Source organism: Nelumbo nucifera, chromosome 5 (genome assembly GCF_055504915.1).
Source record: "Nelumbo nucifera cultivar China Antique chromosome 5, China Antique-T2T, whole genome shotgun sequence".
NCBI classification, from domain to species: domain Eukaryota; kingdom Viridiplantae; phylum Streptophyta; class Magnoliopsida; order Proteales; family Nelumbonaceae; genus Nelumbo; species Nelumbo nucifera.
Genome location: NC_142653.1, coordinates 45293472 through 45365560, shown reverse-complemented (window position 1 = coordinate 45365560; position 72089 = coordinate 45293472). Strand labels below are relative to the sequence as shown.

General features: G+C 36.4%; 4 protein-coding genes and 2 long non-coding RNA genes across 7 annotated transcripts in view; 3 read left to right on the top strand and 3 right to left on the bottom strand.

Moving 5' to 3' along the window:
• Nucleotides 1–4062: 4062 nt before the first annotated feature.
• Nucleotides 4063–8728, bottom strand: LOC104608528 (ASI1-immunoprecipitated protein 1-like). Its single transcript, XM_010274558.3, has 3 exons — nt 8588–8728; nt 4629–5132; nt 4063–4325 (listed from the first exon to the last, which is right to left on the bottom strand). Exons 2-3 carry the CDS (start codon nt 5073–5075, stop codon nt 4176–4178), a joined length of 597 nt encoding a protein of 198 aa, XP_010272860.1. The 5' UTR covers nt 5076–5132; nt 8588–8728; the 3' UTR covers nt 4063–4175.
• Nucleotides 8729–35875: 27147 nt separating this feature from the next.
• LOC104608527 (protein NRT1/ PTR FAMILY 5.10-like) lies at nt 35876–47749 on the top strand. Its single transcript, XM_010274557.3, has 4 exons — nt 35876–36157; nt 36227–36444; nt 42605–43155; nt 43717–47749. Exons 1-4 carry the CDS (start codon nt 36019–36021, stop codon nt 44543–44545), a joined length of 1737 nt encoding a protein of 578 aa, XP_010272859.1. The 5' UTR covers nt 35876–36018; the 3' UTR covers nt 44546–47749.
• On the bottom strand, nt 40177–42596 carry LOC148791503 (uncharacterized). The gene is made up of 2 exons (XR_016076372.1): nt 41402–42596; nt 40177–41304 (listed from the first exon to the last, which is right to left on the bottom strand). It is a non-coding gene; the product is annotated as an uncharacterized LOC148791503 (long non-coding RNA).
• LOC148791502 (uncharacterized) lies at nt 46481–48126 on the bottom strand. The gene is made up of 3 exons (XR_016076373.1): nt 47866–48126; nt 47430–47787; nt 46481–47331 (listed from the first exon to the last, which is right to left on the bottom strand). It is a non-coding gene; the product is annotated as an uncharacterized LOC148791502 (long non-coding RNA).
• Nucleotides 48127–50166: 2040 nt separating this feature from the next.
• On the top strand, nt 50167–57960 carry LOC104608526 (protein NRT1/ PTR FAMILY 5.10-like). Of its 2 annotated transcripts, XM_088888116.1 has the most exons (6): nt 50167–50796; nt 51066–51302; nt 51372–51526; nt 51596–51813; nt 55699–56252; nt 56995–57960. In XM_088888116.1, exons 3-6 carry the CDS (start codon nt 51388–51390, stop codon nt 57821–57823), a joined length of 1740 nt encoding a protein of 579 aa, XP_088744242.1. In that variant the 5' UTR covers nt 50167–50796; nt 51066–51302; nt 51372–51387; the 3' UTR covers nt 57824–57960. The 2 variants fall into 2 exon arrangements, with proteins under 2 accessions (XP_088744242.1, XP_088744243.1); XM_088888117.1 differs by lacking the exons at nt 50167–50796; nt 51066–51302 and having other exon boundaries at nt 51387–51526; nt 51574–51813.
• A 12425-nt stretch (nt 57961–70385) lies between these two features.
• The window catches only part of LOC104608525 (auxin transporter-like protein 3), a 2750-nt gene continuing 1046 nt past the window's right edge, over nt 70386–72089 (top strand). Inside the window, exons 1-6 of the mRNA XM_010274554.3 lie at nt 70386–70671; nt 70759–70944; nt 71145–71257; nt 71400–71583; nt 71736–71833; nt 71976–72089. The exon at nt 71976–72089 is cut by the window's right edge and continues 94 nt beyond it. Coding sequence (XP_010272856.1) covers nt 70519–70671; nt 70759–70944; nt 71145–71257; nt 71400–71583; nt 71736–71833; nt 71976–72089 — 848 coding nt within the window. The 5' untranslated portion in view covers nt 70386–70518. The remainder of the gene's footprint in view (nt 70672–70758; nt 70945–71144; nt 71258–71399; nt 71584–71735; nt 71834–71975) is intronic.

Below are 72089 nucleotides of genomic sequence, written 5' to 3'. Positions count from 1 at the left end.
ACATTTGGAAAGGTCAGTTACCCCCACCCTATGCACCAATGTCTGCCCGTAAATTGGCATCAATTCCGAGTTAGCATCTACCCCAACTGTAAGCCTATGAATTCTGATCCTGGGCTGAATGGTCATTCTCCCTAGATTTTTCCCTATCTTAACATAAGTAAAAAAAAAAAAGGTTCTTCTTAAGACCATAAAGTAAGTGGAGACACACAATCATCCATATCATTCCCTAAACGGATAAGGGATCTTTTTTTGGTATTCGGTGCCTTGCACCATTAATAACAATTAGGCAATATTTGAATTCGAATCCGATTAGAAAATCCAATATCCGAATTCGATTTGATATCCAACGGATATTGAAAAGTAATATTCAAATTCAAATCCAATAAAATAATTGAATATTCAATTTGTTTCAAATTCGACCAATTAATTATTTTAGGTAATTAATAAATATATAAAATAAATATTTTATTTATGTAAAGTATATGAAGTATATAAGTTATTTATATAATTTAATTATTATATATAAATTATATAAAAGAATTAAATATTTTATATATTATATAAGAATTAAATAATCAACCGAATGCAGATATTTATTGAATCAAATCAGGTCATATCCGAATCCGACCGATTAATAACTTCCCCTTCACCCCTTTTTTTCCTAAAATGCTGATTATAGATTCGTTTCCACATCAACACTGGAACAAACCAGCTAACACACCAACGAGCCAACCCTCAGTGGATAAAGGATTTAAAGAGCCTTCATACAGAATTTATCATATTTGTGTGACGTAGAGAAGACCGATAAATCTAAACTTTTTGCAACTGCACATTTCATTAATCTTTTTGCAATTAATATGGACTATGGAAAGTTTTCAAATTTAACATTAAATTTGTCAAAAGAGGGGCTCTATTATTATTATTATTATTATTATTATTATTATTATTATTATTATTATTTAAATATTAACAATGCTGCTTTATCCCAAATATGGGCCAGGTGTTATGCGTTAGACTTAATTAATGGGTTAGTGGAGGATTAGTGACAGGACATACATAAGGTCCATTGACTATTGTAAGTTTTAAATTTAATATTAAACTTTATTACAAAGAAGGCTTTATTATTTTTATTTATTTTTTTCTTTTTGTGGTGATGCTGTTGCTTTAGCCTCGTAGCGGCCAGGTGCTATATATTAGATCCAGTCAATTGATTAATGGGTTGGTGAGTGGTGATAGGGTGCATGCGGAGTCCATTGGCATATAATGCGAAGAGCTTGTCTTTTCAGTATTTGAAAATGAGCCTCTTCAATACAAGGGATGCCTTATGAGTTATGACCAAATCGACAATGAGTGGATTAAAATAAAGACTCTATTCTAACCAAAATGAAAGGGGGGAATATGTGGGTGGTCATTTTGGGCCTCCAACCAATTTTCTACGTGAAGAGACTCCCTTCTTATTGATTCTTCCTTCCTAATCAACCCAACTATCACTTAACAAAAACAAACAACTCGACTATCAGATCCACTCCCTTTTCTCATTTAAAAATTTTACTTTAAGTTTTTTACATTATATTCTTTTTTGCTTGAGAGTGGATGGTAGAAATGACAACAGGGTGAGTTTAGGCCTTAGGGCAGGGATCATACTTTCCATCTCCGACCTCAATTTTGAAACAAGTCTCTGTCCCATAATTTGATCCCTGCCAGGATAAAAATCGAAAAAGTACAGACAGACTTAATGCAGATTTCTAAATTCTCCTGCAAATCTATAAACATTCAAAATGTCAAAAATCCACACTTTATGCATCCATACCTGTCCGTAAATTGACATCAATTCCGAGCTGACACCTACCCCAACAGTACTTTAAACCTACAAATTCTGACCCTAGGCTGAACTTTAATTCTCCCATAAAAACTACCCTCTATCTCTAATCACCGATGGAAACAGGTTTGGACCCAAATCTTCCTCACTGTCCACCACCTCACAAACACAAACAATGCAATACGCTGACGATACCATATCGTCCATCACGTGGGTACTACCGCAAGCCACAAAGGGTTACCAATGTATCGCAGGTGGAAGGGCATTTTTATAAATTATAATTTGGGTATTTCAAGGTAAATGTAGGAGAAGTGTTGCCAAAAAGGTTATCCATTAATTGTTAAAGACAAAGCTCTTCAAAGAAGTATAGATAAATACAGTGGACTCAGTTCTGTGCATTTCTCATTTTGATTTTAGAAACTGTTACATGTACTAACATATACTGTTGCCAAAAAGGTTATCCATTAATTGCTTCTCTGCAAAATGCATGAAAATTTTCACCGGAGGAAATCAGGTGTTTCTATTTGCTTTATCAATGGCCACCCTGAATCCGTGAATCTGTGTATCTATGATTCTATGATGATGGAGTATTCATTGTTAGAAATCATTTTCTTTTTGTTTTTTTTTTCTTGAATAGAAATCAAAAGGGGCTATCACGTCCCTACAAATCAGACATACAAATAAAAGCTAAATTTCATGGAAGGTCACTGAGATTGAGACTTACTGAACCCTGTTAGAAAAACATTTTCTTTCATTGCTTACTGGCTTTTCATATTTTTGACTCCTGGAACAATTTCCTTTTACTTTCATTGCCTTTAACAAAGATTAGAGACGTTTCTTTCTTGCTAGCATGCCTGATTCTGGAATTCGAGTGGTGATTATGTTCAATGTTGGTTTCTTGTGCTTCTTGGATCATCTCCCTAAGCCATTCTGGAAATACCCCATGTAGGCATGTATTACATTTCGTTTCATAAGTAAGCTCTCAAGGCCTTGGAAGAATTAGCAATAGCACTAATAAGTTTTCTCTTATGTTTTCTCACTTTGTTCATTTATTTCTTTCTTCATTCCATGTGAAGGAAAACTGATGCCTAATCCACTTCACAGATCTAGTAAGAAATCAGTAAATTGACAATCAAAGGAAATAAGGCATGTTACCCAGGGTTGATAAATCGCTTCAGCAAAAGGAATGAAAATAGAACCTGGTAAGTTTGCCAGATTAAAGCACAATCACGTTCTCACAAGTCACAATACATATTCTCATTAAATCAACAGCAAGCAGCCAAGGCCACAGATTACTCATCCTCGGCGCTAGTATGAGCAATTCTGCATCTCCACGCTCCAAGAAACACTTGGATTAGTGGTGGTGATCTCTGACCTAATCACCCAACCTACCGATTTGGAGTTCAGATTTCCTCCTCACACCCACCTCACAGTACGTTGCAGCCACACATAATGAACATCTCCTGTACTTGTATGTTTTCATTGATGGGGAGATGTTCCCGATGCACAGCTGCAAGTGCTCTGAGGTGGGCATGAGGAGTAATCCCGATTCACCCATTTACTTCACAGGCTATATGGGTTAACAGTCCAATTGGATGGAGTATGTTAGTATGGGTTCGGCGATATATGGTGCCTCCGTGCCTAATCCAATCACCCAGCCCATTGGATGCATTATATCTCAACTCACACAGGGGGATGGATGTGGGTTGGGTTAATGTGTGACTGGGCTACACCCATTTAAGCTCTATGCAAATGGTGATAAATAGGTTGGTTGGTTAAATGGGTGGGTTGTAGCTCAACCAATGCTTACACACACACATGCACACCCACAGAACATCCATTCTCAAGACAGCTCCATCTGGTTGCATGGTCCAATACTCCAATGTCCAACATCTTGGGTTGCTGGGTTCATCGGGTCTCTGCCAATCTTGTTCGCATCCAAGCAACCAAGGGAGTCCCAGTTGCAAGGCCTATCTGATCGAATCAGGCAGTCTGATCTGGGTTCTAGAGACACCTAAGAATATGTGTGAATTCATAGAAGCATGATCTATTAATTCAGCATCAAACCAAACCAAAAATTTTGTAGCACCAGTTCTTGCACTCTCTTGGATGGGGAGAGGTCAGTGCATAGTAAGGGCTCCAATAGCACCACGGCCAAACACTTTCAAGTAAACGTCTTATCATCCTTGGAGTGTTAAACGTTTCTATAGTGACCACGCATTAGATATTTGACAGCAAAGTAGTTACAAAACCATGGATTTGCAGCATAAAGTTCTATTGGAATTCTTAAATTGCAAGTTTGTGACAAGTAAGCAACATGTATCAGGTTTTTAATATCAGCATGGTTAAAATACCATCAATTGTTTGGAAGGCTCATATTATATATGCCTGCCAAGCGATCAAAATCATCAGAAGAGATACCGTTTATGATATCATACTTCTTGCAATTTACCTTAAGAACCTCCACTTGTTGATCTGCAAGCTTCTTCTCTTCCTCCAGTTGATACTGTACAAAGAGCAGAATAGATCTAGTATGGGCAATGTTTCAACGCATAATAATTTTGAATGAGAACTTTACTGTAAAGAAGAACGAAAAATTGACAATAACATCCCTGCATAGTGCATAGTAGCTTATTTCTGAGTAAGTGCACCAGTTTTTCATCCAATACGAACGTAAATGAAATAGCATCACTCTTCCTACTTATGTTCATCCAATCAATGCAGTGATGCACTTTAGCTTTTTTAACCAAATGCAAGTAGTATGTCAACATAAGAAAACCAAGAAATACAATGAAACAAATGAGTATACCTTGAGCATTACAGAAGCTTCTGCAGCCTGTTTCCTGATAGCATACTTCAGCTTCCTTGCAACTTTAAAATCTGGATCCTTGGGGTCCACCCATCGGCACTGTATCCTTCGACCAGGCTTTACAGGTAGATCATCAAACATCTCCACTTCAGCTGCACGTGCCCTAACAGGCCTTGGCATCCCAGACATCATGAATGGGCAGTTGGTCATCTCCATGATAATTGATTCAGCCTGCTTTGCACTCGCCATCTCCACCAAGGCACACTGGGGGATGTCCTTCAACTCTATATAGTTTGGGATAAACTGAACATTTACAACTTCTCCAAGCTGCTCTAGTGCGGCCTTTATGACAGATGCAGTGACCTGTGGTGAGAGGTTGTCAATATACACTGTCCTCTTCATCTTCTCCTCAAATTCTGTATATTCATCGTGGGATGGAGTTGCCATTGTAAAGGAGCTAAATGCAAATTCTCCGCAGTATAAGCAGAATAGAAGGATGACTAACTGCAAATATCAACAAAAGGCAAGGCCAAGAAACATAATTAATGCTGAATGGTGTACGTTAAGATCCAAAATATTATATCAGTAATGGAAAAAAAATGCCATTTTCTGATTAACCATCTGTGAACACAGTTTGATGCACTTTAAAATGCCCAAGAAGAAGAACTTCGACAAAATTGGAAAGAAAGAAGTTACTTTACACCATATTTTCTTATTCTTGATTTATGTTTGCAGATTTTTACATGCACCTTAAAGAACTTCAACAAAAATGGAAAGAAAGGAGAGACACACCAATTGTGTTGTCACCAAAAGAGAGAAAGAGGACTATTCAATGCACATACTCCAAGAGTTGTACAAAAACAAACTTCAGTCCAAGCTTCATTCTTCACTAACTCACAAGGGCAACACTTATTTGAGGATTGGAGGATTTGGTTACACAATTTACAAAACTACTTAAAGTGGGACAATATGCCTAAGGGCAGGAAGATCTATTTTGTTGATAGCAAGTTTTGAGCCAAGAGTGTGGTAGTTCAAGCATGGTGCCAACCAGCTGGTTGGTAAGGTCTCCTGCTGGTTGTTGTGGAGACGGGGTCAAATCCCGAAATAAAAAAATAAAAAAAAAAAGGGTGTGGTAGTTCAAGCAGCAAGATGGTATGAGAGGATATGAAGCAAGAATTGAAGATGCAGTTCTCACCCATGAACTCTAAGGAGCAATTCTATCTATAGCTTTGCAAATTGCACCAAGATTCAACTATGGTGGAAGTGGAAGATAACATACTATCACTTTGCAACTCACTCTGATCATGAGTGGAATGGGGATATTATGATAGTCATGTACCATTTAGGATTAAGAAAATAGAATGCATCAAGATTAGTCATGTGCAATTTGTTTTCTGCAGTTGACGCAATTCAAGTTGTTCTTTTTTTCTTTAATTCCACTTTTTATAATTTGTTGATAAAAGAATAAGAATAGGGGGTTTTTATTGCTACCCTTGCCTATGTGCAAGCACCCCTTATAAATTAGGGTAGCCCTTGCTACCTTGCCTATCCATTTCCACCTCTTTTTCTTTCTTTCTTTCCTTTTCAAACAGTTTTCAGATTCACTAGGAATAACCACCCAATACAATTGATCTCTGTTTGTCTACTGTTTAGCCAACACATCCATCAAGTTATTGGCCAGTCTTCAGGTACAACTGAAGTGGGCCCCCTCTCTTGCCAAATAATTTATTTCCCTCAGTGTGTGTGTCTATAGTCTATACAGCCATGGCCCTGGGTTGTTATTGTTCATCCACTCTAGTACTACTTGAGAGTCCCATTCCACCACCAATCTCTAAAGTTAAGAGTTTTCCTCAATTTCAGGCCACCCCACTAGTACTATATATGCAATTGGAGTTGCCTACCAGATTAACGATGATTTGAAGTATACTTTCTATGCGCTCTTTTAGAATGGTGCTTTCAAGCTTACTGGTGCAGTAGCTTCTCCATAAACACAACCAGCATGCATCAATACATTCTATAGGAAATGCAACCAAGTCTAAGGTTAATTTTTAGTGATTCCATTGTAAGGGTTGCAAACACTTTCAGCCAATTTTCCTAATAAGATAGTGGCCCAAAGGGTATAATCTCCCACCATTAGGCAACAAACAATAAAACTAAAGCTCATACACCCCCTGAAATTTTCTCTTTTGAAAGGAGAAAGTTGTTTGGGACAGAGAGGCTAGGTTTTTTTTTTTTTTTTCTATGAGATGCCACCAATTCAGATGTTAGGTGCAATCTTCTTCAAATGATAACTAGAAACTGTTAATAACCAAAAAATAACAAAAAAGAAAAGAAAAGACCAGAACTGTAAGAGAATGACTCAATCTGGCCCAAGAGGACTTCCTTCACTGCAAGTCTGCACTATAGCTTCAGTATAATGGAATCATATTTTAGGAGCTTTTCATGTGAATCGGTGCTTTCCAGAAATATTGGAACAACTCTTAAGGGGCTGGTATCTCCAAGGACTAAGCATAAAAGGAAACTGCTTTGGAACTCTAACCTACAGTGACTATTTGGGACCTATGAAAGAAAGAAACTTGCATATCATTGAGAACAAAGAACGTCTGAAGATGTCTTCTTAAAAAGGTAGTTGGTATGCTAAGATCCTCGCTAGTAATTAAGATTTTACTCAAGGATGTTCCTTTCCACGATGTTTTTTTTATTATGATATTCATTTTGTTACTCTTTGGTACATAGGTCATGTGATCTAGTTGTTTTCTTTTTGGACAGACTGACTCTTTGTACATAGGTTCTGGTGTACATAATCTCATAGTTTTCACAGCAATACAACTACATTTTGCCCTTCTCAAAACCACTACATCAGATGAATTTACATCCTAAGAATCCACTTACATTTTAATTTCAGTAGGGGTGCAATTTGGGCAGGCTTGGGCAGAGCATTTTTTTTAGATTTTGAAATTGCCCAGTCTCAGCACCCATGGTTGATACAAAGAAAAATTTTAAAATCAGGTAACCATGTTGAACCCCTCGTTTTCAGTCAATTAGCTCTCCTCTCGTGTGGAAAGAATAGTGCGCTCTTTTCACCTTTCTTTTGCTCTAAAAATAATAATAAGTTGTCATTCACAGTGAAACTGCAAAGAATGTTTCTGATATGGAAAAGTGCCACAATACTGACTTGTATAGGATCATTCCATGAGGCTAGAACGGAATTCCCTGACCTTACTATATGGTTGTCAATTTCATATAAGAACAGCCAACTTCCAACATCTCTTTGCTTCTTGAACAAATAAGAACAGTCAGTATCAATCCAATTCCTTTCCTTCTTTCTTGTTTCCACTTTAGAGAATAGAACATCTTATAAGCATAACACAAGCAACAACAATGAGGAATTAACCGCTATGGCTTTTACAGAAAAAAAAAACACTATTATTTAGATTCTTCAAAACTACATTGATTAGAACAGCTCATTCAATGCAAAAGTCTCTAGACCCTTAGAAAAATGGGGAGAAAGAAAATACAGTGTGAGGCATTTTAAATTCCATTTTGCAATAAACGAGATAATTCAAGAATAAAAGGGTTTTGGCTCCAGATGCAAAATCTTCCAATAGTTTACCATACTCGACAAAATATGAAATTAACGAAACAAATATATGTTTGGCTGATCCTCCTTCCTCCAACATGCATATATTTACGCTTATTTTCTCTTTCTTCTACTCTGAGCTAGAGATATAACCAAACCCAGAAATGAGTTAAACTTTAGTAATCTAAATCTTTGGTGTTCTTCAAGATTGTGAAGAACCCACTCTGCTTCATAAGGAATTCTATCAGACTTTCCCATCATGATCAATTCCCGAAGGATTTAGAGCGGACACATTCAAACAGACAAGGATTATAAAAGATAATGAAATGGATGATACGGTGATTGAGCAAAAACAAGGAATTCTAAAAACATTACTTACCTTATGAGTTTCGATTTGCTACTTCCTTTCCGGCTTCAGAAACAGAGAGATGAGTATCAGCTGGGGCGGGAAAGGAAAATGTTCGTTTGGCGTTTGGTATTCCCAGTTTCTAATCCATCCAGGGCCCATGTTTAGTACTACACACCCACACAACACAGTTCGATTGGAGGAGAAATCAGCTAGTCTACCTGAAGTAGCGCTGGGCTAAAACCATGAAATCATGGCCTTCAATGCTTTGCTGTGACCCCATTTTACGTGCTTCATCCAATTTAAGGTGGGCCACAGCAATACATCGAGGGCTGTGATTGATTCATGATTCTTGCCCAAAGCTGCTCCAGATGGAGCAGCTGATTTTTAAGCATTTTAATGCGAGACTCCTCTAACTTGCCACGTGTTAAATATTCAAATAAAGTAAACTGCTTTTGCTGCCACAGATTAAAGTAACGTTGTTACGGAACGCAACGCGGAAACCTTCCCTGAATTTTCTGACAATTATATAAACCTTCCTGTGTTGTTTTGGTTATAACAAAAAACTCCCTGCAATTTTGAAAAAATATTCAATTACCTCCCTTCTGTTGGTTTTCTAATAACATAGATAACGAAATTACTAAAATACCATTTTTTACGATAAGGCACCCTACACAATTTTAAATTTACCCTTTGCTATTTTTACTTGACAATTTTATGGGGCGTTCTTTTTTCAGATTTTGAGGAGTTCGGCTTCAGCCAGTACAAGGACTGTTCGAACACCATTCGAACAGCCTTTACAGCCTTGCATCGGAAATATTTCTGCACTTCTGTGCTTTATTTCATGGGAGATATCCCAATGAAAAGTTATAATGGTTGTTCGAATGGGCTTTCCACTAATTGAATCCGGTTTTGATTTTGAGAGGGAGGAAAGTTGGTCAATTGGATTTTGGTTCCCATTGACCAAGAATCCCAGGTAAGTGATACCCATTTCCTAGGTGGGTAAGTAACTTTCCCACCTAGGAGGAAAGTTGACAACACTTGAATGGGACAAAATTGCCATTTTTAATAATAGACTTTTATGACTAAAATGGTTATTGCCTTATTTACATAAAAAATAAAAGAACATGAGTAAATGCACTTACCCGGGTAAGTGTTTCCTAGGAAAAACTTACCCAAGTAATTGCATTTACCCGGGTAAGTAACTTACCGAAAAACGAACTGTCCTTTGAGAGATTTAAGGTGGCATTTAATAAATCTAAAGTTTGATGTCTAAAATGTCAAAAAACTATTAGTCAGGTATGAAATCTAAAAAGTATAGAAATGATTCTTTGCTTTTTAAAGGCTGTCAAAAAATAAGATCATTTGAGTTGGAGCAATTCTCTAACATCTAAAATTATGAAATTTACTATTTTACCCTTAGAAATAGACTATTTGATAATATTATTAATAATAAAAAGAATATTAAATAAAATATTATTTTATTTATAAAAAATATTATGATTTGTTGAAATAAATAATTAGTTATCATTTAATTAATAATAATATTTATTTATTATTTTAACTAATAAATACATATTTTTAATTAATAATAAATATTTATAACAACATTGATTTATTATTATTAAATCATATTAAATAAACTACTATTATTATCATTATTAATAAACATATTATTATTATTATTATTATTAAATAGATGATAGTAATGAGGGCATTAATGTCATTTTATCATGTCTGAAATGTGTGTGGTGTTAGTAAGACATGAAACCAGGTCTTACCACTTCAGATCTGAATTTATGTTTCAAATCCTTTAGGCTGTGTTTGGAAATGATGCAAATAGAGTGTAAATCCCGGTTCAGAGTAAATTTGCGTTATGGTTCACTTTTGTCTGTATTTGACAACATTACATTTATGCATTGACAAATGACAGACCAATACATATTTACATTGATAATTAGATGTAAAAGTACATCAATAAAAAAGAAGTAAATTTGCATTCAAGTGGGCTTTTGATAATTAAAAGGCATATGCTTTATTGGAATTCGTGTTTGCATCCATTATAGATAAAAGTCTGTTTGGTAAGAAGGTAAATTTGTCAGTGCAAAACTAACCCAACTTTGCAATTTATATGGACCATTTTACACTCTACATATTCGCATTCACACTTATTTGCATCGCTTCCAAATGCAGCTTAATGAAAACTAAATCCAAATGCTGGTGGGGTTTGAAAAGCAAAATTTTCATACCTCAGATGTCTAAGAAGTGTTATCAAACGCCACCTAAGTTAAAACACAAACTCTCTACCAATCACCATCCCATAGATGTAGAATAAATAGTCTTTTTTTTTTGCATCTTATCTGCCTTAATCTTCAAGTGGTTTCTTGAGAGTGTAAGCCCAAGAGTTGAAGGCAGAGATAGGAGGGCACATTTAGGAATGAGGATAGATGTTCTGCATATTGTGTGAGTGTTTCCAATAAGGCAATATCTCAAATTTCTTTCTTTCTTTATTGATTAAAAAATCTATTTCATTTTCCTTTGTTTCCTTTTATGGTTTATACTAAACTCCTGAGGTTTGTGGTCTTGATTATAGTGGACTTCATTCAATCTTTGTTAAAGAATTCTCAACTTTTTCAGTTTAAATTGTAATTTTTCACTAAGCGGGCGTTCTTTTTGTGTATTTTGAGACGGGAAAAGTTGGTCATTGGGATTTTGATTCCCATTGACCAAGAAACCCATGTTCATTTTTCAGATTTATGTGGGGACTAATGAAAGTTTATTTTCCTAGGTATCACTTACCCTCCTAGGTGGGTGAATTAACTTTCCCATTTAGGAGAAAGTTTCCAATACTTGGATGGGACAAAAATGCCCCTTTTAATAATGGAATTTTTATGGCTAAGATTGGCATTGTCTTATTTACATGGAAAATAAAAGAACATGAGTAAATGCAGTTACCCAGGTAAGTCTTTCCTGAGAAACACTTACCAAGTTAAGTGCATTTACCTGAGTAGTTGACTTACCTAAAAGCAAATGCATGCAACAAGTTAAATCAACATTCTCTAATTTTTATAGTTGTGGTTCAAATGACAATTTTTTGGAAGACCCTTTTGCATTGGTATATTACTATTTGATTATTCAGAATCAGGTCATATGTGCATATATAAGCAAAACTACAATTAGATGGTGGAGATCACATGTAGACATGAGGTGGCTTTATGCGGGGAAGATGTAGAAACTATTGAGCATTACCTATTTGTGGAGTGCTACACGGGGATGCAAAGATGGTGGAGATGGAGGAAATGCTCTTAGTGGTCAAATTGGTTGATCAGTTTCCATAGGAAAATATGCTCATACAAGGAGATTACCTATTTGTCATCAATCATATGAAGGCAAAACACTCAATTGCTCCATATGCAGCTCACGAATTGGTTGTTTCATGTGGCATATGGGTCTCTGTTGTGTGGTTTGGAAGCACCATTTTCTAAGAAAACAGTGTCTTTTTTTTTGTTTGAAAATGTTGCTGCCAGGTAGGACATTTCCTGGAGCAACAACAACGTTTTCTGTTTGATACCAATGCTCCATGAAACATTTTCATCACTGGTACCTATTATTCAGTGCCATGTCATATCCCTATCACTACCACCTCATGTCCATGTTGGCAACAACAAGCTACAGCTCAAAGAAACGCCAAATTCAGCGTTGCTCCAAGCCACGCCTTTCCGATTTCCAAGGTGTGGCTTGGAGCACCATTTTTTATGGAAAAACGGTTTCAAACAAATAGATGTTTCCTGAAGCACCATTTTTTCTGACGTGGTGTTGATGTGTCACCATTTTCTAGAGGAATGACATCGATGCCAAACAGATATATTGTGCCTACTAGATCCAGTCCAGCTTGTAGTACATCTCCACATGAAGCACTAAACATGCGGGAGTAACTCCTAGAAATGCCAAAATTGTCATCACATCATCTCTGCTAGTGTAATATTGTGGTTAGATGATTCTACCTACTCACTTTGCAAAAGTTTCAGAGGTGACACACACCTAAATTTACCAAGGGTAGGGGTGGCAATTTTTCACCCAACCCGTTGAACCCATAGGTAGGACTGGTCTGGACTTGATAGTTGGAAATGGGTTGATCACCCATTGGGTCAATTTAAATGGATTGGGTTGGGTTGGGTTGTGGATAACCATTGGGTTAACCACTAAAGATACAAGTATGAATTCCTTAGCCTTTTTTTCTTCATTTTCTTCATTTGAGTGAAATAAATTATAATCAGTGCATTAATTAATTACTAAAATTAGATTTCCTTGAATCAACACACTTCACCCGAATCAACATAAATCCAAATCAACCTGACCCGAGTCCAGACCAGTCTGAATCAATTAAGCTAGGTTTGAATATGAACATACCTAATCACCTCAGTGTGATTCGTTTGGGTCGATCATCTTAGTCCAGACCCAACCCGATTTAACATGGAGCGATCTGATCCGACCCGAATCTGAAACGGTTCTGGGCGGACTGGTTCAATCCAAATCCAGTTTGATTTGGACAAAAGAAACCTATCCCACCTACTTTGGTCTGTTCCAATGTGACCCGACCCAAATCACAAACAGTCACAAACAAAAACCGGTTCAGGTCAGATCCGAAACCAACCCAAAGCCACATGGACCACTCGCTTTTGGATCCTCTTCGGATCAACCTGACCCGGGCTCGCTATAGTCATGGGGAAGCCGGTTTGGATTAAATCCGCTCCAAGCCAAAGTGGCACAATCCATTCGCTCCGAACTCCAGGTCGGACCAACCTAGAATTTGACCGGCATGCCCCTACCCTGCTTCGAACTAGTCGGTTTGGTTCCAAACCTGTGCACAACCTGATATGGGCCAGTCCGAGTCAATCTGCCATTGACCGGACCAATCCAATCTGGTTTGACCGAACTGATCCTAATCCAAATAGTTCAACCACTCTTGATGGATGCAGGATCTCTTGCCCACGTCTACTCACAACTACCCCCATGAATTGGGAACATCTCCTCTTGATGTGATTAGCTTGAAGACAAATCTAGTTAGATCGTTCAAGTTGGTCTAACTGATTTGAACTTAAGTGGTTCAGTCAAACCTAAAACCTGAACATAGTTAATGGCTTCACCACTTGTCTAAAAATAATATGCATGTAATGTGATTTGAACCTTCATCACTCATGTAAATAACAACTACTATTACCACCAAGCTATGACCAACTTGTTTATTAAATGAGAATTAGTTTTTAATTTTAAGTACATAAATATAAAGTTAATGGGTTTGGGTGGGTTAGATTGAGTAAAGGTGGGTTTGGATTGAACCCAACCCATTTAATTTTATATAATTGGGTCATCAATGGATTGGCGGGTTAAATGGATTGGGTTGAAACTCAACCCAAACCAAACCCAACCCAACCCGCCCAATTGCCACCGCTAACCACACGGGTGTATGTCCAACAGAGACTGACATGGGTTCAAATTGGGTTATAGTGGGAATTCAATGTGTAGGATTTGGCTTGCAATAAAATGAAATCTCTCCAAAATGACATTATTTATCCACTTGTCTCATTCAATGTCAATTAGTACAGCAACTTTCATATTACCTCACGTAGTAGAAGGTTTAGGTAACATAGTAAACAGCCATGGGTCTTTGTGTAAATGTTAAGTCTTCCAACCATTAGCAATCTAACATTTTAGCTCCCTTCAGTAGATATGTTCAACTTTCATATTACCTCGTGTAGTAGAAAGTTTAGGTAAGATAGTAGACAGCCATGGGTCTTTATGTGTAAATGTAAAGTTTTCCAACCATTAGCAATCTAAGAATTTAGCTCCCTTCAACAGATATGTTCTTGTTGCTAGAATATTTGAGCTCACATTCTATTGACCTATTGTCTCAATTAATAAAAATTGGCTACATTATCTCAATTAATATCTTTTAAAATTAGGGAAAATTCGTGATGAATACACTGTATTTTTGGAATTGTATCAAGTTAGTCCCCGAACTTCAAAACATGTTATATGTAATATTGAACTTTCAAAAACTATATAATAGGTCTTTATCCATTAACAAACGTTAAAAAATAAGTGAGATGATGGAAATACCCATCAGGTGTCATATTTGCCACTTGTTGTTGAATTGGTAGCACTTTAGATACGGAGACTATAGCAGAGAATCATCGGTTTGTAGACGATGCAGAATGGATTGAGGCTTCTAGGGGAGGGAGTGTGGCCGCCTCCTCCCCCTGCTCCCATCTCCGTCGGTGAATTCCTCCTTCAGTTGCTTCAGAAATCCACTCTATCCCACATACCTCCACCATAAATCCCTTTGTCGTACTTGATAATTTTTGTTGTTGCTTGTATTTTATAGGTAGTTTTTTTGTTTAAGTGAGTGTAACAATGTTATCAGAATCGGCAAAGTGAAGGGAGGTAGGTGGGAGACAGCCATTTCTTCTAGCACAGAGTTGCAATATGTTGTTGTTCACCAATGAGATACTGGTTTTCGACTCTAAAATTCGTTGAAACCCCTCAGTCTTGAATTGTTCAGTTGAAACCCCTTAGTTTTTTACCCATAATGTCTATCAAGAGGTCGTTTCACTAGGCTGATCAACTCCGACATGATCTCCAGTTGATAGCGATTGTTCCTGGACTAATCATGGAGGATTCTTCAGAAATCCAACCAGATGTTGGGATAACGGTGTTAGTTATGACAGCTGTCCCACTTGCCACATGTAGCAATATGTTATAACAGTTGTAACTCATGTATAAATACCTAATACCTTGTTCAATTAATTTAATCAAGATTTTCCTTTCTCCATGTCGCTTGTCATGGTATCAGAGCAATACCTCATTGCAAGAAACTCCCACTTCATCACAAATCTTCCATCACAGTTTCCTTCATCGCACTCCTGGTCACTTGTCTCTCGTCACAGACGTTCGTCCAAGAACGGGATTGCTCTGAAATCTTGCACCGGAGTCTACTGTGTCCTCATCGTAGATGCTCGTCCAAGAACAGGATCGCTCTGAAATCTTGCACCGGAGTTTGCTTTGTCCTCATCGCAGACGCTCGTTTTGCTTTGATCTTTCTCTAAAATCTTGTTGCTTCATCCTCATCGCAGACGCTTGCCCTACTCTGCTCTTCTCTAAATCTTGTGCTGGAGTTTTGTCTCCACTCGACCTGCTCTATTTCTTGCCACTCTTGGCAGATGCTCATAGCAGAACTGCTCCTGTTCCTTCTTGGCGCTATTTGTCTTCCCCTTCATTGAGGATTTGGACTGAAATTTCTAGATCAAAAATGGAGAATGCGGTAAATTCACCATACTTCTTGCATCCATCTAACAGTCCAGGGGCCATACTTGTATCATGCCAGCTCACCGGAGACAATTTCCTGATGTGGCAATGGGGCATGACCAATGCTCTGAGGGCAAAGAATAAGTTCACCTTTGTCAATGGATTTTTACCACGTCCGGCCTCCAACGATCCAAATCTGAATGCCTGGATTAAGTGAAACTCCATGGTAGTTGTGTGTATTTTCAATTCACTGAACAAAGAAATATACGACAGTGTCGCCTTCATTGAATCTGCATCTAATATTTGGAAGGAGCTCCAAGAACAATTTTCTCAAGGCAATATTCCATGTATCCACCAACTAAAGTGAGACCTCGCCCTTCTCCAACAAGGTGAATCATCAGGGATGACATAGTTCACCAAACTGAGGACTGTGGGATGAACTCAGCTCTCTAGATGAATACCTAGAGTGTACCAGTGGAGATGCCAAAGCCTTCGCAATGGAGCATGAAAGGGAGAAGTTACATCAATTTCTTATGGGACTCAATGAGTCTTTCAATGCCACTCGATCCAGCATTCTCGGATCCAAACCTCTCCCCTCATTGAGTAAGGCTTATGCCCTAATCACACAAGAAGAGTGACATTAATCGATGGTCTCTCCCCATATATTGCAACCTGAAGCATCCGCTCTAGAAGCAGATACTTCCAAGAACGGAAATTCCCAATCAAGATTCAAGTATGATCACTGCAAACACACAGGCCACACCAAAGACCGGTGCTACGCTCTTGTAGGCTATCCTTCCAACTAGAATTGTCACCGAACTGACAAAGCATCAACACAACAAGTCAATTCTTCCAAGACTAATCGACCAGCCTCCTGTGCATCGTCTGATGACATACCTACTGCATCTATGGATAAAACATCTCCAATAGTGGGTCTTACCATGCACCAATATTCACAACTCATTTCCCTATTAAATCGAGTCATCTGACTTCGCTACAAATGTCATTGCTAGTAAGCATACCTCACCCTCTATCGAATGGATCAGGGATAGTGGTGCATCTAACCACATGATATCATCTCCCTCTTTTTTTATCATTCTAAGCATGTTCATACCCCATTCGGCTGCCAAATGGCTCTGTTACCCATGCTTCTCTCCAAGGTTCTGTTGCAATCAACTCTTACATTCTGCATGATGTTTTGTTTGTGCCTAACTTTCATTGCAATCTCCTATCTGTTAGTAAAATAACTGAACTACTGAATTGTGTGGCTACCTTTTTTGCCTCTTCTTGTAGCCTTCAGGACTCAAGCTCCAAAGTTGTGATTGGGATGAGTGAAATTCGCCATGGTTTGTACCACTTTGTTTTTCACTCCACCACACCATCGACTGCTACCACACTCTTTGTTGCCTCCATAAGCTTTGATCTCTAGCACAAACGTTTGGGCCATGCCTTTCAAGCTCGCATGGAGTTCATTCCCAACATATCTACTATCAACTTATATAAATGTTGTGATAGTTGTCATAGAGCAAAACAAGCTCGTATACCTTTTCCTACTAGTACTACCCACAGTAATTAACCTTTTGTCTTAATTCACTGTGACATTTGGGGTGGTTATAAAACCCCCTTGCATTCTGGTGCACGATACTTCCTTACTATTGTGGATGATCATACACGATGCACTTGGGTTTACCTGTTGAAAAATAAATCTGAGGTTGGCATGTATCTGATGTTTTTTGTAATATGTTGCTCGTCAATTCAACACTTATGTTAAACAAATACGTTTAGACAATGGGTCTAAATTCCTCTCTAGACCTGTTCAATAGTTTTGTATGGATCAAGGTATGTTACAACAGACCTCTTGTGTTGCCACGCCTCAACAAAATGGGGTAGTAGAAAGAAAGCATCGCCACATATTAGAAGTGGCTCGGGCATTGCGTTTCCAAGCTTCCTTACCTATTTCCTTTTGGGGGGAATGCTTACTCACTGCAGTCGACATAATCAATTTGCTACCCACACCCTTACTATCAAATGTTTCTCCTTATGAAATGTTATTTCATCAGCCACCCTCTTATGACCACTTGAGGGCTTTCGGTTGCCTATACTATGTTCAAGCTATTCCCCAAACCTTGGACAAATTCGCTGCCTAGGTTGAACCATGTATATTTGTGGGCTACCCATATAGCAAAAAAGGCTATCAGGTTTATAGCCTCGAAACCCGACGCATCTTCCCAAGTCAAGATGTTGTATTCTATAAAGATTGGTTTCCTTTTCATCATGGCCCATCACATGTAACTAAATCATCAACAATGGTTCCACTTCCTCCGAATTCCTCTGATGACTGTGATTATCCACATACTTCTATCCCATCTAATGAACACACACACACCATTGCTACTCAGCCCACCACCATTGATGTGACTCAACCCATTACTTCAGCCCCCTCTTCAGTTCCACCTGTTACACATTCTCAACGACCCTGTCACCAAACCAGCATCCTTCCTCACCTCAATGACTACATTTACCAACTCCCCTCTTCACTCTTACAATCCAACCATGTTGCCTTAGAAGTTGAACCCAAATCCTACACACAAGCGGCCTGAGATTCCTGCTGGCGCCAAGCTATGGCAAATGAAATTTCTGCTCTTGAAAGAAATAATACTTGGACAATTGTACCCTTACCCCCAGAAAACATCTCATTGGCTCCAAGTGGGTCTGCAAATGCAGATGGCTCCATTGAGTGCTTCAAGGCGCGACTTGTTGCAAAAGGCTAAACACAAATTGAAGGTCTTGACTACCATGACACCTTTGCTCTAGTTGCCAAATTAGCTACTATTCATTGTCTCCTTGCTATAGCCACCATCAAAGGTCGGAACCTTCACCAATTAGATGTCAACAATGCCTTCTTACATGGAAACCTCCATGAAGAAGTTTACATGAAAATTCCACAGGGTTTTGAGACTCCAGATCCAACATATGTTTGCAAACTTAAAAAATCTTTATATGGCCTCAACCAAGCTTCCCGCATGTGGTTTGCAAAATTCACTCACACCCTTACATCCTTGGGGTTCTAGCAATCTTCCAATGATTATTCTCTCTTTATTACCTACTCCAACTCCTCATTTGTGGTTGTACTTGTGTATGTGGATGGTGTCAACATCACTGGTGATAACTAGGCTCGGATCACATCTCTCAAGAAGCACATTGATGAACAATTTGGCATCAAGGATCCCGGGTTGTTACGGTTCTTCTTAGGCCTTGAAGTAACCCGCTCTACATCTGGCATTTTCCTTAGTCAGCACAAATATGCTCTAGACATTGTGCATGACACTGGGCTTCAAGATTGAAAACCATGTTTAACTCCAATGGAGCAACAAAATCACTTGGTTGATGATTCTAGCCCCCATGCTCCGATCTGGCACAATTTCATCGTCTTGTAGGTCGCCTTGTATACCTCACAGCAACTCGCCCAGATCTTTGTTTTGCTATTAATTACCTAAGCCAGTTCATGCAATGTTGCTCTCCGACTGGTCCGTTACATCAAAAGCATCATCTCTACTAGCATCTTCTTCTTTGCTACGAGCACCATTTAGTTGCATGGCTTTTGTAACTCAGACTGGGCCAGCTGCCCTCTTACCCGTCGTTCTACCACGGGATAACTCACCCTGCTTGGAGACTCACCTCTTTCATGGAAAAGTAAGAAGCAACGCACGGTTTCCTGCTCCTCAACAAAAGTCGAATACAAGGCCATGGCTGTTGTCTCCTCTGAACTAGTCTGGCTACGAAGAATACTTGTTGAGCTCACTGTCATACTCATCGAGCCTCCAATCCTCCATTGTGATAGTAAAGCAGCTCTTCACATTGCAGCAAACCTGGTCTTCCACGAACGTACAAAACACAAAAGTTGATTACCATTTTGTTTGTGATCTAATCCAACGTAGAGACCTACTCATTGCTCATGTTTCAAGCATTTCCCAACCAACCGATCTATTCACCAAGGCCATCTCCACCGATCGCTTCCGCACTTATTTATCCAAGCTGGGCATCAAAGATGCTCCACCTTGAAGGGGGTGCTGGGATAATGGTGTTAGTTATGACAGTTGGGATAACAACATTAGTTATGATAGTTGTCCCACTTGCCACGTGTAGCACTATGTTATAACATCTGTAACTCATGTATAAAAACCTAATACCTTGTTCAATGAATTTAATCAAGATTTTCCTTTCTCCAGGTCGCTTGTCACTAGACTTGTAATACTTTGGGGAACAAAAGTTGATTGGCAATCTGCTAACAGAAGGTCTACTTCAAACGTCAAGGTGATTCAGATGTTGCCATGATGAGATCGAGCGACCACCCCATGGGGTGCCAAACTTCCCTTTTAGCAATTGTTTGACTTCTTGCTTGGCCTGCACCTTTCTCATATAAATCACTGCATGCCTAAGCAATGTCGAGTTGAACACTGAAACTGCGAGTTTCACTATGACATCATTTTCCTGTTGAAAATAACTGAAACTCCAGCGAATGGCGGTTCTGCAACTCATCGTGGTCACAATCATAACAAGGAGCAAGAGATTGAATAGTGGACGAACAAACATCTTCATCGGAGCGGGAAAATCGGGAGACTGCTCGTAGATTGCTGCTAAACTGGGGGCAAATAAGCAACAGAACTTAACCAAATTCCTAGAATCTGAGACCTCACCATTTTTCACTAACGTTTTCATGGAACCCCCTCGACCCCTCCACCACCCAAGCAACATCCTGCCCCTGGGTTCCAAAGGTCTGTTCTGCCAGAACCTAGGCGATGATGATGGGATGATAAGAAAGACAAACACCTGAAAACACTCGACTGCAAGCTAATGCATCCTCTATGTAACCTGCACACAATTTCAGCATTGCCTTGTTACGTCTGCTCTCTCAATTATTTCTTTTCAACTATCGCCGAAACATTCAGTTCCCAGCACCATCATTGGTTTGTTCAAATACTGTCTTCGTTCAAGGGTAGTTTTGACATTTTAAAAAAAAATTATGTGGCATATGGTCCAACCATTGAAACATATGAATCAGACACCCTCGTCATTCTTATTTGGTCTCTAATCTTCTCATTGGTGACGGACCTAATGGTATCCGATTTTAGCATGATAGGGTGGGATTCAAGGAGAAAAAAACAAAGGGTTTTTTTTTATCATTAACAAGCAGAGCTGGTCGACTAGATAAAGTGCAAAGATAATATTAAATGTATAGGTAGGATCAATAATTTTATTTCTAAATTTGTAGATGTGTAGTTTTTGCCTCCTCTTTTTTAGTCATAAGAGAAAGGTACCTACCTTAGATGCTGAATTAATTCTCTCTTAGATCACTACAACTCTCCTATAGACTCAACTATGAACAACTACTTCATCTCATTCTAGATTTGCACACTCCCAGTTGATTCTTGTTTTGTACTTCCAACAACCTCTTATTTATATGGTTGTCAAGGTTGTCAATATTTAATCATTAATGATGATCACAATCACCGCCTCTTTGAAACATGAAGCCTCTCCATCCATTCTCTCCCTGAGTTTTAAAAATGATTTTGGCTTGGGTTTCTCTCGTAGAAAGAGAATAAGATAAAAGAGGTTTTGGGTTTCAATTGGACTAGGTGATGAGCATTTCATCTTCTATGAATGTTAGATAGTGTATGTCCTTAGCTCCAATCAGATTGATGTACATAAATATTTATTTGTAAATTAATAAAGTACATTGTTGTTTCATGTTCATATTGACGTGTTTTTCTGTGTATTACCCTTTAAACTAGGCACTTAAGATATTTGTGTTAGTTCAAAATGTTCTCAATCATTGAATAAACTTGGGGAGTTTATTCTTATAAGGCTGACACAGGTGTGTTGTTAAGCAGTTGGAGCAGCTTGTCTAACCTACTAGGGTTAGATTTCAAACACAGCCAACGAGTGTTTATCAAAAGCACTGAACCCGGACCGATTTTCAATCATGTCTTGGACCTTGGAGATAGATAGGCAAAACTGAAAAATTATATATAACCCCAAACTTGATTATGGTACTGCACTAGGTGTTAGACTAAGTTATCTTTGATATGCCAACCAGTGAGATCTATCGAGGTCAAATACCTAGGTATGTTGGGACAATCTAAGAATTCACTTAAGTGGGTGATAATAGTAACAGGATCGGCCCCTTTATCAGATAAAGTGAAAATCATGGTTTACATTCTCTCTGATGGAAACCTAAACTGTTAGTAGTGGATTTCACCTATGCTTGAAATCTGGTTTTGCAAAATATATTTATATAGTTATACAACTATTTTATAAAAAAAGGTTTACAAAAGGTTTTAATCTAGGGATTCATTCGAATAGAGAGTGTGATATTACACCTTGCAGCCAGGGGAGAGGTCCTTCCCTATCGGGCAGTGTTGTGATTATTATGGGTCGAGAGGTTAAGTGTAAAAGGCCATTACAAGGCTGATTACCTGATGGGTTTTGTCCCACATAAATCCATTATCCTTGGGTCTTCATAGGGTGGCTAAATCCAATGATCATTCAAGTGTAAATGTTGGGCCTAGACTGAGCCCATGCTGATTGGCTTAGGGGTTCATTGCCCTGAGTGGTGAATTTGGCCTAACCTCTTTCAGGGGTAGGGACGAACCCTTACGACATATGTGAGACCTCTTTTAGGGGTGGCCATGCAACACATGGGGATGTAAGCCTTTAAGATAAATGGGCCTTACATGACAACTTAAATTGTCATGTAATTTGGGTCGAAACTAGGTTTGGATCTGGGTATGGAGCACTTATCCTCTTAAGAGGATAATGCTTATTAAAAGAAAAGGGTTTTGATCCAAATTAGGATTGGATCATCTCCATATTATATTAGGAGACTTGCTTCATAAATAGATAAAGAGAGAAGAGGGTGAACTAGACTTGTACTCTCTCGTCCCTTGTTCTCTCTTGTCAACCAAGAAACCCTAATTTGACCTAGGCTTTCAAGAACTGATTTTGATAAGTTTTTCTTCTAGTTTTTGCAAGAAAAATATTAAAGAATATCAGGCTCATACATCTCATTTGATCCAAGCAAGTTGGATAGCAAATTTGCTGAAACACGTGTTACTAAATCGATTTCTCTCGTATACTATGCCATCTTTAGTTGGAGGATGATTTTGGGACTGTTATTGGGCATGAACTTTCACCTTGGGAGTTGCGTTTGTGATCTCCTATCAGGTATAATCTCCTTTCAATTTGGTCTTAAATATGGTCCGGTTCAGTGCAAAATCGATCCTAAAAAATGTAATTTTTTCAAAACACTAAGAGATCGGTTCCCAAAAGGGTTAAAAAATTTTTGGAAATTTCGCCCAATCATCCAACATGGTTCGGCTATCCATGAGATAGATTTTAACCCTTCTAACAATGAATCCATTTTCTTGCATTTACCAAATTACCTTTATGAAATGGAGAAAAAGGGATTAGACAAAAGGCTTGAAAAGTTCAATGGATCTATTTGGTTCACAATCAAAATCGGAATCAAAATGGTCTATTCCCATAGTCTATTGGTTCATTCAGGAATGGGGATAGGAATTAAAATCAACAGGAATGGGATTTCCATCCCAAGGGAGGGGCAAGGAATGGCCACTCCAACAGGAATGGAAATAGGATTATGATTCTGCCCAATTCCAAATCCCTACTCCTACAAACCAAATGGGGCCTAAGTAAAAACTTGGTTGATGCAGAAAAATATTATTAGTTGGATCGACAAGTCCACAGGATGCGAGTTTAGAATATTTTTCCAAATACAAGAGCCTAAGATTCTTCTTTTGAAACTCCATAAAGATGAAGTAGTTGGTAAATACATAAGTGACAAAAGCTTTAACCACAAACTATCTCTTTCAATTAGGTACATCCGAGCTAACTTCATGATGAGAACTTTGTTATGGAGTGATGCCTAATCATGAAAGCCTAAACACCATAGTAGGGGTGTCAATTGGACTAGATTTGGTCCAATCCAATCCAGTCCAATGTGAGTCCATTATAAATGGACCAGATCCAATCCAATCCAATGAATGTTTTGGACCAATTTGAACCAGTCCAATTTAATGTATGGATTGTCCAATCTGTTCAAATTCATTTTGATTTAGATTGGTTTCCAACTCAAACCCGATCCATTGACACATATATTCTTATCTTATATCAATGGACCATATATTGACTTAATCTAACCCAATCCAATACAAAATTTATTACGGACGGACCAGGTTCAATCCAATCTAATAAATATTTTGGACCAGATTAGTCCAATCCAATATGTCTTGTTAGTCTGTCTAATCCGTCCAAATTAATTTTAGACTGGACGGGGTCCAATCCAAAACCAGTCCATTGACACCCTTACACCATAGTCATTACTAGTTGGAAAAACTACCCCATTTTGTGAGATAGATGTGTGGTTGACTAGGGATATATATACCCCCACCAAAAGTAATTTGGTGGGGGTATATATAGCATTCACATTAGGACTTAATGACCACTTCTTGTCTAGCATCGCTTAAGTAATTTGACTTCTAGTTAGTTTATGTTGACATTTCCCAACCACAAAGTGCCATGTGTCAATTTTGTTTCTATTGAGGAGGAGTGGGGCATGAAGGTACTTGTCTCTCGTAGTCATAATTTTATATAGAATTGATTTCAGAATTTGCTTCTTTTGTCCGCTGTAGAGGAGTTTGCTAGGGGTGAACCCCCCCCTCTGTTTCTAGAGCGGCTTAACTCGAGGTTTTTTTTCCTTTCTATTCTCTGTTCGTTTTTCTGTTATTTTGTTCTTCTGTTCTCCATTTCTCCCCTGTTCCCATCTTTTAGTTTGTTCTCTATTTCTGTTCTCCATTTCTCCCCTGTTCCCATCTTTTAGTTTGATCTCTATTTCTGTTCTCCATCTGTTCTTTTGTTTTCCCTTTTCTATGTTCTTTCACTTTTCCTTTTCTGTTCTTTTGTTCTCCATTTTTCTCCTATTTCCATCTGTTCTTTTGTTACCTCTGTTTCTCCTTTTGTTACCTCTGGTTCTCCCATCTTCCCTATTTCTTTTTATGCTTTCTTTCTTTCTGTGGGCATTTTGATATGGAGTTCCTTCTCTAGAATCCTTTCTGTGATAACCACCAGTGGAAGTTGCCACTTGTATTGTTGTCTCCAGCATTTTGGAAGGCAGTTACAGTCATCCGGCGTCCTTGATGGCAGTGACAGTGCTCCGGCATCTTGAATGGCAGTTACAGTTCTCTAGCATTTTGGATGGCAGTTACAATTTTCCAGCGTTGTGGATGGACGTTACAGTTCTCTGGCGTTTTTATGGATGGCAGCTTGCAGTTGACAGTTCTTCGCTGTGCTAGATGACAGTTATAGATCATGTCGTCTTTTGCGGATTGGTTTGGAGTGGTTGGAAGTTACAAATCATGGCTTTTTAGCTTTGTAACCTCCTCTATTAGTTTTCGTTTTAGTTGGAAACCTCTCATGTCAGTTTGCTCGCTTGTTATGGTGGTTTGGAGATGTACTTATCCACTTCTGTTGGTGATTTTAAGTCACCTTGCTTTGATTGCAGAAGTTATTTCGATTCTCCTTCATCCATCTCTTTATTTTGTTCTTCTTGAAAATTTGTCTCTAAACTTTAATTGGCCTTGTTGGCATTTCTTTGTATCAATCTCTTTAATAAATGAAATATGATTTAAGCCTTAAAAAAAAAATCAGAATTTGTATATCTATCAAACATTTTAACATAGATGCAAGTAGACCCGCTATGTTAGAATACAAGAGGCACAAAATGTCCAAAACACCCATATAATGCAAACTTTATGAATAGGAAGAAAGAGAATTTAAAGTTGCAACTTTAACTTTGAGTGATTGATTTGTGAAGAGAAAATTTGAAAAATAAATCAATTTTAGAAAAAAGATTGAAAGGGTTTGGGGTACCAAATCATATGAAGAGAAGATTTGGAAAATAAATATTTTTGTCAAAAGGCTGCATGCGCATTCTGGATATTTTCATGCCTCATCTTAGAGAATTCTATTAGAGGGAGTCTACTTGCAACAATGTCAAAAAATCCAAGAAAAGTGATTGTAATTATCAAATTTTAGGGAAGGTTTCAGCTATAACCAAAAACTGTAGAGGAAATTTCAGCAATTTACCTTAATTAAAAATAGATACCCATGTGTAAAAAATGAGAAGAGTAGGAGCATCTGAGCTCTCTGATTATTAGATGACCCCCCACCTACCCTCTTTCCTCTTTGTAACTTGTAACATAGAAATAGAGACACAAAATTAACACTACACAGTATAAGAGCATACAAACCACTTTTGCTATGACAATATCACCGCGTCACGTTAAAACAATGAAATCAAAATCTTTGATTTATTGATATGACCCTACCTTGAATTAAGCCACAATAATGCATTTAAAGAGATGAGTGTTGATAAAGCGAACTCTGATGGCTTAAAGAGTAACAGAAGAGGGGAGGGGAGAGCCCATTGGCTGTACATTGAGAGAGAGAATAATTTGATTGATTAATTGATTGAGAAAGAGCATAGGGCTCTCAATGAACTATAAAGTCCAATACCCGACTCCAAATGTTGTCTGATGTTCCAAATGTTGTTGTCTAATGTCAATATGCATCAATAAATGGATATGTCAGTTCGTCGGGTTATGTGATAAATCAGCACGGATCCTTCAGGTTAGAGTTGGGCGGGTATTAATTGAGATCATATCTGCCCCTTACAAAGGCCCCACATGCACATCTCAGTGGGAACATCTTGCGAAGTTGTTGATAGGAGATGTTTTTAGGGAGAATGATGGTTTAATTCAAGGTCAGAATTTTTAAGCGCAAAGTGTAATTAGGATGGGTGTTAGCTTGCAATTGATGTTAATTTACCGTGGGTATTGGTTTATAGAGTAGGGATTTCTGACATTTTGAATATTTATAACTCTGCAGTGGAAATTAGAAATTTGCATTGGACCTGATTGTATTTCTCCGATGTTTTTAAGGTATGCTCTGGGGCGCCTCTAGGGTGCGGATGTGAATTCATTTTGGTTGAGTTTAAATTGGACTCTATAAATCAGCACAAAAAAAAGTGGGAGAAAAGTTCACATCTGCACCCCACAGTACATCTAGATTGTGTACTAGTAATATCTCCCGATGACAAGTATGGAATATGTGAGACCAAATCAGCCCCCCACAGTACATCTAGATTATCATCCTCTAGGGTGCGGATGATAATCCCAAAAATGATGATATCACCATCAGGAGATGTTCCCAATACACGGCAGAGATGTGCTGTGAGACATTGTGGGGGACAAACTTGTGGGGGGAGGATTTTAATTCGGAATATGCTCCCATTGCACGTTAAGATGTTCATGTGGGCCACCTGTGGGGGGGCAGATGTGGTCTCAGGAAAAAAGTAGGGTGTACATGAGGTCAATAAACCTTACCATGAGCGATGAAGAATTTGCAATTATGCAGGTTTGATCCAAGGCACCCCTATACATAGAGTGATGTCGAGTGATCATCTCAACTATTTGGTCATCGATAGGTAGGCTGTCAATGGGTTGAGATAGGGTATCTAGTCCCGAGCCAATTATTTAACCAGGACAATTTGAACAAATTTATAGACCTAGAACCATCCTGATTGATAATGAGGAGGACTGGGTTTGGCCAATAGACCTGATTATATTGCTTCATATATTTATATTTATTTATATAAATAATAAAATTAAAATTGGATGTTTTTCATAATGTATGACAATAAAATGGTAAGTGATTTATATGTTAATAAATCAAATATTTTAAATTAATATTGTCTTAGATATCACTAGCCTGTGCAATGTATTGGATGGGGCATTCCTCCTTGTCCCTCACCCCCATAAGTCAAGACACTCTACTCCATTCTCGCCCCGACACCAGTGGCGGAGAAGGTTTGGGGTGAGACTCATTCTCTGTCGATGATGGGGAATCTCCAAATTTTCCCTACCCTAATGCAACCATATAAAAAAATCTAATTTATGGATATTTTACAAATAGAATTATGGGAATTTGGGGTATTTTAGGAATTGGATTACGACAATTTGGGGTCTTTTATAAATGAAATTATGGGATCCTAGGATTATAAGAATATTTTACTAACTTAGAGGTATTGCAAAAATCAATATTAAATCTATGAATATTTTACTAATTTACCATCGGGTTTGGTGCCCATCCCTAATTTGGGGCAAAAATATTTTTCCTATCCCCACCCCATCTTTACTCCATCCCCATTTAAGATTTGAGAAAAACTTGCCCCGATTGGGGCAAATCAGGGTAGGGCCCAGTTTTGCCGGGAAAATTGTCATCCCTACAATTCTAATAATTTTCTTTAAATAATTAGCTAGCATTAAAGTAACTAATAATAAATTACAATATTTTATGATATTGCAATTGATTAGTAGTAATATATAGTAAATTAATTATTTACAATAACAATAAATTAATGTAAATTATTTACTTTTAAAGCCTAAATTATTTACTATTAATCAAAGTAAATGTAATTATAGTAAATTAATGTAATTATGGTAAATAACATTATTTTTAATTAAAATTAAACCATTTGTTGTTAATTAATGTAAAACCAGGTATGATCAAAGTAAACCAAGTGGTTTAGATTGGTGTGGATAGACTTAATAATTTTCCTATGTTGTTTAATAATTATTCATTGAAATAATAATAATAGATTCTTATTTAAATAATTATGAAATAATTTCTGATAAATTAATTTCCTAATTTAACTTTCCTAAATTTTTTTAATAATTATTTAGTTGAATAATAATAATGGATTATTATTTAAATAATTTTTGATAATAATTTTTCATAGAATAATTTCTTAATTTTTAATTACTTATTTAAAAATAATTATGGATTATTAGTTAAAGAGTTTCCCTGAATTATTTGATAATTGTTAACTATAATTATTGTTTTTATAGAAATTACTAATCAAGCTAATTAGTAATATCTTTTATCAATAAATTATTATTGTAAAAATTTGATGAAAATTTATTAAATTACAATGATTAATTATGCTAAACGTTGAAATTTTGAACATTTATTAATAACCAAAAATTATTAAATAATGGATTGTTTATTAATTTTTGGTATATTATTAAATTATTTAGAATTTGTTAAATAACAGATTATTTCTAAAATATTATTTCGTAATTTTTGGTACAATATTTTCTAGAAATTTTTAATAATTTTCATAACTAATGGATTATTTATCAATAGATTATTATTTAAGAATATATTATTTAACAATAATGGAAGATGTCGTGAATATATAGGAAACATTGAATTCCCCTTATTCCCCTCTCTTTGCTTGAAATCGCGTCTATAGATATAAATATTGTTTGATTTGGAAAACTAAATCTTAATAAATTATGGCCCTATTTTTATGGGGAAGTGGAGAGAATAGAGGGGAATTAGAGATAAAAGTGAAGGAGAGGATAAAACATATATTGAGCTAATTAATGAGAGAAGTTGGGTTGTTATAAAAAGTGAGAGACTTGAGTTGTGGGGAGAGAGAGAGGATCCAATGGGAAGGGAGAGGAATGAAGAGAGGATGCTGTGAAGGCAAATTGGGAGTGGTGGGAAGGGGGGAGAGGCAGGGTTGGGATAATGAAACAAGGTGACATGGACCATCTTGCTATATATATATACTAGCGGGGACCTGTGAGATGCATTGAAAGATTGAATAATTTTATTAACTATTAATTAATTGATAAATTAATAATTAAAATTGGTTGTTAATTATCTAACAGTATTCAAAGTTATCATTAGAATTTAAAATTTTAATAATTGTATTTTTCATTTAATGTTGATTATAGAAAATAATTATTGTTAATTTAATATGAATAAATATTTTTAATAAATTTAATTTTATTAATCATTTGTAGTAATTTTAATAACTATTATTATTTTCATTATTTTTAAATAAAATTTTGGTTGACTTTAAATAAATAAAATAATTACAAAAGCTAATTTTTTTATTAATTCAAGTAATAGTTAACAATTATATAAGAATGGCAATGGGGTGGGGGCACTACCCCGTAGTCAAGACACCCTACCCCATCCTCGCCCTGTCCCCAATGCCAAGTGGGTTCAGGGTAAGTCACCCACTCCCCATTAGGAACGAGGAATTCCCTACCTCGTCCACAGTATCAAGCAAGTTCAAGGCAAGTAGGGGTGGCCACGAGCCAAGCCTTTCACGAGCTATTCGAGCTCGGCTCGGTTTAAACCGAGCTTTGAGTCAAATTCGAGCCTGATATATAAGCTCGTTTGTTAATCAAGCCGAACTCGAGCCCAATGAAACTCAGCTCGTGAGTCTTGCGAGCCTAGCATTAAATAAATAATTTTTATTTTATATATACATACATATATATATAATAAATAATTTTATTATATATATAATAATATCTTTATTTTTATGTATAATAGTAAATAATTTTTATAATTCTTAGTTTTTTGTCTGAATAATAAAAAAATAATTTTATACATATAATTTTTATTTTTCAAAAAAACTTGGCTTATAGTCGAGCTCGAACTTGCGAGCTAAGGTCGAGCTCAAGCTCAAGGTTGATACTATTCCTGCGAGCCGAGCTCGAATAGCTATGTATTCAACTTGACTCAGCTCGAATCCACCCCTAAGGGCAAGGCACCCACTCCTCATCAAGGATGGGAAATCCTCAAATTTTCCTCGCCTCGTCCCCAGTGTTGGGTGAATTCAAGGCAAGGCATCCACTCCTCGTCAACCAAATATTCAATTCGATGACAATAATTCATAAAATTATAATTATATTGTTAGTACAAAATTTTGTTATGAATTTCATAAAAGTATAAAATTATTAATAATATGAATATTATTAAATCAATGATATTTTGGTGTTTTTAATAAATATTTTAAAGTTATTACATAATTTTATTATAATATTTAAATAACTTTTATTTTTTTTTTAATTCTAACTTTCTTTTGATAGATATAGATGAAAAGTGGGGGAGAGAATAAATAGGAATTAGAGATAATTAGGAATTATAGATAATTTAGGAGAACATGGGGGATAGTGGTGCCACTTGGCTAGATTAGATTAGATTTTGCTAGAGAGAGATTTTAGGAAGGGATATCCAAAGGGATAAACATAGAAGAAAGAGGGGTGGGTTAGGCATGATGAGGTGTCATTATGAGAGGAGAAGGGAGTGATGAGGTATCTTTATGAGGGAGCAAGGAAGGCTAAAATGAGAGGGAAGCTCAAGCCTTGACGTGGCATCATTCTACTTTAGTATATACTAGCGAGGACCCATGGAATGCACAGCTTTGTTAAGCGAAAGTTAAACAATAGAAATACAAAGGAGTATATAATTGTTTTATATTTTAACTTTTTAATAACCAATTCGATTGAACTCGACCCAAGTTGGTCGGTTTTCTAGTATTTTCGATTGGCTTTGGTTTAGCAATTTTCCAACTTGACCAAGTTAGGTCAGGTTGATTTGGCCATTAGTAAATCACCCAAATTGAACTGACCCAACCATAGATATATATATATATATATATATATATTTTATATTTTAAATATGAATTTTTAATACGGAAAAGTGGGAAATTCCCATGTTTCTTAGTCTAAAATATTTTATATCCTAAATTTAATTTTTTTAATAATACCACTATAATTTATTAAATTTAAATTTAATTTAAAGTTTAAATCTTTTGAACAAACAAACCGAACCAAAAATAGACCCAAATTGATACAACCCAAGTTAACAGGTTTTCACTAATGGTCAATCATTTCGGGTGACAAACTCCTGACCTAACCAAGTCAGTTTGGGTGGGGAAACAACTTGCAATCGAATTGAACCAATCCCTGAACACTCCTAATTTCAGTTATATTAATAGTCTAGTCTCTAATAAATAACAATAATTTATCTCCTATAATTAATGAAAATTTATAGCAAAAATAAACAATTATTGAAAATAAATTTATAATGAAAACACAATAGATATTTAATAAGAATACAATAATTGCAAAAATACAATAAATACTTAAAATATATAATAAATAGTGTAATTTCAAATAATAGTTTAATCTCTAATAAATATTAATCAATAAATTATAAAAATACATGATTACTAAAAATAAGTTTATAACAAAAATAAAATAAATACGATAAATTAAATTTCAAAAGTTAAATCATGGCTGTTTAATCTCCAATAATTATTGACAATTTACTATTAAATAACAATGCAAAAATAGATTTATAAATAACTATTGAAAACATATTTATAAAAAATACAATAAATAATTATTGAAAATAAAACAATTATTAATTTTAGCATATATATATTAAAAAAAAAAACAGTCAAGAAATTTTCTCCTTTTTCTCCTTTTTTATTTTTTGTTCCATGTCATTTTTTAAAGAACCAATGAGATGCTCTCATTCCTCATGAAAAATTATCTAAAATCTCTCTCTCATACCCACAAGTTCCCAACAATCTGCTCTCCTAAAATTTATCCTAAACTACCTCCCCCACTTTCACCTAAATCATCTCCAATTCGTATTTATCTCCTAACTTATCTCTAATTTGAGTTTGGATCTCTTGCCCACACAAATTATGCTCACGTCTACCCACATACAATCGCAACCACACATAGAGAACATCTCATCCTCCTACATAATATTCAAAATAATAATAATTTAATATTTTCACAAAATTAATAATTAATTCACGTAATAATAGTATAAAATTTAAAATATTTATTAAAAACACAAAAAATAATTATAATAGATTTAATAATATTCATATTATTAATAGTTTTAAATTTTTACAAAATCATCACAAAACAATGTACTAACAATATAAATTATGATTATCCAGATTATTCAAATTAAATGCTATTCAAATAATAGAAATTTTACACTAAAAAATAAAATATTATTTCAATATTTCAATTACTAAATATCTTAAATAATAAAATACTAAAAATATCTAAATAATTACATAGAAAAATATTTAACTATTTAAATATTTCAATAACTAAATATCTTAAATTTAAATAATAAGTATTTTAAATATTTTATATATTATTTTAATATTTAAATAACTAAGTATTTTAAATAACAAAATATTTAACATAATTATATTTTAGATAGTTAAAATAACGAAATTATGCAATGAAATAGAAAAATCTTAAAATAAAAAAAATCATAACATATTCAAATTAATAATAATTTAATATTTTTAGAAAATTAATAATGGAATTTATTAATAATAGAATAAATTATAATTTTATAGATTGTTAAATTCAATAAATAATTAAAATTAAAGAATTTAAATAAGGATATTATTTAAATAACTAAATAATATTTTAAATAACCAATTTAACTTACATCAATTAATAAATATTGAAAAATATCTTTCAAGAAAATAATATTAATTAATCTATATATATATATATATATATATATATATTAATTCCATGTCATTTTTCAAACAACCAATGAGGTGCACTTTCCCAATAACCTAATAATCTCTTCTCCTAAAATTTCTCCTAAAATACCTCCTCCACTTTCTCCAAAGTTATCTCTAATTCATATTTATCTTCTAAATTATCTCCAATTCCTATTTATCTCCAAAATTATCTCTAATTTATAAGAGAGTTTCTCTCCTAAATTATCTCTAATTCCAATTTATCATCTCCCCTACTTTTTATCTATATCTATCTAAAGAATTTGGGTTAAAAAATTTAAGAATTATTTAAACATTATAACAAAATTATATAATAACTTTAAAATATTTATTAAGAATACAAAAAAATTATATTTTTACAAAATATATCACGAAATTATGTACAAACAATTTAAATTATGTTTTTCAGGATTACCAATTTAAATGTTTTCAAATATTTAATAATATGTAATAGCTTTACATAAATAAAATTCAAATAACAAAAAATTTAAATATTTTATAGATTATTTAAATATTTAAATATTAGAATATTTATCAAAATTAGATTTTAAATAGTTAAAATAACGAAATTATGTAACAAATTTAAAAAACTTCTTTAAAGTAGAAAAATAATTATAACATAATATTGGAATTAATAATAATTTAATATACTACAAAATTAATAATGAAATTATGTAAAAATAGTATAAATTATGATTTTATGGATAATTAAATTCAATAAAAAATAATATTTACAATTTAAATATTTTACATATTATTTAAGTATTTTAATAACTAAATATTGTAAAGAACAAAATGTTTAACATAACTAGATTTTAAATTGTTAAAATAAAGAAATTATGTAATAAATTTAAAATAAAAATTCTGAAAAGTAGAAAAATAATTATCACATAATATTGAAATTAATAATAATTTAATATTTTTTACATAATATTGTATATAACGAATTTCACTTATATCAAGTAATAATTCTAGAAAATGGCTTTCAAAAAAATTAATATTTATTAATAATAATTTTAAACTCTTAATCTGTATTTATTATTTAATTATATATACTAAATTTAATATTTATTGTATTTCAGTAGCTATTTATTATTTTTTGTGATAAATGTATTTTCAATGATTTTGTATAAGTTTATTTTGTTTGGTTATTTAACAGAAAACTTTCAATAATCATTGGGGATTAAACTACTACTATTGAAATTTTTAAATTTAATTTATAGTATTTTTTTTATAACTTTTTGATTAATATTTATTAGATATTATACTATTTATTGACTAAGTTAATATATTTTTAGTACTTATTGTATTTTTTCATTATCAATATATTTTAATAATTGTGTATTTTTGCTATAAAGTTTCAATAATTATTGGAGATTAAGTGAAATTCCAATTATGAGTGTTCATGACTTGGTTGGGGAGTTGGTCTATTGAAACCGACTGACCTTTTGTGAAAACCGACCCACTCAAGTTGTATCGGTTTGGGTCGATTTTTTTGGTTTTGTCAGTCGGTTCAAAAGATTTAAACTAACACTATCATTTTCCATTGTTATCTAATGGAAGATTGATTAAATCCATTGCAAATTATAAGTGGTGTTTTAGTAAAATACTAACTATATGGTAGATTTTAGTAAATCCATGAAACTATAAGGGGTATTTTAGTAAATGACCATTTTTCAATTATTTAGCTTTTGCTTAATAAATCCCGTGCATCGCATGGGTCCCCGCTAGTGAATGTTACAATGTACACTATTATTGTAAAACTATTACTAATAAATAATATTTTTTAAAATTATTTTCTATAATTATTAATTGATATAAGTGAAATTAGTTATTTACAATATTATTTAGTTATTTAAATAATTTTGTTATTTAAAGTTTTAAAATATTAATTATTAATTGAATTTAAAAATCCGTAAAATTATAATTAGTACTATTATTACATACTTTGTCATTAATTTTGTAAAATATTAAATTATTATTAATGAAATCTATTATAATTATTTTTCTACTTTAATAATTTTTTAAGTTTATTACATAATTTTGTTATTTTAAATATTTAAAATTAAGTCATGTTATATTTCGTTATTTAAATATTTAAATAATATGTAAAATATTTAAAAATTTTCATTATTTGAATTTTATTTATTTTAATGTTATTATATAATATTAAATATTTTATTATATAATTATTTAGCTATTTCTAATGTTTTGTTATTTAAGATATTTAGTTATTGAAATATTTAAATAATGTTTATTTTTTATTATTTGAATAACATTTAAATCAAATAATTTGTAAAACTATAATTTATATTGTTACTACATAATTTCATTACGAATTTTGTAAAAATATAGAATTATTAATAATAAGAATATTATTATATCTATTATACTTAAATTTTGTGTTTTAAATAAATATTTTAAAGTTAGTATATAATTTATTTATAATATTTAAATAATTCTGAAATTTTTTAACTGAAACTTTCTTTAGATGGATGTAAATAAAATGTGGGGGAAAGGATAAATAATAATTAGAGACAGTTTAGGAGAGAATCTCTCTACTAAACTGAGAGATTATAGAGAATTATAAAGAGAGAGAGAGTAGAGAGACTGAGAGAGAGTAGAGAGAGAGAGAGAGAGAGAGAGGATGGTTGTTTGCTGCGCTTCCACGAGTGAGACTCCACTGCTGGGAGGAGGAGAAACCGTAGAAGGTATGGTGGATTATGAAGGTCGCAGGGTTATCAGATCCAAGAGCGGTGGTTGGAGATCTGCAATTTTTATTATAGGTGAGTTCTTTTTATTGCCTTAATTAATTCGTCTTTGAGGGTATAAGAGTCGAGCTCGATGGACCGCAGGAGTGGAGATGGCGGAGAGGGGTTCTTACTACGGGATTAGCTCCAATTTGATTAGTTATCTGACGGGGCCGCTCGGACAATCGACGGCGACTGCCGCTGCAAACATGAACGCATGGTCGGGGGCGGTATCCATGCTTCCTATGCTGGGAGGTTTTGTCGCTGATGCTTATCTCGGCCGCTTTCGGACCATTCTCTTCGCTTCTCTCCTCTACATTCTTGTTAGTGTCTCTCTCTCTCTTATTTGTCTTTCCTCATTTAATGATTTACACAGTTGCGTTTGCGGCCAATCCAATGATAGTGGATTACGCACTTATCACCCAGAAAACGTTAAGATGTCATGTCAATGGAATGGTGTTGGGATTGGATTTTGGTTGGTCGGAGCGGATTAGGACCCGACCCGATTATGCAGAAATGTATTTTGGCAATATTACAAAAGTAATGATTATTAAAACTCCCCTTCACTTTTCCAGTTTTTCTGTAACTTATCCTGGCTTTTCAAAATCAACACAGACCGGAACCCCTGCCAGAAATCTAACCCTTTCCACAAATTTACTATATTACCCCTCTTGTCAGAGATGTATGTTAGGAAATGATTTACCAAAATATATTAATAGTTTGTAGTAGTATTTTCAAAATTAGACTGGACCGAGTGGTCGGATGGGAAAACTAGGAACCGGTCACTTAATTGGTTTCGTTTCATCCCAAAATTGATTTTTGGTTAAAAATCATTGATTTGGTCAATAAACTGCTAATCCGGGCAGTCATACGTCGATCCAAGCAACGATATTTGGCTATTTATTTGTTTTTTTATTTTTTTGTTAGAACGGATTATCCACTCAGACCAAATGGTCAGACCATTTGATACAGGAACCGGACCCAGAACGGTTCCCTGTGTTGTCCGATTTCAAAAACCTTACTTCGTAGATTTTAGTTAAATGGCATGTTAGTTTGATAGATTTTAGTTTTTAGTTCAACCATTTCATCAATCATCAAAGACCCCTTTTTTAAAATACTTAAGTGTCAGGACTGACCTTGGGTGGGTTGTCTTGGAGACTTGGGAGAGGCGCTGAGAGCTTTATTTCCAACAAACGGCTTTCAGGCAAAATTTTTACCAACAAGTGAGTGGCCACGCTGTCGTACTTTAATCTTCTATATAAACAATAAAACGATCGAGCTCTCTGCTTGAACTTAATGCCTTGGTTCTCCATGGTAGGAGTAGCCTAGTAGGAGACAAGGGAGAGTGAGCGGAGAGAGTTTTAATGTTAGACTTTGAGCTATTCTATTTCTGCTTGAACGGTTGGATTTTGATCTTATTGGATCGCAGATTTCTTTTCTATCCGAATAGAAAAAGATTCATCATAAAAATAATAAAAAGAGAACATTAATATAGTTTACTTCTTGCCTTAATCAAAGGCCATTACTGAATAGAGATTTATATTATTTATATTTGTATTTAATATCTATATCTATATTTATTTATAAATCTATATATAGCTATGCTATTATAAAACAAATACTTGTTTTGGTTTTGGTGTATAAAAGTTAAAGTTGATAACATGTTAACATATATCTTAACCTTGCACATTATTTATAAATCTACATCTATATAAAATGGATATTTGCCTTGGATTTCATTTAGGTCATGTATAAAAGTAGAAATGATTTTATGCTTTTTAGAAGCTTTGAAAAGCTAAGATTGTTTGAGTTGAGTAATTCTCGAATATTTGAAATTATAAAATTTACTTTTTTACCTTTGAAAATAGATTGTTTGATAATAATAAATTATATAATATTACTATTAAATAAAATAATAATAATAATAATAATAAATAAATATTATTAAGCATATTAGTCAATACTATAATTTATTTAAAAATATAATATTATTTATAATTTAATTTAATTATTATATTTCAATAAACAACAACAATAATAATAAATATTATTTATTATTATTAAATAATTGATGCTAATGAGGTTAGTAAGATTACTCCGTCACCTTACTTGCGCACGTGCATTTCATGTGCTTTTACACTAATAATCTATAAATATGATGCTTTCCACGTTAGTAAGGTTGATTGATCTTTCAAGATAGATTAGTTCGTTCATTAAAAATTTAAGAGGATAATTGGACAATTTTGTTAATGGTTGACCGAAGGTATGTTTTTTATAACAAAAATTATTTGACAGGGGTCCTTGGAGGTTTTAAACAGTCAATGGTAAGTTGAAGAGAAATGGAGAAAAGTGAAGGGGAGTTTTACATAATAACCCTTAATAATTTAATCATGATCTTTTTGATAATTTTTCTTATACTTAGCAACTTAGCATTAATAAAATGGTATATTTTCCAGTCATGTGCTTTACTCAAGAAGATTAATTAAATGATTTAAGAATCTTTCATGGTATGAACTAGGGGTGGATTCGAGCCAAGCTGAGCCGAGCTGAATATTTGGGTATTCGAGCTCATCTCAGTATAAAATTACAAGGCTTGAGCTCGGGCTTGAGCTCGATTCAAACTGAAAATGCAAGATCGAGCTCATCTCAAATGAAAAAACTATATATTCGAGCTCGATTTGGCTCAAGCTCGATAATGATCCGAGCCTATTCGAGCTCGAGCTCGAGCTTTAATGAACCTGTGGCATCTGTTTAAGAAAAAAATAAGCTCGATTCAGTTTAGACTCTATTTAAGAAAAACAAAATAAGACTGCTGCAACCCTGTAAGTCTGTAACTTACCCAAAACAAGAAATTTCAAACAAAAAAGAAGAAAACTAGATATTAGAATGACTAGGGATAGAGTGCGTAAGACCTGAGATGGTGAGAGGTTGGACTGCGAGAGGCTGTGACCTACGGCTGAGACCTACGACTTGCGAATTTGGAGTCTCTGGACTGGGACCTGCGAGCTCCAATTGAGAGCTGAGAGGAGAGGAGAGCTTGAGAGGAGAGGAGAGACGAGAGGCGGAGCTGTAGTGGTGGTGACCGGTGAGAGGCTGAGGCCTGACCACTTGAGAGCTTGAGAGTTGAGAGGAGACTTGGAGAGGAGAGACGAGAGAACAGAGAGGAGAGGAGAGACGAGAGGTGGAGCTGTGGTGGTGGTGAGTCTGGTGACTTGTGAGAGGCTGAAGCTTGAGAGTTTGACTGCCTGAGAGCTTGAGAGTTGTTGAGAGGAGACTCGGAGTTGGAGAAGAGAGACGAGAGAGCAGAGAGGACAAAGGACAGAGATGAGAAGAGTGAACTTTCGAAGGGTTAGGTCAGGTCGAAGGGTTTTTTGTTTCTGAAATTGTACCATGTATAAGGGACTATCCTTATAAAATAGTTTCACAATTAAAATTTCTTGAAAAGGTATAATATATATATATATATGAAAATATAAATTATATATAATTATATATATAAGCTCGTTAGGCTCGATTACAATACAAATTTGGTATGAAGCTCGAATTCGACTCAAAGCTCGATTTGAGTCAAATCGAGCTGAGCTCGAATGGCTTGTGAAAAGCTCGACTTGTGTTCACCCCTAGTATGAGCAATGATTTCTAATTTTCTACCCTGGTCTAGCCTGGTTCGGTCCATAAATTCGTGGGCTTAGGCTTAGATATTGATTCTAGAACCACCCTAAGATATATTTATATATTACATATAGGTATATATATGTTTTATTTTACTTTATTTGATCTATTTTGTATAAATATCATAAAGTAACTCATATATTATATTATATTATATTATATATTTTATACTTGCACTTATATTATGACATATATTATATGTTCAATAATATAAAATATTATAGATATTAAATATATTGTATTTAAATCCATAGGCCCTAAGCTAGGCCCGGGCTGCAGGTCTTGTCATGGGTGCTACGCCCAGCTCAGCCCATGAAACCCCCTAGGGAAAATATGTTTCTTTGACTCACTCTAAAATTAAGGGAAAATTCCCAATAGGTACCTTGTATTTTAGGTCGAAAGCCAATTTAGTATCTGTATTTTAAATCGCAACAATCTCGTACTCAAACTTTCAATTTGCAACGATTTGGTCCCCAACATTAGATTTCCATCGATTAGAAGATAAAAAGTTTTAAATAACCCAGTGTTATTTCGACCATTTAAAATTACTAAAATAGCCCATGAGCAATGGAAGTAGGAACCACTGTTCATACTTGCATTTACAAGAATCCGAGAACCAGCTCCCTCACGCCGGTGGTGTCAAACGAATGCGCCACCGGGAAAGTTGATTTCGACGTACACGATGCCGGAAATTATTGCGCTGCCGAGAATCCGAGAACCAGTGCCGTTTTCGGAGTAAACACCCACTGTTTACTCAGCCGTTGCCGGAAAAGATGACTTGTTGTCGGCGCCGAAGAGACAACTAGGGTTGATCTTGTTATTCAATGGAGGCCGGTTCAAAAGAGGAGAAGAAAAAGCTGGAAGGGAAACCCATCCGAGATGTTGTTCTTCTGATTAGGGAGAAGGGTCCGCTGCAGGAACCGAAGAGAGTAACAGAGGAGTTTCACCGTTGCAACTCCTCTATTTCAGTATCTCCTCGCCATTGAGGAGTGCATGCTCAATGAGGACCTGTCGTTGATTCGCACTGTTCATCTTCTTCACAGAGAAGCAGAGTGGCGGCAGAGCTGCCGAACTCAGCCCTTCGTTTCTCAAGCAACAACCTTCCTCTGTCGTTGTGGTGGCAGAGCAAAAACTGAAAATCACACTGTTCATCTTCGGTTAGGTTGCTCGACCAACGACCTTCCTCGGTTCACCCTGGCCAAATGGATTGGACCCCGAACCCGACCCCGACCCCGACCCCGACCCCGACCCCGGCTCATTACCCAGCTCACCACCCACCATCATTTCATCTCCAACCCCATCTGACACCGTCGCATCCTTCCTCTATCACTTCACCGGCGCAACCTTCCTATCCTTCAACCTCCTTTGACAAAACCACATCTGCAACTGCCGATCCGTCAGCCCCAGCTTTGCCGATAGCTCCGCTCGCAGAGACTCCGACTCGTTCGAGGAAGGTTGTTGCTCGAGAAACGGAGGGTTGAGTTCGGCAGCTCTGCCGCCACTTTGCTTCTCTATGAAGAAGATGAATAGTGTGAATCAAAACCCTCAACGGTTCGCATCCAAACCCAATAAATTAAAACCCTAAGAAATCAAAAAACGCAAACATACCAAACTAAAAAGAACCAGAAAAATTCAAAATTTTAACAGACCGGCGTAGGTCTTCTCAAGAAGTTCCAACTGAGAAGAAGTCTTCATTTTGCGCTTCACCTTCTGTTCTCCTTTTTCATTGGAGCTGATATGCCAATGATTCTCCTCTTTCATTGGAGCTGATATGCCAATGATGAAGAGGTATTATGAACCGCCGCAGTCCATAACCGAGCTACGTGCGATTGCTTTTGTGAAATGGAAGTGCTAGGAAAGAAGGCAAAAGGGGTTCTCCTCTTTCGTTCGCCCCCTCTCTTCTCATCTTTCGTTCAACCCAGAATGAAGACAATAGAGGATTAAGGAAATAAGAAGGGTAAAGGGTAATTTTGGTATTTTGAAAATTTTTAGCCCGCATGTGAGACTTCTAGCCGATGAAAATCTAATGTCGGGTATTAAATTGTTGCAAACTGAAAATTTGAATAATAGATTATAGCAAATTGAAAGTTCAGGTATTAGATTATCACGATTTAAAGTACGGATACTAAATTGGAACTCGGCCTAAAATACAGGATTTACGTGGATGTGAAAGCTACTGGTAATTCTCTGAGATTGCCATGTTCACTTTATGGGGAAAACAATGTAATATAGAGCAAAATAGTAATAATAATTTTTCTACAATTTTTTTTGGTAAGATAGTTTTGCTACATGGTGCACAGGTATTGACTATAAATATCTCAAAGATATTTTATAGTGTCCAACAAGAGAATTATCTTGAAATGTGGCATAACAGAATTAAATTTGGAGTTTGGAGTGCTCATTGTATTGTTTTTTGTTTTCATCATGGAAATGTGGCATAACAGAATTAAATTTAGAGTTTGGAGTTTGGAGTGCTCATATGTTGGAAGTTGAAGGGGATAGAAGGGAAAAGAAAAGGGGCAGAACAAAAACAACATGTCCTAAATTAGTAAGAAATGATTCAAGCATTCATATAGTTTTACAGAGGACATGACACGACTAACCGGAACATAACGTAAAACATGATTCATGTAACTGACCTCATATAGTTGGGATAAGGTTTTAGATGATAATAATAAGTGGTATTGTACATGTCATACAAATAAAATTATGATGGATATGATACTATATAGGATTCATGTCTTTTTTATTATTCTTACAAATACAATTATGATTTTATTTGAGTTTGAATATTTAATCCAACCAACACAGGGACTAGGGTTGTTAACAACTTCAGTAATTCATCCTTCCCCCAGCTTGCCTCACTGCCAGAATACAAGGAACCACAGCTCATGCCCTCCTTCTCAATTCCAAATTTTCTTCTTCTTTGGCTCTCTGTATCTTGTGGCCCTTGCCCAAGGAGGGCACAAGCCATGTGTACAAGCTTTTGGTGCAGATCAGTTTGAAGGAAGGAACCCAGAAGAGTGCAAATCCAAAAGCTCATTCTTCAATTGGTGGGTATTTGGGGTATGCAGCAGTACCTTTATATCAGTTGTGGTCTTAAGTTACATTCAAGACAATTTGAATTGGGATCTTGGATTTGGAATTCCTTGCATTTCCATGGCAGCTGCACTTGTTGTTTTCTTACTTGGAATGAAGACATATCGATACAGTTCTGGAGAAGCTAAAATCAATCCATTTTTGAGAATAGCCCAAGTGTTTGTTGTTGCAGCAAGGAACTGGCACACCACTCCAACTGTGGATGTTGCCAAAGAGGAAGAAGCAAGAGGAGTACTCTCTCAGCATGGCATATACCAATTCAAGTAAGAAAAAAGAATTTCTCATTCTTAATTTTAAGACAGATCAAGTAATTCAGGAGCTGCTTATTATTGGTGCCATGAATGTGGAGGAAGGTCATATCTTGTCCATGCATCTATAATGGATTTTAGTATGTGAGAAGGTCTTGATCTCATAGTACAAATAAGTATTCATATATAAGAACTTGTAACTTTAACAGGTGATAAAATCAGAGAAAGTAGACTAAGATAGTTTTGTCACATTCATAGAAAACCATTTACAAAACCCATACAAATAAGTAATCTGTTGCTAGTTAGAAGAAAACGGAAAGGGCAGGGGAAAACCAAAAGGAACAGGGGCAAAATAGTAAGAAATGATTTAAGGGCTCATAATTTAACAATGGATATGATCATACATCACTAAACAGATTGGAAAGATGAAACAGGATTCATGTAGATGATCCCCTATAGGTAGGTATGGCTATTACATGATGATGGTGACCTATATAACCTCGAGCCAGAACTTGAAATAGTGTTCACATCCAATCCTTCCAACTTCTTGTTTTTGATTTCTTTCAAATGATGCAGGTTTCTTGACAAAGCATTGGCTACAGTTTCAGATGATCAATATGGTTCAGATGAAAACTGGAAAATCTGTAGCAGCAGTCAGGTGGAAGAAGCAAGGGTAGTCTTGAACTTGGTTCCTATATGGGCAACATGTTTAATGTTTGCAGTTGTATCTGTACAATGCTCTACTTTCTTCGTCAAGCAAGGATACACCATGGATAGATCAATAATGTCTGGTTTCGAAATACCGCCTGCTTCACTCATATCTTCTATCTCTCTTTCGGTTGTTGTCTTCATTCCCATCTATGATCGTGTTATTGTTCCAATTGCTAGAGCTTATACTAAGAAGCCTTCTGGGATAACAATGCTTCAAAGAATTGGAATTGGAATGTTTCTGTCTGTCATCTCCATGGTTGTAGCAGCAGTGGTTGAGAAGAAAAGACTTAAAGTTGCCAGAGATTCTGGGCTGGTAGATATACCACAAGCAACTCTTCCAATGAGAGTGTGGTGGCTAGTTCCTCAATATGTCTTGTTTGGCCTAGCTGATGTATTCACATTGGTTGGTTTGCAAGAATTTTTTTATGATCAAGTGCCAAATGGGTTGAGAAGCATGGGTCTGTCACTCTATCTTAGCATCTTCGGCATGGGCAACTTCTTAAGCAGCTTCCTCATCGCTGTCATTGAGAAGGCAACCAGTAGGGGAGGCCAAGTGAGCTGGTTCGCAAATAATTTGAACCAGGCACATCTAGATTGGTTTTATTTCCTTCTTGCTGGCCTCAGTGCAGTAGAGTTCGCTTTCTATTTGTATTTTGCCAAATCATACATCTATAACAAGGGAGGTGCCATCTGAGTTTCAAAATCCTATTACAGAGTTATTACTCACATTTGTGTATATATTAGAATACTATTTGTGCAAAACCTGATCACTTTTTGATTTTCAAGACTAAGGCTCAATTTGGTTGGAGTGCAAATACAAATGTATAAAGTGCAAAAACATATAAAATACAAGGTCTTGTACTCTATATATTTGTATTTGTACATCCCAAACTGAACCTAAAGCTGTGTTGGATTGGAGTGCAAATTTATTTGCATTAGTATAAATGCATGGGAGTACAAAATTAAAAAAATGCAAATTCTTGTTTAATTTTGTTTTAAACTTAACTGTATTCTGTCTCATGTCTTAATTTACTTCATTTGTACTGCAATCAAATAAAATAAGTTAAAACTTACACTCAAATCATTTACACTGCCAAGATTTAGAATCAATGCAAATTTATTTGCATTACAACCAAAAGACAGCCAAAAGTACAAATTTCGCCCCTTCAACCAACCACAGTAGAGACGGAATCTCCTGGAATAAAAAATTGTGTATACATTATGAGAGCATGTAATCCAGCAATACATTGGGAATATCTCCCGCAAATTAAACATACAAGTCTAAGGAGATATTACTGTTGTGTGGCTGGATGCATGCTCTTAGGGGGGTGTGCACCATTTTTGCTTTCAGATGATCCGGGCTCACCATCTTTCTCTTTGGATAAAAATTTACAATTAACCACAAAGATGTAAAGAACCATGGTTTTTAAAAACGAACCAGTGATCGAATTGGTCAGAGGTCCGGTTACCGGTTCGAATGGTCTGATCGTTCGATTCGAACGACAGGCCTGTTCTGACAAAAAAATAAAAAAATTTAAAAAATTGGAAAACAATCAAAACCGTTCGAACGGTTCAAACGATTAACCAGTTGGTTCAGCGGTTTGCTGATCAAAATCAACGGTTTTAGAGAAAAAAACGGTTTTGGAAGAAAACAGAACCGATCAAATGACCGATTCCCAATTTTTCTGGTCCGATCATCCGATCCAATCCGATTTTAAAAACCATGAAATAAACCACATTGCATTGAAGTGGATCTTGTAGGTAAGGGCTGAAGTTAAATTAAAATAGTACTCTACCAAGCCTATTTAAAGTAAATACTTTTTAAGTGTTAACAAATTGGTATCCCAAGGGTATATATTACATGTCACAGTTAAAATATTTTTCTTATGTGTTTATGCCTAACGCATAGTCATTTGGCGCATATATTTAATCTTATGGAAGCATTTTTGGGATTCATATGAATTTTCCTAATATATTTACACATAACAAATATTGGGCGTACTTTAAGGTCAACCCAGTCCCAACCTTAGAATCAAACATGCATGTGTGTATCTACATGTATATATTAATTTGGATCCAAGTGGAGCCGGGCTTCTTAATTTAGAGAGAAAGCCTGGACTTTTGGGCAATGTCCAGCATGAGGGAAGCATATGCAAAAATACAGATTGGATTGGTCTGGGTTTGGGTTGAAAACTTATACCCCTAATTACTAACATTGAGGTAATTATTAACAAGGAAACTGTTATTGGAATCCAATTCCAATTCCCATATGAAGCAAACGGGCATTAGAAATAGGCGATTACAATTTCAATTTTAATTCTAATCCTGACTGCCAAATAAATAAATCTCAAAGCTCAGTTTGGAAGGAGTGTTAATACAAATATGTACAGTATAAATACATACAAAATAATACAAAGTTTAAGGGTTTACACTCTATATATTTGTATTTATATTAAATTGAACCTAAGGCTGTGTTTGGTTGCAATGCAAATATATTTGTACTGATGCAAAACTATGGCAGTACAAATGATTTGAGTATAAATTCTGACCTATTTTTGTTTCAAATTTTAACTTATCTTGTTTGATTGCACTACAAACGAAGTAAATTAAGACATGAAGCAGAATAAAGTAAAACCCAAAACAATATTAAATGAAAATTTGCATTTTATTCATTTGCACTCTCATGCATTTGCACTAGTACAAATAAAATTGCACTTCAACCAAATGCAGCCTAAGACTCAGTTTGGAAGAAGTACAAATACAAATATGTAAAATACAAATCTGTGAATTTTGTATTATTTTGCATGTATTTACATTTTACATTTTTGTATTTATATTTCCAAACTGAGCCTAAAAGACAAAAATGCAAAGAATATTGACAAACAACTATAAAACGTAAAAGATATAATAAAAAATTTAAAAGAAAACAAACAAACTGAATTTCTCGAAATGATCACCCCAAATGGAACAACTTCCAATGTTGCAAGGTTCCTGTATGTTTCAATAACTTTCAACAATAAAGTAAAGAAAAGAAAATATCAAGCAAAGCCTACCTCTATACGTTTGGATCGACATTAAAATAAGCAGCATTAAAACTCTCTTCCTTCCGTTGTGCACTCTTTGCAGGTTGCATCAAACCAGCGTTAAAAACACATTAAAAGTCTAAAACACTAACCACCATTACTAGTTTCAACGCAACCACCGGTGCAGGAATTGAACAGTAAAGCGCAGCACTGTAATTAATATTTCACTATGAAAAAGATGATGAACAACAACAGATTTCTGTTTCAGTGTTCACTGTAATGTTTGATTGTTTTCCATCTTAATAGATGAATGGTCAACAAGGCATATATATAAGTTGTTTAAAACTATTGGTATATTGAATTAATTATTCCTAAAGCTTGGCCACCTCTCCCTTGAGACGAGCATTCTCCACCTCCCATGCCTCGGCCATCTATTGAAGACTATGCATCTGGTCGACTAGTATAGTAATAGTGCAGATAGCCCAGCAAATATACCCAAGTTAGCAAGCGCATCAAACAAATAAGGAGAGGAAAAACGAGGCCAAAGAGGATTACCGCCACGGTCTCACGGATAGCCGCTCGGGGATGCCCTCAGTCTTGGGGATGCCCCCGGTCACCAAAGTGTCCGCCTTCCGGTTCGGCCGTTAAATGTTGGCTTCCTCATTGACTGGAGTCAGAGGGGCCGGATTCTCGAGACTCCCCCGAGTCAACTACTGTCAGACGCGCTGAGGAGGTGCCTCCTCCAAGTCTATCTCGACCATGTTGCCCTCAGTAGACCTCGGCCACTTCGATTACCGAGGACTGCTGGAGTGTCGTTGCTGCTGAGCCGCACCCGAAGATTGCATTGTCGCCTTCCTCTGTGCGGTAGCCTGTATGCGCCACACTCTCTCCTCTTTGCCAACCATAAATAAATCTGCAAAGAAGAAGACATCAGTCACATATGGTTAAAGAAAAATACAAAGAAACTTGCACAAAGCGAGGACAGACTAACCTGGGGCTTCATCAGCCTGGCACGGACTAGCATTTTGGACGATGTGTACTCTTGTACATGGACCCTCACCAACCACCGAACGGCAGCCAACTCCTCTCTTGACAATTCGGCCTCGGTCAGGACCTCCACCTTAGTCTTTGGGGCCATTAGCTCGGTAGGGAATGACCAGCCCCTTGGGTGGCACACGAAGAAGAACCCTTCCTTCTAGTATTTCACTGAGGAGGGGCCCTGACGAGCACCTAGGTATTCGGCCGAGCTAAGTCTTTGGGATCGTTAGCTCGATAGGGAATGGCCAGTCCCTTGGGTGGCACACGAAGAATAATCCCTCCTTTTAGTATTTCATTGAGGAGGGGTTCTGATGAGCACCTAGGTATTTGGCCAAGCTAAGAAGTAGTAGTAGCCCTGCTAGTGCTTGTTTAAGTGTAGGAAGTATGTGAACATCAACAGTGTGATGTCTATGTTGTGAATGGTGCAATAACAAAGGAGCCCGACGAGGTACCTAAAAGAATTCAGCATAAGTTGAACCAATTGGATGTAGTGCCACCTCAATACAGTCACGATCCCAACATCAAGAGGGAATCTTAGAACATCTATTAGGCTATGTTGGTAGACACAAAACTCTCGAGGCTAGCCAAGGTCGCCCGTTCACCTATTCCGGGACACCTCAGCTCATACTCCTTGGGGATACAATACAACTCCCTAAAACAGGCTAGATCTCAAGGTGTTAGGCTGCAACGAGTGGAGGCAAAATGGACACAAAACCGTGGAGTGGTACCAAGCTCTCCCTCGAACACAATCTCTAAGTCGGCATCGTCGATCTCCCCGACGTCGACCCCCTCGACCTTGGTCATATTGGCGTTGGTCTCAAGAACCATGAGCATGAGAACCTCTTGTTGAGGCCCTAACTCGAACTCACTAGCCAAAGAGCTATTGCAACAAGAAGAAAAAATAAAGGATGAGGAAAAAGAGGAAGACATCTTACCGAAGTGGGTATTGTGGGACACCTAAAGCACCAACCGAGGATCAGACACCTGCCAAAACTCCCAAGCTAGCTCTCACTCGAAAATGACAAAAGTGAGATGGCTCGCCCCTCTTCATTATATAAAGGCAGCCAACAAATGAGATTAAATTAGACCAATGATGTAGATCTAGCATCGCACTATGCACACACGTAACCTTGGGAAGAAGAAATGGCGCAACTCGTATGGTCGACGGTGGAGAGTTTAGACTAGTCGGGTGACTCATTAGTCTGGTCCAACCAAACTTTGACCAACTGAAGAAGTTAAAGTTCCTCAGTTGAGGACTTTGGAGCTCTTCCACTCCATCGCGGTCAAGCACTACACTCCTCGACTTCAAAACTCGGGGAGTGGTGTTCAGGTGGTATTTGAGTTGGTCCAAGATGCCACATGTCAGTCTCAGTGGCTAAACACCTTGGACCACGCCACCACGTCAGCACCACCCAATGCGGTCGCGTCCTAGATGGATGGACCAAGGAGAAAAGTTTCATACAGACAAGGAAACGTACTCCGCTCAGGAAAGGGGAGCCCTCCGAGCACCTCGGCAGATAACCTCATCCCGATAATCCCACTGGCCTAATCCGACTACAACATAGATATTCAGCTATATATAGGCAACTCCCCCTCAAGGTAAAGGACTTTGGACTCTCGACTCACTTTAGCACCCATTGCATTCACCTCAATCTGGACAAGTCTATTCTCTTCAACTCGTCCCACCAACTTCCTGTCTTTTTACTAACTTGAGTATCAGAATACCTACCCAGAGAACAACTTCTCGGGCCTCTAATTCTCTTTATGCTTACAAGCATCTTTAATACACATTTTTTTCCTTCCAGCTTGAATTCATCTGGTTAACAGGATTATTTGCAACACTATTTGATTGCATCCTCAATTCAGCACAACGATAGCATAAGCTACGGTGATCACCCTTACAATTCACCGATGATCAAGCATAAGTGTAGACTTGAGTTCAAATCAGCCTCCCACAAGATTGCCCCCAGAATGCCCCACAGCACATCCCCACCATGTGTTGGGAACATCTCCCGATGATAATTCAAGAAAATGTCATCATTGGGAGATGTTCCGATACACGGAGGGGATGTGCTGTGAGACTTGTGGGGGGCTGATTTGATCTCGGTGTAGACTGTATTATATGGGATAGGTTTCTAGCAAATAAGGGCCCTTAATATCAATAAAAATAATATTTTTATATAATAACTAAAATAGGATATCCTTTTTGGAAAAATATCAAGAAAGGGCGTGGATCGCCTTCCTCCTTTACCTATGTATTCATGCGAATGGATCCACCTGAGCTATGATAATGTCTGAATGAGGTTCACGCAAAAAAGACAAATAATTTACAAATTGTGCCGGAAAACCACATTGCAGCTGCTGATGATTTTTTTTTTTTTCCGATTTGCAAGATACGACCAGGTACAGAAACTTGGTCCGGCAACATCTTGATCTTGAAACGGTGAAATCAAGGTTGGAAGAAGGATGATACTCTGGTTGCAGCTGAAAGTTCTTCCGTAATCTTCTTCTCCTCTTTAGCAATGCGATTGTATTCTTCCCCAAGAACTCGCCCGAGTCTTCTGCCGCAACTGCACTTCGAGACGTTGCCAGAAAGGAGATAGCGAATCCAGTACCATTCGAAATTGAACTACCGGATTCAATGCTTCTTAAACCAAAGCCTGCTGCTCCCATGATTGCCTGCTGTAAACGCAGTTCAATCTCTGCCAAAACTTCTACTACAACAAGTGTAGATAGGAAAGGGGAGCAATGACCAGGTTCTCCGACAAGGTTTCGTCGGGAAACAAACTGCATAGCAGAGCAGTCCAGCGAAAAGGAGTGTCGGACACCTACGCCGTCAAAGCGGGTGAGGGAATCTGCGGAAACGAAAGCTGTGAGCGAGGAGGTGATGGCAATTTTTGGCGATCTAAGTTTTTATTTTGTAACAAATTTTATTTTTATTGTTTTTTCGCTTTTTGCCTACTTGTTCGGAAAAACACAGAGGCAAAGGAAAGGAGGAAGACGAGCAAGAGTGTCTATTGCCCTTTCTTGATATTTTTTCAAAAAAATTATCTCATTTTAATTATTATATAAAAATAATACTTTTTATTAATATTAAGAGCAAAAAGTTGTTCTTATCTATTATAAACCCTTTTTTATTTCTTCTTCGTATAGTGGGATCGGTTTGAGGCTGGCTGGTTCGGGTCAGTGCAGTAAGCTCTTCAGCGCCAAATTGCCGAATTCGCATGGGCGCCTTTTACAGAGCGTGTCCCACACGGGCCCATATCATCTCTGTAAGAATACGGGCGGTGTTATCAATGCATGATAAAATGTGCATGTGGGCCGCGATATATGAATATGAACCCCAGATCGCCAATCCATTACAGATATTTGTTCCAAGTGGTCCCCACAGTATGTTCTCATGTTTCACTAATTGCACATTCTTTTCGACGTTTTCGTTATTTTCGGAATTCATAGCAGAGAGAGGATAAGGAGAATGGCTGTTTGCTGCGCTCCTACGAATGAGACTCCACTGCTGGGAAGAGGAGATACCGTAGAAGGTATGGTGGATTATAAAGGTCGCAGGGTTATTAGATCCAAGAGCGGTGGTTGGAGATCTGCAATTTTCATTATAGGTGAGTTTTTTTTGTTGCCTTAATTAATTCGTCTTTAAGGGTATAAGATTCGAACTTGACGGACTGCAGGAGTGGAGATGGCAGAGAGGTGTTCTTACTACGGGATTAGCTCCAACTTGATCAGTTATCTGACGGGGCCACTCGGGCAGTCGACGGCGACGGCCGCTGCGAACAAGAACGCATGGTCGGGGGCGGTATCCATGCTTCCTCTGCTGGGAGGCTTTGTCGCTGATGCTTACCTCGGCCGCTTTCGGACCATTCTCGTTTCTTCTCTCCTCTACATTCTAGTTAGTCTTTTTCTCTCTCCTCGTTTAATTTCATTTACACAGTTGCCTTTGCAGCCAATAGTCATGAGTTACTACTGCCAACAAAACACATTCCAACCCTACCAAGTTGATTTGAGATGTACGGTATCGAATCATGTTGTTAGGTTGTTAGAATGTATTCTATAGGCATAGGCAGGTGACCCGGATTCGATACTAATACAATTGAATTCATAGTGGATATTTTCGCCCGGAAAACGTACTACGTCACCGCTTGGTCTCTTGGCCTATTGTGTGTTGGGATTTAATTTTGTTTGTTGGTACGGATTAGGACCCCAGAACCGATTATATTTGCACTATTGGAAAAGTAATTAATAATTGGGTTATTACTTATTTTTGAAACTCCTATCCACTTTTTTCCGTTTCCCTTGAACTTATCCAGATTTGCCATTTGAAGATTAATTGTTTTTGTCAACTTACTATATTACCCCTCATCTTGGAGATTTATAATAGTTCGTAGAAATGTTCTAAAACTGCAATAAAAAGTTCTTTTAGCCAAAAAAGAAAAAAAAATGTTTTAAAAACCGATCAGAATCCAACCGCTTTAACCACTGGTTTTCGGGGCAGCAGTTCGGTTGTCTGGTTCGAATATATGGCCTGTTGTAATTCAAAAATTAAAAAAATGTTGTCTAGATCGTTGTTTAAATGGTTTTTGGGTCAAATGGTCTAACTATCCAGCTCAATTATGGTTCACAGATTTTAAGTCTATTTGGTTTGCGGTCTGAATCATAACCGGAATGAGAATGAGATTCTCTAAGATATAATTGGATATTCTGCGCTACCAAATGGCTGACCATTCTCATTCTGATTTCAAACCCCTATTCCAATGAATCAAAGACCCTTAATTGAATGGCATGTTTTTTTCGATGGTTTTATTCATTTGGGCCTCGTTTGATTCGTAGAAATAGGGGTCTATAATTGGAATCAAAATGATCTATTCTTATTTCAACTGTTTGATTGGATGGAATCAGAATCTCATTCCCATTTTTACTGGAATGACATTCCTCCATTTGAGGGAATGATCATTCCCTACTCCTTTGAGAATAAAATCTCATTCTTGTTGATTTTCATTTTCATTCTCATTCATGTTTCAACCAAATAAAATATGGGAATAGACCATTCCGATTCTAATTTAAAAGGATTTCCGACTGCAAATCAAACGGACCCTTAATTGAGCCACTTTATCTCTCATCAAATGGACTCTATTTTAAATAGCAAGTGTCAGGACTGGACATTGGGTGAGTAGTCTTGGAAACTTGGGAGAGTCGTTGCGAGCTTTATTTCCTACAAGTGGCTTTCAGGTAAATCTTTTAGTACCGAGTGGCCACTGTCATAATTTAATCTTCTAGATTGAACTCTACTTGATCCTAATGCTTTATTTCCCCTTCACTTGTCCAAAGAAAAATAAAATAAAATTGCGTTATCTCCCCGACTCTCCGTGCTGGTAAGAGTGGAGAGTGAGCGGGGAGGGTTTTCTATTCTTCTTTTGTTTTTTTTTTAGAAAATTCTTGTACTTTGTATTTTAGGCCAAATGTCAATTTAGTACCCAAACTTTAAAATGCACCAATTTAATACCCAAACTTTCATTTTGCGATAATTTAGTACCCGACGTTAATTCACCATCAATTAGAAGAATCAAGTGATATTAAATATTTTCAAAATACCAAACCTAATCTTTACGAAAATATACAGACCATTTTACCCAGTGAAGCACACTCATTGTCTCACTATTCTATTGTATCAATGGCAGCGTCGACGACATTCCTCTCCTCTTCCTCTTCCTCGAACCCAACTTCTCGTTGTCTTCCTCTTCTTCACATCCAGCCCCTCCTACAAGTCACCGACCATGGCCAAGTAGTCTGTTCAACAGTTGTATTAATGGCGAGTCTTTAACCTGAGACTAAGACTGCGAGGATCCGCTCATCTACTCGTCTCTTTAATACAACTATTGTTGTATCACCGGCCATCGCCATTGATACAACTGTTGTTCAACTGAGCACGAGGAGGTTAAAGACTAAGACTGAACAGTTGTATCACCGGCCATCGCTCAGTCTCTTTCACTTGAGACTGAGACTACGAGTCTGTTCAACTGTTGTATCAATGGCGACCCGAGAGTTGTTCGACTGCGAGGGTCCTTCTGTTGCTGCTGATGATTTTCCGATTTCGCCACCACCAGCTCCACCTCGTAGACCACCACCACCACAACTTTAGGCAGTTCGAGCGTTGGTTCATTGTGATGGAAACAGAGGTACCTCCGCCGCCATTTGGAGGTCCACCTCCCAGCTCTCACCTAAGACGAAGGAGGAGGTTCGGATGCTTCTCAATTCTAAGCATCTATGGTTCTCCACAACCTTGCAAGTTGTACCTCTGTTATTAGAAAATCATCAGTAAAGCTTTGGTTCTCCCATCCGTCGGAGGTCCAAGAGCTAGTCCATTGTGTCCAGCAAGCTCTGGTTCTCCACAACCTTGCAAGCCCTACCTCTTCCTAGAATATCTGTAACTCTCCTAAATCCAGCTCCTCTACCCTCTATTCTCTAGCTTCTCTCTCTCTAGATTCATTGATGAAAGATGGTCTGGCGGTGCAGCTAAAGAACAAACACCCCCCAACAGTTGTTCTTTATGCACTTGAGCTAGTCGCCGACAACGACAATGGTGGGGAGCTCAATGCCTTCTTTCATAACATTGAGGTGGCGCAGCTGGTCTACGGTGTCGAGGAGGGATCGAATCCGGTTGTTGTAGGAGGAATAGTGAGGAACTGCATCTTCGGTAACCTCAGCGTCTTCTTCCTTGGCACCACCAAGGCCAACATTGGCCATTGTGTCTTCCATAGGAGAAGTTGCAGAAGCCATGAGAGATCAGAGAGAGAATGGCATTCCCCCATTCCTATTACTGCTGGAATGGCATTCCCCCATTTGAGGAAATGGCCATTCCCTGCCCCTCCCTTGAGAATGAAATCCTATTCTTGTTGATTCCAATTTCCATTCCTATTCCTGTCTGAACCAAATATACTATGGGAATGGATCATTCCAATTTCGATTCCAGAGAATTCTGATTTAGATTCCAATTCTGATCCAACTGTGAACCAAATGGACCAGAGAATTAGAGTTTGGAGTGCTCATTTGTATTATTTTCCATTTGTATAGGATTTTTATTTTACATGCATAGAAAACACTCTACAGCCCATGTAAGAAGCGATATGTTGAAGTTGAAGGGAATAGAAGCGAAAGGGGTAGAACAAAAAGGACATATCTAAATATAGTAAGAAATGATTCAAGCATTCATATTATTTAACAATGAAAATGACATTAAACCAAACAGGCTGGTGAAACAGAATGCATGTAACTGACCCCATGTCGTTGGGATAAGGTTTGATTAGAGGTGTTAAAATTCGGATACCAAACTGAATAAGCCAATTCAGTTCGGTCTGATTTGGAAATTTTAAAAATATTTATTTATTATCTTTTGTTCGATTTAAAAAAAAAATCAACTGAATATATATATATATATATAATATGTATTTTAATTATAAATGTTAACATATTTTAACAATAAATATTAATATAAATATAACATACGTTTATATTTTAATTAACCAAATTAACTGATTTAAAGCCAAACCGAGCCAATTTAAATTCGGCTTGTTTCATGAAAATGACCTATCCTAAATGTGGGTTAGGTTTTATTTCTGAACCAAAACCGACTGAAATGAACACCCCTAGCTAGGTTTTATACAAATAAAATTATGATGGATATGACACTAAACGGGGTTCATGTCTTTAATATTATTCTTAAAAATAAAATTTTGATTTTATTTGAATTTGAACACTATTACATTTGATGGAATCACAGGGACTAGGGTTGTTAACAGTATCAGCAATTCATCCTTCTCCCAGCTTGCCTTACTGCCAGAATACAAGGAACCACATCTCATTACCTCCTTCTCAATTCCAAGTCTTCTTCTTTTTTGCCTCTCTGTATCTTGTGGCCCTTGCCCAAGGAGGGCACAAACCATGTGTACAAGCTTTTGGTGCAGATCAGTTTGATGGATGGAACCCAAGAGAGTGCAGATCCAAAAGTTCATTCTTCAATTGGTGGTTTTTTGGGATATGCAGCAGTAGCTTTATATCAATTGTGATCTTAAGTTACATTCAAGACAATTTGAACTGGGTTCTTGGATTTGGAATTCCTTGCATTTCCATTGCAGCTGCGCTTGTTGTTTTCTTACTTGGAATGAAGACGTATCGATACAGTGCGGAAGAAGATAGAAGCAATCCATTTTCGAGAATATACCAAGCGTTGGTTGCTGCGGCAAGGAACTGGCACACCCCTCCTTCAACTGCGGCTGTTGCCAAAGATGAAGAAGCAAGAGAAGAACTCTCTCAGCATGGCACACACCAATTCAAGTAAGAAACAAATAATTTATCATTCTTAATTTTAAGACAAAGATCAAGTGACTCATCTGATCTCTTTGGTGCCATGAATGTGGACGAAGGTCACATATCTTATCCATGAAATGACCATGCATCCATAATGGACTTTTTTTATGTGAGAAGGTCCATATCTCATGATAGTAATATATAAGAACTTTTAACAAAAATAAGTGATAAAATGATAGAAAGTAGATTAAGATCATAACCTGTAAAAACAAGTGATAAGCCCCAAGTTAGAAGTGTCTAGAAGGGCCAGGGCAAGATCAAAAGGGACATGGGCTCAAGTAGTAAAAAATGATTTAAGGGCTCATAATTTAACAAGGGATATGATCATATGGCACTAAATCATGCAATGTTTTAAAAACCGACCTGGAATTAGAATCATTTTGGCCACTGGTTTTTGGGTTGACTGTTCAACTATCCAGTTCAAACAGACGGCCCATTCTGATGAAAATATTAGAAATTAAAATAAAATTAAAATAAAAAAATGGCTAAAATAGTTTGACCGTCTGAGTCAACTGGGTTCCAAAACAATGCAATAAGCAGATAGGAATAATGAAAGAGGATTCATGCAGCTGACCCCATATACTTGGGTATGGTATAAATGATGATGATGACATATATGTGAGAACTTCCTAATCACGAGTCAGAACTTGAAACAGTGTCCATCCAATCCTTCAGACTTCTTGCTTTTGATATCTTTCAAATGATGCAGGTTTCTTGACAAAGCATTGACTACGGTCTCAAATGATCAATTAGGTTCAGATGAAAACTGGAAAATCGGTAGCATCAGTAGGGTAGAAGAAGCAAAGGTAGTCTTAAACTTGGTTCCTACATGGGCAACATGTTTAATGTATGGAGTTGTATCCGTACAATCCTCTACTTTCTTCACCAAGCAAGGATACACCATGGACAGATCCATAACATCTGGTTTCGAAATACCGCCTGCTTCACTCCAATCCATTATCTTTCTTTCGATTGTTATCTTCATTCCGATCTACGATCGTGTCATCGTCCCAATTGCTAGAGCTTATACTAGGAAGCCTTCTGGAATAACAATACTTCAGAGAATTGGAACTGGGATGTTTCTATCAATTATCTCCATGGTTGTGGCAGCAGTAGTTGAGAAGGTAAGACTTAGAGTGGCCAGAGAATCTGGGCTGATAGATATGCCACAAGCAACTCTTCCAATGAAAGTGTGGTGGCTAATTCCTCAGTATTTCTTGTTCGGAGTAGCTGATGCCTTTGCAATGGTTGGTCTGCAAGAATTTTTCTATGATCAAGTACCAAAAGGGTTGAGAAGCATGGGCCTGTCCCTCTACCTAAGCATCTTTGGCATGGGAAACTTCTTAAGCAGCTTCCTCATCTTTGTCATTGAGAAGGCAACCAGTAGAGAAGGCCAAGAGAACTGGTTTGCAAACAACTTGAACCAGGCACATTTAGATTGGTATTATTGCCTTCTTACTGGACTTAGTGCAGTAGAGTTAGCTTTGTATTTGTATTTTGCCAAATCATACATCTATAACAGGGGAAGTTCCATCTGAAGTACCTAATTTCTATTACAGAATTCTTCCTCACAGTTGTATGTATATTAGAATAATCTCATGAAGTGACTATGTGTGGAAAAGCTGATCACTTTCCTGGTTTTCAAGACTATAAAGTAAGAATGTTGCTATTTCAACCTCAAGGTTCAAAATTTCATACAATATGCGGTAGTTCTCGGAAACCCCAAATAAGGGGTATTTCAGAATTTCGCCACTTTCAGGCAGTAGGCATGCCTAAAACCGATCCACTGAAACAATTTTGATAAAAAAAAAAAAAAACTGAAAAATAAAATTATGAAATATCGAAACACCCGATATGTCTGTTCATTTGTATTGGGCACCATTTTTGCTTTCAGGAAATCTGGCCTCACAAATTTAAACCATCTCTTTTTTTTCTTTGCTTCTTTCTTTTTTTCTGGAAAAAAAATTACAATTAAGTAGATAAATACACTACAAATGCATGGATCTGGGTTTTGTAGGTATATATGGATTCAGGTTTAAATTAAACATATAACTGTAATCCTGTTTAAAGTAGTACTTTTAAATATTAACAAATTGGTCTCCTAGTGTACATGTATCGTCTTAACTCTTAATTAAATGTATTTTGGTATCTCACACCTCACATAAACTTTTAAAACGTCTTTCTTATGTGTTTATAACTAATGCATGATCATATTTAATTTTATCAAATGCACTTTGGGATTCATATGAGTTTTCTTAATATATCCAAATATATCTGGTGGACCATATCCAATCCATTCCTCCTAAGACCCTAGATAGCTAGGACCAAGATATATTCAATCCACCCCTCCTAAGACCCTAGATAATTAGGACCAATATGACTTTTTTCATTCACACATATCGGGTTATATTTTACCGTGCCCATGCATATTTAAGGCTCTGTTTGGAAGGAGTACAAATATAAATATGTAGAGTGCAAAACTATGTAATTTGTATGTATTTATAATGTACATATTTGTGTTTGCATTACTTCCAAACTGAGCCTAAAGTGTATTGTGATACATATTCTAAAGTTGCCTTACAACTAGGAGTGCAAGTAAGGCAGGTTGGGCCTGGTTTAAGGTCAACCCAGGCCCAACCCTAAAACATTTAGGTCTAAGGCCTGAACCAAACTGGGCCCAAGGTCAGGTTGTATCTTTCGAATCCGGGCCCATCATAAAATGAAATTTGACATACTAAGATTGGGCCTAGGTCCAAGTTGGGCTCCATTTGCTCAATCAAACTCAATAGGGCTTGTTACGTCCACTATACTAAAAAGTTGTTTAAATCTGTTTAGCATCATTAGTTTTAAACCTTTGAATAGGAACTTTGTGTATTTTGCATACAAGCCGGCATAAGAGTAGACAATTGTTTTGTATTTTAACTTTTTAAATAATTAGTTATATTTTATATACTACTTTTAACAACTTTTTTTACAATACAAAGTGAGGTTGTTATGTTCACCATGCCTCTCCTTGCTCCAAACCCCACCTCCTAATTTACTGCTCTTTCTTGAATTTTTAATTTTTTTAATTCCACATAATTACCCATTAAACAAATAAAGAAATAGCATAGGCTTAACTATTTTCAAAAACAATAAAGAAAGAGGGATTTGCTTTTCTAATATTTAGCCAAGGGGCACAACTTTCTCATAAATTGTCTATTATACCTTATCTCCTAAATTATCTCTAACTCCTATTTATCTATTAAATTATCTTTAATTTAGTAGAGATATCCCCTCCTAAACTATCTCTAATTCCTATTTATCCTCTCCCTCACATTTTATCTACATCTATCTAAAGAAAGTTTCAATTAAAAATTTTCATTTAAATATTATAACAAAATTATATAGTAAGTTTAAAATATTTATTCAAAACACAAAAATACTTATAATATTCATATTATTAATAATTCTATAATTTTACAAAATTCATCATGAAATTATGTAGTAAAAATATGAATCATAATGTTATGAACTATTCAATTTAAATGTTACTCAAATAATACAAATTTAACATTAAAAAACAAAATACTATTTAAATATTTCAATAACTAAATATCATCAATAACAAAACATTAAAATGGATAAATAATTATATAACAAAATATTTAATACTACATAATAATATTAAATAAATAAAATTCATAGAATGGAAATTTTTGAATATTTTTCATATTATTTAAATATTTAAATAACAAAATATTTAACATGACTAAATTTTAAATAGTTAAAATAACAAAGTTATGTAATAAATTTAAAAAAAAAATTCTTAATAGTAGAATAATTATAATAGATTTCATAGTATTTGTATTAATAATAATTTAATATTTTACAAAATTAATGATGAATTATGTAATAATAGTACTAATTATAATTGTATGGATTATTAAATTCAATAAATAAATAATATTTGAAATTTTTCAATAATAATATTATTTAAATAACTAATTTCACTTGTATCAATTAATAATTATAGACAATAACTTTCAAAAAATTATATTTTTAGTAATAATTTTACAATAATAGTGTATATTAATTATATTAATATATATATATATATATGCTAAAATTAATATTTCTTTTATTTTCAGTAATTATTTATTATATTTTTTGATAAATATGTTTTCAATCATTATTGGAGATTAAACACAGTAATTATTTATTATATTTTTTGATAAATATGTTTTCAATCATTATTAGAGATTAAACAACTTTATTTAAATTTTGAAATTTAATTTATTGAATTTTTCTTATAACTTTATTTTTAGTAATTATGTATTTTTTATAATTTATTGGTTAATATTTATTAGAGTTTAAACTATTATTTGAGATTATAGTATTTATTGACTAATTTAATATATCTTCAGTATTTTTTGTAATTATTGTATTTTTATTAGATATCATTGTATTTTCATTATAAATTTATATTCAATAATTGTGTGTTTTTGCTATAAATTTGGAATAGTTATTGGAGATTAAACTATTGTTATTTATTAGAGATTATATTATTAATTTAGTTGAAATTAGGAGTGTTCAAGAATTGGTTTAGTTCGATTGTAGGTTGTTCCCCAACCAAATACACTTGGTTAAGTCAGGAGTTTATCACCTAAAACCATGGTTTTAAAATACAACTTGGAAACGAAACCGTTCTAGTCACATGTTTTCAAGTCAACGGTCTAACCGTCCGATTAAAATGGACAACCCATTTTGACAAAAAAATTAAAAAAAATAAATATAAAAATTACCAAAAACCATTGAACGGATTGATGGGTCGACGGTTTGGCAACCCAAGTCAACTAGTCATTGACTTTTCCAACGGTTTTGGCCAGGGATCGGGTTTGGGGTGAAATGGAACCGGTTGCTTGGACGGTTCCCGAGCCAAACGGTTCGACCTTCTAGGTCAACGACAGTTTGAAAACCATGTCTAAAACCGATTGACCATGAGTGAAAACCTGCCAACTCAGGTTGTATCAATTTGGGTCTATTTTTGGTTTGGTTTGTTCAAAATATTTAAACTTAAAAAATAAATTTAAATTTAATAAATTATAGTGGTATTATTAAAAAATAAATTAAAATTTTAAGTTTAAGATATAAAATATTTTAGACTAAGAAATATGGAAATTTTCCCACTTTCCCGTATTAAAAATTTATATTTAAAATATAAAATATTAATATATTTCTATGATCGGGTCAGTTTAGTTTTGGTCGGTTTACAAATGGTCAAATCGAAACTGACCTAACTTGGTCGAGTTGGAAAATTGCTAAACCAAAGTTGATCGAAAATACTAGAAAATCGACCAACTCATGTCAAGTTTGACTAGATTGGTTATTAAAAGCTTAAAATATAAAACAATTATATATTCCTATGTATTTCTATTATTTAACTTTCGCCTAACAAAACCCATACACCGCACGAGTCCCCGCTAGTAATAAAAAGAGAAAACATGAAGCAAAGAAAGACTATATGCTAGCCGAGCTCCAAGCACCATGGTTGCTTGATTCCCCATCTCTTGAAGGTCCTAGGGAAGTAGGATCCCCTTGCTCAGCTCAAGCACCACCCTAGGCTCCTTTGTCTTCTCGTTCACCTGCACCAACCACTAGGGATAAGTAATGGGAATAACTTGGAGACCACTTGTACCTCTCCCGTGCTTGCATTTTGGGTCCCCCCAAGGTACCACTTCTTTAGTACTGAAAGCTATTAGGACCTACTCAACAAGAGGGATAGTGGAGTTAGTTGACTCACGTCGGATGGGCAAGCCACCTACTCCTTCCCTGTTGCATCCACCTGCCTTGTTGCCTTAGTTTCTTCAACATCAATATGTATGACATCTAGAGTGGTGGCACTCGCATGGCTGACCCTGGCTCATCTTTAGCAGATCGAGATGCTTTAGCCTTCACTAGCTTTCTCTTCTTCCATGCGCCGATGAACACTCTGGTGATGTCTACATTTGACATTCCTACTACAAAAAGAAAAGCACATTAGACATCCATCCAAGGTATAACCATAGTATATGTTTGGCATCAATGCTGCAGATGCAACATTGTTTTCTCAGAAAACAGTGCTACTAATGTATGGGTTGGAAGCACCATTTTTTGAGAAAACGGTGTCTTTTTTTTTGTTTGGAACCATTGTTGCCAGGTAGAACATTTCCTGGAGCAATAACAACTTTTTCTGTTTGGTACCAATGCCCCGGGAAACATTTTCAGCACTGGTACCCATTATCTAGTGCCACATCACTACCCGGTTGGTAGCAACAAGCTACAACTCCAGGAAACGCCAAATTTGACTCGGAGCACCATTTTTTATTGAAAAATGATTCCGAACAAATGCTTGTTTCCTAGGGCACCATTTTTTTCGACATGGCGCTGATGTGGCACCATTTTCTGGAGCAATGGCAATGATGCTAAACAGACGCGTAATAAATCAAAATTATCCAAGTATAGAAGAGGACCTACCTATTGGAATTAAACTAGCATGGACCAAGTTCCTCGGCTAAGTAGTCCCCGACCTTGATTTTCTTGTCGACTAGGTCCTTAACCAATTCCTTCTTAGCCCTAGTGCAAGATTCTCCATCGAGATTGTCTATGGCTATGGCCCACTTAGAAGTTAAAGACCATCCTCCTTTAGTTTTCACATAAAAGAACTTGTCCTTCCAGGCTAGTACCTTAGAAGGAAGACCACCCAATAGCGTTGAGATTAGTATGAGAAATAGAAAAACCTTCTTCACCAATCAGGTGTTATCTGACAAAGGCCCCAATAGGTCTTTATGTTTAAGGGGAGGTTGAATTGATATCAGGCCAAGACTGTACCTAGCAAAACCCTGACAAAGATTGGATGAAGTTGGCCTAAGGTGATATTGTAGTGATTTAACACCTCGGCCACAAAGGGGTGAAGGGAAACCTAAGACTAACTAAAAAAAACTTCTCATATACGTAGACCTCTTTGTCTTGGTGATCCCAATGACATAATACCACTCCTTGATTTTCCGAAGGTCAGTGAATGTGAACCAAGTTGGATCGAAATGGGACTTCTTCCTCGAAGTCGAAGCCCTTCTATAGGAACTTTGACGTTGAAGGACTAGGGACCCCTCTTCCCTAGCCTAAGCTCCGACCTGCTCCTCCTCTTCCTCCTCTAGATACTTAGACAAACTAGATTGCTAAAAATGACAAATGAAACAAAGAGAGGGTACTAACTCAGGAGATCTAAAGGACTCAACTGACTTGCTCTACATGAACTCCTCAACCACCCACTGAGTTCCCTGACCTCACTATTGGGTAATTTTGCAATGGACAAGTGAAAAATGCCCCCTGACCCTACTATTTATAAAGATCACCAATGACTCGGATCCATTCAATCCAATGGCATAGATTGATAGTGGTTAGGCTTCCCGAGGTATGAATTCAGTTTAGTATGCTTTTTTGGTGTCTACATGGGTTAATTATTCGCGTGAAGTCCTTGCATACAACAACACGATTTGTCAAATGATTCTAAATCATTGTATCGAACTTGTGAGAATTAGAGACCTGTCAGTAACCCTCTACCGGAGCATCTAAAAAGAACCGTCCAATACCGAGCTAATTCCTTTGCCTAAGCTATTCACCTCGAGCTCAAATGTGGAGGGCAATTGATGGGGGTCGATCTACCCTCCAACTACATTTTGACACGTGGTGATATGAATGACACTTTATATCACTTTGTCACCACACTTGGCAAGACAATACTTAAATAGAAGTTTGGGCTACTTCATACCTGAGAGAGGCATTTTTTACCTCAATCCACCTCTAACCTGCAAGACGAGCTCGATCTTAACTTTAACATCAAAGGTGAGAAGCCAACCTCTACTTTACATAATCACAAATGGCCACCTGGTAGTGTCGTTACCACACCTGTCCACTTCGCATGGAAGTGAGTACAGGGTGCCCCCCAAGGATTGTGGACATGCCGCCCAAACATACACCAAGGATTGTAGACTTGATACCATCAACCACTTGGACATGCTTGCTAAGGCCTACCGCTTAGCTTGCCCTTTACACCATGTTTTGGCCGAGCCATGAGCCTTATATATAGGTTTGAGCATCAGGAAACGACTCACTTGGGGTTGGTTTGGAGTCGCCACCCATCAGTTGTGATATGGAGGTGATAGAACATCTGACATCTACATCGAAAATCATTTAGTTTAATAATGACTCCAAAACCCAGGCACTGACTACACTAGTCCGAGTAAGACTCAGATGGGAGAGGGAAAGGATTAGTCACATCAGTTGAGAAGGTAGGAACTCCCACCACCGCTCTGCCTCCCTAAAATGTCGTCGTTGAGAGGAAGTATGCAATGAAGAAGAAGAAGAAGAAGGAGGAGGAGGAGGAGGAGGAGGAATGGTGAGAGAGAGAGAGAGGTCAGAGATTGAGGAGCTATTGACGTCACTCTGGTTTTTCAGTTTGAAGAGGATGAAGATGAATAGTGCATTCTCGAGATTTGAAAATAAGAAGAAGAGAGAGAGAGAGAGAGATGGAGGTTGAAGATGATGGTGTCGTTGTCGTTGGTTTTTCCTTCAAGCGAAGAAGAGAGTGAACAATGTTTTAGGATTAATCAAAAACTTTATGTTGAATTTATAGGTAGGGTTAGGTGCATTTTGGTAAATTTGGGGAAATTTGGGGGCATTTTGGTATTTTGATAAACTAGGTCAAACTAGGGTTTTTGGTTCAATGATGGGGGTTTTGGGTCAATGATCAAAGGGTTGAGATGGGTCCGACCGTAGAGAGGGGTTGTGCATGTGTGGGCTAGTGAGATTAGTTAAAATGAAATCTTATTAGATTGATAGGTAAATGGGGGTATTTTTTATTGAAATTTGGTAGGGTGAGGTTTTTGGACATTCCGAGTTGATTAGTGGGGTTAGATTGAGCCAAATGGGCTTGAATCGAACAGATTTAGAAATGGCATGATTTGGTCAAATTGAAGCCTCATAACGAAATCTTGGTGTGATGAAGGGGCAAATAAAGGCAGTTTTGGGTGAAATTTCATAGGGTAGGTTTTTGGACAATCCAAGGTGATTGGTAAGGTCAGATTGGGCCAACTATGCCATGACCGAAAGGATTTGGAATCCGATCAATCTAAAGTCTCGAAACAGAATCTAGGTGTGATGGATGGGTAAACAAAGGTGTTTCGGGCTGAAATTTTACCGGTGAGTATTTGGAACTGTTAGGGATCTAATGGTGATGTCTAATTAGTCTTGAAGGGTCAAGATCATAGGAAGTTGGGTCAATAGGATGTTTCGGAACGAAATCTTGGTTTGATGAAAAAGCAAACGAGAGGCATCATAATAGCCTCTCATTTATGGGCAGGTGTTTTGATGTATCCAGAGTTTAGTGGTGTGGTTTGATCTGTTTGGATGTGTTAAGATCAAGGGAATCTGAATTCTGAGTGTTTAGGCTAACGAGAGGCATCATAATAGAATCTTCACTTGATAAAGGGGTAAACGAAGGAATCTTGAGATGAAATTTTATAATAGGTATTTTAAAAGGTCTTGAGTCCGATGGTGGTGTCTAATCTAAGGATCAAAGTGTAGGAAGGGGTTGATCGGGGCCATCGGATTGGTATCAGATGGGTTAAACAATGGATTTAAGGGCTTTGGGGATGAAAGTTATGATTTTTGGTTTTTGGGTGTTTCGAAGAGATTGAGAGGGTTTGATCGGTCATTTAGGGTAAATTAGGGGTTTAAGCAATGGACCAGCAAAAATCATGTATTGATAATAGATAAATAGCTGATGCATGAGACCACACGTTGCATTCCTATTCCTGTTATCACATCCTTTACCATCTCGAACAGCTTGGCATTTACTAACTTGACCATTGGAATCGGAATCCATAACCTAAGACACCAACCTGGGCCCTCTGCATTGTCCTTCTTGAAGATCTTGCTGCCAGAAATCCACCTGAGTTCGAGGTTTCCACCAGGGATCAAGTTTTCTAGTTTTGATCTTCATCAAGTATCAATCATTTAATCATTAAGACACATTAAGTATCATTTTATTAATGTTTTTAAGTAATGAATAGCCTTACTAAAAAATTAAACAAACAGTAATAAGATACATATTTCTATAATTCTAGGGAGAAAAACAATTACATTAAAGGATAAAATAGAAAAAATAAATGCTGCATGCATATTTCCCTTTTCCTACATTCTTTCTTCCCCATACCTGTTATTCTAGTTTATACTCGTGAAAGATTTTTTTAATTTATTTTGCAAGCTCAATTAATGAATCTAGGTTTTTATTTTTATTTGGCCTTTTCTTTTTGTCACATTTATAGACATTGTAGCTTTAGTCGTGCCTTACTGTCTTTTACATTGTTACCAAAAACACTTCAAAACAAGTGAGTCCAACCATGCGAAACACTTAATGGACGCACGTGCCGACATCTGCCCTTGCCACTACGCCATCTTCTGTCATGCTGATGATGTTCTTTCCAATCTCAAATCCACCGAAACTGCTAACACCCAAAACTTTTAAACGAGGTGCCATGAGAAATGACACACCATCTAACATACCCTATCACTTTGATTTTGTCAAGTTTCTCTTCAATTTCTTACTCATTTTACTATTGCTTAAATCACCAAATCATGTCCTCGCACTATTCAACACAGATATTTAGCACCCATCATATCTAGCTGTTAAGATAATAAGGTCCCTCATTTGACAGCTTTTAAGTTTTTAGGTTGAATGGTTCTTTAATTTAATATAGTATCGTGATATGTCTGATTATATAGTTAATGTTCAATACTTGTTGTCCCCATTATATTAAATTACACTTCAACAGACAAGGTATGGATAAGTTTGTGCTTGTCCACAACTTCAAGCCTGATGGGCTATACTAGGGGGACTTTTGCAATTTAAAACTAGTTTTTGTATTTTTTGATGGCTAAAAGAAATTCTCCTTAGAAAAAAAAAAGGAACGGTAGAGAAGGAAGAAAACCCTATACTCTAACAATTCATACAAATCTTTAGTACTGGTCATATATTTCAAGAACCCTAAATAGTGGGGTTTGCTACTCATAGAGTGCACCTCACAGCACATGCATCCCACCATGTATTAGGAACATCTATTCATGAATAGACACACATGTAGAAAATGGTCTTGATATATATATGTGGTTGGGACATGTTGTGAGATTGGTGTGAGGAGCGATCCAGACTCTTCAAAGACATACTATCCTTATTTTTCATGTATCAATCTCGTAGGCCAGGCTGGCTTTTATAACTTTAGTCCAAACTCCAACCATAAAAACAAAGGCAATGGCTATAGTCCGGGTGATGAAGAAGATTCATAACAGTTGATGGCTGTTCTTTGTCTGCTTCGTTGGCATCTATGTATATATTGTTCAAAACTAGTCTACGTTTTCCTATTTACTATATTGCCGTTTAGTGGTGAAGAAAGGAACTATTGTTCTGCCATTGTGGGCTTTTAAGAGGTTTGCTGTGCTTTGGGTCCTGCAACACAGGGCTTTGCACACAGTGAAAGATGCACGAAGAATCTAACAAATAATATATGATCTGAAAATGGACTCTCTGAGTCATCCATGTCCGTAGTTTCTCTGTCCACCTTGTAATACCAGTTTTTCGTTGAATTTTAAGAATCTTCCTTACAGGTAATAAGTTTAAACATATCTTCTCCTTTTCTCTTGCATGGCAAAGGACCCATTTGGCAGAGGCTAGAGAACATCCTAAAAAGGAAGAAAAAGAAAAAGAAGAGGAGCATGATGGGTCGCCACCTCCATCAATCTGGTGTCATGTTTCCAAACATTTGTACAACTAGGATTTTGCTGAAACGCACTCTGGATATCCTACCCAGTACCCACAAAATACTACATCATGCACCGGAAACATCGGGAACATCTCCCAATGCATAATAACATACAAGCATAGGAGATATTTCCTATGTGTGTGGGGTTCAACTATGAGACCAGAAAGACATGATACCAGAAAAACTTATATCCAATCAACTGGTATCATAAAATAGGTGACCAATCAGGTGGTGTTCACCACAATTCATGGGATGCTTTGATTGGTTAAATCTTTTCGGTACCATGCCTTTCCGTATCATAGATTTACTCGTATATGTGTGTGTGGCTGCCATGTCATGTGGGTGTGGATAGAGCTCTTGTGGGTAGGAGACCCGAGCTAGCTAAATTATAGAACCAGACTCTCTCTCTCTCTCTCTCAATCCATGATCCATGATCCATGACCCATCAATCTATCTAAATGAAATACCTTTTGTTCAAACGTATTTGGCTGCAAGGATGGAGCACAATGGGGAAGGGGTTTCTTTGATCAAGTGCCTTGATGTACTTGTTAGTTTAATGCATGGCTTTTTTAGTTCTTGTTATTGTGTGGATGGGATACCCCTCCACCAACCAAATAGTAGATTGCGTGTCCCTCGTGTTTTTTTTCCTTGAGATTTTTTTTTTTTTTTGTAAACATTGATGAGATCTATCAATACTTATCCCATAGCCAAATACACCCAGTATCTTGTATGTCTATGCATGTAAGAATTTATTGAGAAATGAATTATGGGAAAAAATCAAGAAGCCATACCAAAGTTGTAGGGTAGATTTCACTTTGAAACGACGACTTTGAGCTAGAGGATATGCCCAGGGCCTCTCACATGGGGAAGCCAAGTGGGATGCCAATTGGGCAGGGTTGGGTCCAACTAGGGTTGGCTCCAGAAGTGCCAACGTGTGTATCTGAGCTTGGTTGCATAATTATGGTTGACCGGTTGACCCAACTGCTGGAACAACCAGGCTGGATATATATATATATATATATATATATATATAAAAGGTCTTCTCTATACATTAAAAGACACTAATCTTTCAAACTAATTAAGGCTGCAACTGCTCATAGAATGAAGGAAAATGAATGGCTTCATTGGAAATGATGTTTCAATAGGAAGATGAATCCTATTCCTAATTAATTTTCCTGGTGTTTCACTTTCACCAAACTTGAAAAACAACCTGAATTGTTGAGAAACATATAGAGTGTACATTAATTGCAAGATATGGAATCAAGTGAATCAACCTCTGTGTTCTGAAAATGACTTCTATATGTAAAACTGAAGAGGAATATTTCCTACAATTGATACTCATCTTTCATAAATATTCAATTTCCACAGCCATTTTACGTGCAATAACCAATCACTATAAAATAGAAAATTTAAGAAATATATATAATTTGTTCTCCTTCATTTTAAGCTCAACCACAAGGAGATAGCCTAAGTCTTCCAAAAGTGGATTAGGTTTGGAAAGATACAACCCAAGTGACCAAATAGGTGAATTGGTTCTGTTCATGAATTGCCATATCCCTATCTTGAAAGGATGGTTTACTGGGAAATTAAGCTAGCCCTGTGCATGCACATGGGGCAAAGCCACACATTTGATGATGATGATCCCCATGGAAGTAAGTAATCTAAAAGTACTTTTCACACTTGAAATAGTCCTGATCAAATCATTATAACCATATGATCTAAAGATTGCATTCTACTTCTTTTGTTGATTAATTATCATTATCTTTCGAATCAAACCAACAGGATTTTCAGATGATTACAATCATCAAACTGGACTGTTGTTTGGTACAGGAGAAATTCTTAGTCAGATCCATCAAGAGCAGATCATAACCTTGCTTTGTGTTTGTGTCAACATTCAGTACTGAGTCATTTCTCTTGGAAAATGACTGATGAAGAAAGCATTGGTCCCAAAAGTGAAGAAAAGGAGGGGGAGAGAGAGGAGTAGACCAAGTCCTAGGGGCCAGTTGGCACCCGTTTGGTCTAATCATGTGAAGCAACAGGCCCACCTCCAAGAAAATCATTCACTCCATCTTCAACACAGACATTCATCTCCTCAGGGCCCCAACTTTTTCAGGCTAAAGAAAAATCTCTTTACTAGTTTACTTCCATCACTTTCCCATGCTTACTTTTGAAGAATGAGTATATGGAGTCTCTGATAAAAGAAGGCCTCGTGGGTCACCCCGCTCGTGCGTTGCATGCTAAGAAGGGCCCAATATACCTTACTGTAAAGCCAGTGAAATAAAGAAGAAAGTAATAGAAGAAGAAAGGCAACAGGAGAAGCACTTTCTCTATTGATTTAGTTATAAAAGTAATAAGACTTCCTCATTGTTCTCTCCACACTACTGAGCCTAGCAACAATGGCGTCCGAGAAGGTGGAGACCATAGTTGCAGGGAACTACCTTGAGATGGAAACTGAAGGCAGCTCTAAGTCTGCTAAGAGCAAATTATCAAGATTCTTCTGGCATGGTGGTTCTGTCTACGATGCATGGTTCAGCTGTGCTTCTAACCAGGTAACTATTGTTGTTTGCTTGGTTGAGTTCGTTCTGCGGAACAAGATTTGGTCATATATATTGTTGCTTATATATATGTGATTGTAGGTGGCGCAAGTTCTTCTCACCTTGCCTTATTCATTTTCACAACTGGGGATGTTGTCTGGGATTCTTTTTCAACTGTTTTATGGATTGATGGGGAGCTGGACTGCGTATCTTATAAGTGTACTTTATGTTGAGTACCGAACTAGAAAGGAGAGAGAGAAAGTAGATTTCAGGAACCACGTTATTCAGGTAAGAAAGCATAACATGCTGCATTATCGGTCCTTCTTCTCCATTGAATGAAATACCAAACAAGTCTTTCATTCTTCTCTATTGTCCACCAAATAAGAAGAAATCAGAAAAAAAAATAGATTCTTGAATTTTAACCAAAGATTCAAATAGTATCCTTGTTTTGGTGTCAGTTTTGGGTTAACTACTTTAATTCTCTGCAGTGGTTTGAAGTTCTTGATGGGCTTCTGGGGAAACATTGGAGGAACGTAGGCCTGTTTTTCAACTGCACTTTCCTGCTGTTTGGTTCTGTAATTCAGCTAATTGCTTGTGCAAGGTAATTTTAGACATTAATAAGAAGTTAAACCCAAAAACAAAAGATTATAATTTTGAATACTTTAATTGTAGTTGTGTTTTTCAACAAAAGAATTGAATCTGCATACTAATAATATACAGTTCACTGTTGCTTGACAATGCAGCAACATCTACTACATTAATGACAATCTTGACAAGAGAACATGGACTTACATCTTTGGCGCCTGCTGTGCTACCACTGCTTTCATCCCTTCATTCCATAATTACAGAATTTGGTCATTTTTGGGTCTCATGATGACAAGTTATACTGCATGGTACCTAACCATTGCTTCCCTAATCCATGGGCAGGTAAAACATTCTCTGCAATTTTCCATTTCAGTTTATAAAAGAGAAGAAATGATCCATTAATTGACCCTGTTTACATTTCATGGTCTCCTTTCTCTCTTTTCTAAAATTTATTTATTAATTGATTTCTTTTCCTTTTATTGTGGCATCTAAAGGTTGAAGGTGTGAAGCACTCAGGCCCAACGAAAATGGTCCTATATTTTACTGGGGCTACCAACATTCTGTACACCTTTGGAGGACATGCTGTCACAGTGTGAGGATTTATGAATACATGCATATAAATCACTGCATACATGAACATACATATCTGCCGACCTTCATACATCCATATATACAGATTAATATACTGGTTTTTGAGTAAATGGAATTTGATCATAACTTGGGGTTGACTGTAGGGAGATAATGCATGCCATGTGGAAGCCACAGAAGTTCAAGCTGCTTTACCTAATTGCAACACTCTATGTGCTAACCCTAACCCTACCATCGGCAATTTCTGTTTATTGGGCCTT

Coding starts and splice junctions, on each gene's coding strand:
- LOC104608526 (XM_088888116.1), top strand. CDS start 51,388: ATGGCTGTTTGCTGCGCTCCTACGAATGAGACTCCACTGCTGGGAAGA. Junction 51,527..51,595: donor ATCTGCAATTTTCATTATAG/GTGAGTTTTTTT, acceptor GACGGACTGCAG/GAGTGGAGATGGCAGAGAGG. Junction 51,814..55,698: donor CTTCTCTCCTCTACATTCTA/GTTAGTCTTTTT, acceptor ATGGAATCACAG/GGACTAGGGTTGTTAACAGT.
- LOC104608528 (XM_010274558.3), bottom strand. CDS start 5,075: ATGGCAACTCCATCCCACGATGAATATACAGAATTTGAGGAGAAGATG. Junction 4,326..4,628: donor AAGCTTCTGTAATGCTCAAG/GTATACTCATTT, acceptor CTCTTTGTACAG/TATCAACTGGAGGAAGAGAA.
- LOC104608527 (XM_010274557.3), top strand. CDS start 36,019: ATGGTTGTTTGCTGCGCTTCCACGAGTGAGACTCCACTGCTGGGAGGA. Junction 36,445..42,604: donor CTTCTCTCCTCTACATTCTT/GTTAGTGTCTCT, acceptor CAACCAACACAG/GGACTAGGGTTGTTAACAAC. Junction 43,156..43,716: donor CATGGCATATACCAATTCAA/GTAAGAAAAAAG, acceptor CAAATGATGCAG/GTTTCTTGACAAAGCATTGG.